Source organism: Pteronotus mesoamericanus, unplaced genomic scaffold (genome assembly GCF_021234165.1).
Source record: "Pteronotus mesoamericanus isolate MK-2021 breed Mesoamerican mustached bat unplaced genomic scaffold, CSHL_Meso_final scaffold_118, whole genome shotgun sequence".
Classification (NCBI taxonomy): domain Eukaryota; kingdom Metazoa; phylum Chordata; class Mammalia; order Chiroptera; family Mormoopidae; genus Pteronotus; species Pteronotus mesoamericanus.
Window position 1 is genome coordinate 15548642 of NW_026555301.1, and position 72089 is coordinate 15620730.

A 72089-nucleotide genomic window follows, 5' to 3' on the forward strand; every position below is an offset into this window, starting at 1 on the left:
CTGAAAAACTGCATTTTTAATTTTATTTAGTTTCAATGAATTTAAATTTAAATAGCCATGTATGTGCAGTGGTTACCATATTGAACAGCAAAGTAACGAAGCTTACTTTTAGTATCTCATTTGATTAGAGAATTAAATGAGCTCATTTTTAACAATGTCCATGTGTAGACATTACTTCTGCCCAATAGCACACGGTTGTTCCTACTTCCTGGGCACACAGGAGTGCCCCTCTCAGCTCTCTGGCAGACAGGCAGGGTCATGGGACTGGTTTTGGCCATGGCACTCCTCTTCTGTCTTGATGTGATGATGGGAATGTTTTACAGTGAAGCCCTGGTGACTCTGAGTCCTGAATGACTGCGGAGCAGAGCTCCCCTCTCCATTACAACCACAATGCACATGTAATATGAGAAAGAAAGAAATTTTGACATGTTAAGCCACAGGAAATTTAGGATTCCTTTATTACTGCAACATAACCTAGACTGTCCTGACAAGAATCAACATCAGAATAACCTGAGCAGGGTTTTAAATTCACATACCTGGGTCACATCCCAGCTTGAGAGCTAGGCACTTGTATTTGTGGTTAAAAACAAGACAAAACAAGATAAAATAAAAGACCACTCCAGGGGATATGGATGGACCCTCACCTGGTTGAGAGTCAATGCTGAAAGTAATATTGTTGTTACTACAGATACTGAAGAAATGAGGCTTAGAAATATGAAAGTAAATTTTGCAAAGTCACTTGGCTACTAAGTGAGGGAGATGTAATCTGAACTTGCTCTCTCCTATACTATGCTTCTTTTTCCTCTTGTTGTAAGTGCTAGGGATGGTGGGAGAGATATGCCCTGACTTTCACATTACATTTGTTAATATTTTACCCTTATTATAGTACTTTTACAAATAGTAATTAGTTTCACAGAAACCTGTTTCATCCAAAATATAGTTTTGAGAGTTGAGAGTATAGACTATGGAATAAGCTAGGGATTTAAATTCTATTTATAATTACCGTTTCAATGGGTAAATGTATTTCAACTTTGAATAACATATACAAAATAACTTCTTAAAATTAAAAAATCATTTGTATTAGATATTGGTTATGGAAAGTACAAATGCATTGTATGCTGCTCGATTAGCAAAGAATGTTATTAGTAACAACTACTGTACTGATCTTGTAGTACCTGCCTTAGAATGTCACTATTCTCCTTTTAAAGTGATGAATCTTAGATGTTGGTTATTTCATTTACTCAGCATATACCAATAGAGTATCTGTTATATGCAAGGCACTGTGATATGCATTGAGTACAGAGTAGTAAACAAAATAATATACCTATCCTTATGAATCTTAGTTGAATGGGAGACATACACATTAGGCAAATGCACAGTTTTTACATAAATAAATATATATTTATGTAATTAAAAATTTTATCAATTTCCTCAAAATTAATACATAAATTTAAAGCAATTCAATTTATAAGCCCAACTTTTTTTGAGTAACGCAGATGATTCTATAATATACTGATAGTGTTTACATGGAAGAATAAAGAGAAGAAAGAGGTAAGTGAGTGGTGCTGGGGGGTAGGAAAGTTACTTTAGGTATCGGTGTGCGTTGTTGAAGACCCAACACTGAGATAGAGTTAGGAGCACACAAGGTTAATTTGAGGAAGGAAAGCAGAGGTAGGGAATGCCTGTGAAGGAAAGGAGCATGGTTGGGCAGGGAAAACCTCCAGCCCATGGTTAGATCTGACATGTGTTTAAGGACAGAGGCAGGAAAGGTCTCTGACTGCCATGCAGATGTGATCGAGTCCCAGCTAACCCAGTAGAGAGCTTGTAACAAAAGCTTTGGCATTGGAGGTGTACCATGCCAGGCCTTAGTAGCTTTGCTGGGTCAGTCATCAGCTGAGGCTGCCTGACTCCAATACTACTGCTGTCAGCTGGCTGTGCTCCTCACAGCTGACTGGCAAGGTCTTCCCCACGGAGATCTGAGAGTACCCCGGTGGCCGCAGTAGGCTAGGTATTAGCGCAGAGAGCAAAGCCACTGCCTTCAGAACAAGTGGAGCTGGTGTAAGAATGGAAAAGACACTACACTGGCAGGATAAAATAAGGAGCAAAAAATGACATCAATAAATAAGAATTAGTACATGACAAAAGTTTAATTCAATGGGAGAAATTATCTAGTTAATAAATGATGCTGACATAAATGTCTGTCTTTCTGAAAGAAAATAAAAGTCAGCCTCCAACTTAGGCATAGGCAACAATTCACTCCAGATGTACAAAAGACTTAACTATAAATAATAAAATAATTAAAATGCTACAAGAAATTCTATGGAACTCAACCTATACAATCCAGCAGCAACAAAGACATTATTCAAGGCTTAAAACACAGAAACTATTTTTTAAAAAGACTTTAGAATATTTAAAACCTTTGTTGAAAAGAGATAACTACCATAAAGTCACTAGACCAATGATAGATTAGGAAAATCATTTTTAACTCTTTATTTATTTATTTATTTTTAAATTTTATTTTAATTTATTTTTTCAAATACATATGTCTCTGCCAACCCCCCACCACTTTCCCTTGCCCCCTCCCTCCTTCCCTCCCTCAGCTCTTCCCCTTTGGTTTTGTCCATGAGTCCTTGCTATATGTTCCTTGACTTTCCCCTTCCCTTCCTTGTCCCCGCCCCCCCTTCCCTCTTGTCTCTGTTGATTTCTTTTCCTTTCAGTGTTGCTGGTCTTATTTTCCTTGCATCTTTGTATTGTTGGTTAGGTTCCACTTATAGGTGAGATCATATGGTATTTGTCTTTCGCCCCCCTCTGATAAGAGAACTGAGTTGCACTTTATGTGGTACAACCATAAAGTGAAGAAGTTGATTTCTATTTTGTGTTTTTTAACCAAATAATATACCTACTAGTTACATTTTCCATGAGAGTTCAGTGAAGAGATACCTACTTAGGGACAAATTCTATGACCTGAAACTCTTAAGTGATACATAAGGAGAGCCATGTTGACTTTCTCCAGTTCTTGATTCTGTTGAACAAATAAGAGTTGTTGTGAAAATCTGACCTTCCTTGCACTGTAAGTCACTCCCTCCACCATAGATACAGGTTGTTACGTGATTTTTTTTTATGTAAATGTATGATTTTTGCATTGTATCCCTGTAGGATATAATGAATGCCTCTGGATGCCTCCTAGGAGGATACTATAGCCCTTTGGGAAAGTCTCAATTCATCCTGGAAGGTGTGATTATTTCCTAGAATCAGGGATGCATGAAAGAGGCTGCTCTTCAGTAAATGAAGCCTAGAAAGGCAGACCTTAAGAAGGTCAGAAAAGGAACTCTATTTTTTTTCTTTTTTTAATGTTTTCTTTCCTTGGCTGTATATTTCAATGGTGTAGATGTCTCTGAAGTGATCCATGTTTGGTAGTTACTAAGGTGGGCTCAGTTAATAGACCCAAGAAGTTCTAGAGGAAGCCATCAACTAAAGATGCATAGGCTGGATTTGCTAAGATTTACTAGGATGTTTCAGTGTCAAAGTTCTCTGTAGCTCCTTCCCAGTTCTTTTCACAAGAGTTTGGTAAACATCCCAGCCTTGTTTCTAATGATGGACCAAGATGCATCCATATATTTACTATTTCTGAGGAAAGTAGAATTACTTTCATTTGTCCTCAGTTTGCATCTTTAAGAGATGCACTCAGCCCTAGGATGACAATATATGATGAATAATTTAGAGGTCTTCTTGATCTATATAAATTGTACATATATATGAATTCTAAGATCATCAATATGTATTTGAAATAAATTTGGAAATATTCATGGAAATAAATCATATTAGTGTCAGAGCTACTCTGCACATCAATGTGTAACAATAATTTTTATTAGATTTTTCTTCCCCTAAAATCTGAAAGAGAAATAAGTCTTATCCAGATCTATGATGATTACAATGACAATAGAAGTGGTAATTTCAATATTTATATGAATATATGAATATTCCTGTATCGCTCACATGATTTATGAATAGTACATTCTGTTGAGGCTAAAAGAATGTGGGGCCTAAGGGCACAATTACATTTTTAATTCTAATTTCATTCTAGGAGTTTTAATTTATTCTACAGGGAACTATCTGGTTTTAATTTGATGTTTCGTAAATTGTTGTGGAAGAGTTTTAAAACCTAAGGAATGTTATATAATGCAGGAGCCTATGGCTTTGAAGCAGATCCAGCTCTGATCTAGGCTCTGCCATTTAATAAAGAGTTTGCTTTACTTGGGCAAATCACCTCACCTCTCTGGACCTGATGATTGTTTTTGAAAGGAGGGCTGAGGTGAGGCCTAAGGAAGATAGTGCAGGTACAGCATGTGCACTGTGCATAACATAGAACAGGTTCTCTTCTCAGTAACACTTATCCTAGGTCTACCACTAGCTGTGTGATGTTAGGCTGGTCACAAACTGTATGGTCCTCACTGTTTCTTAGTGTGATTTACAGTTAAAAGATTAGGTGGAGTAAAGTCTAAAATACTTTTCAACAATACATTTTATATTCTTATACCTAACGTGGAAACTTCTTATCATAGCCATCTACTCATGCTTTACATTTTTTTAATTAAAAGTTCCATGGCCAACACCTCGTCCCCATCTCCAAAAATAAGTCCCTTCTCTCTGAATCCCCAAATAACTTGTCTCCAATATTAAAACTCCTTAGGACCAGAGCTAGCATCTTTCTCATCTCTTTGGAAACACTGTACACAGTGCCTCATACACAGCAAGCACTAAGTAAATGTTGTTTGAATGAATGGATACCGAGGTAGATAGATGGATAGATGGATGGTACACGAGGTCTGTCCAGAAAAAGTCCAGCCATTTTTAATATAATGAGAAATGGTTTGCACGACATCAATGTAATCTAGCAGCCAAGGAGAGTGGACTGGAATGCACATGCATGAACAATGATGACTTCACTGTACTAGTCAGTGGGGGCGGTAGATGCTGTTGAGTGAATATGTGAACTGTGTGGCTATTGCTTTCAAAATGACTGAGAGCATAGAGCAACAAATCTGCATCAAATTTTGCATTAAGCTTGAACATTCCTCTGAGGAAACTATTTGGATGATTCAGAAAACTGCAGCTCTAGGCAACTGGTGATTGTCAGCTTCACCATGACAATACACCCTCTCAAGCATCACATCTCATGCAGACATTTTTGGCAAAACATGAAGTCACCCAGGTGACTAAGCCCCGCTACAGCCCAGATTTATTAGCACCCTGTGACTTCTGGCTTTTCCCAAAACTAAAATCACCTTCGAAAGGGAAGAGATTTCAGATCATTAGTGAGATTCGGGAAAATACAATGGGGCAGCGGATGGAGCCTGGGAAAACCATGTGACGTCCAAGAGTACCAACTTTGAAGGGGACTGAGGCATTATTGTCTTATGTACAATGTTTTTGTATCTTCAATAAATGCCTCTATTTTTCATAGCATATGGCCGGATACTTTCAGGACAGACCTGTATTTGTTTCCTATAAATATCTTAGTAAGTACCATGCACTGGGTGACTACAGAAATGTAAAGTTGTACAACTCTGGGGTCTGGAAGTCTAAAATTAAGCTGTTGGCAGGACCAACCTTCCTCTGAAATCTGTAGCAAAGAATCCTTCATCGTCTCTTCCAGTCTTGGTGGTTTGCTGGCAAACAGTGGCATTTCTTGGCTGTAGTGTTTCAGTCTCTGCCTCATAAGGGGTTCTTCCCTCAGGTGTCTGTGTCTCTGAGCCTCTTTTCTTCTTATAAGGATAGCAGACCACCCTACTCTAGTATTAACTTATCTTAACCTAACTGATGACATCTTTAACAGCTCTAATTTCTAAGTTTGCATTCATCGGTACTGGAGACTAGGACTTCATTATAACTTTTGGGTGGACATAATTCAATCTACAACAGATGTTCATAGAGCAAAGAGCTTAGTTCCCTTCAAAAAATTTTTTTCTGAAGCCCACATAGAACTCAATATTTATATTTAAAGTCTTTTTGTAAGTAAAGATGAAAAACTGAGAGGAAGTAGAATGAAGGTGAAGCTAGAATCCTTAACTTTGAAGAGAGTATAATTAGGGGGAAAAAAAGTAAAAAATCCAACTGTAGGTTACACCAGTGGTATGGGTCTCTATTCCAGTCTCCTATGGAATGAGCTAGCTGCTACCAGAGTTGGAGGATTTGATGAATGCTTTTCATTTGTCATGTGAACTCAGTCCTTCAGTTATAGGTCTTTGTTCCTTGAAAGTTCACCTCACTTCATCAGATGTGACTGCAGTTATAGGCAATAAAAAGAAATTGGAATGGATGCTCTCTAGCATTTCCTACTTCCTATGTAAGTACTATATATACACATGATTACTATAAAATATAAACTTGCCTTTGTTTTTAACTTGCTACATCATTTTATACTTATACTCAATAGAAACCTATGCTAGTATTTTTTTTCTTTTTGAAAGTCTTCCCCTTAAACTATAGACACAGACACAAATGTAATTTTATTCGTTTTATTCAGTTTACACTTGATCTTTGTATCTATTCATAATCTAGGTCAAAATACAATAGGAAAATGTGTAATGCAAGGGAAAGGAACAGAAGCATGCACAGAAGGTGACTAAGGTAAAACTCTGAAGTTTTACCCACCCACCTTACGGTAACGTCTGCCTTTTATAATAATAGTGCAAAGAACTTCTAGACGTGAAGCTTTATGTTATTTTCTGTTAGTACTTTAGAGTATCCAAAAGATGAACTGATAATTCACAGTCAGCATAATGAGAACTGCCACATGGATTCATACAGGAGGTACGTCAACTTGGCTCTGACCACAGCAGTGTGGCAGGTACAAAGGACAGATCTAAGAGTACAAATGTGCTCCCTAACTTATCAACGCCCCCTGATGTCAGACCCTTCTAAGAAATAGCACACCTTTATCATTCTATGTCAGTCTAACACTGGGAGTGCTTTCTGGCATTAAGAAATCTATTATTTAAAAGTAAAATAATAAAATGTAAAATATCTTCAAAAATATGGTAACATTATTTCTGCTAACTAAAATATACTTTAAATCAAATATGTTTTTTTAAATAGCACAATGTTTCCTAGTGTGGCTGCTATTTAAACTTGAAATAAGAGGCATTTATCACTACAGGTCTTTGTTAAACAATTTAAAAATTCAGCCAGGGCCAGGGCACAAAGACAATGCTATGTATCTCTAAATCCTGTCCATGCTGCCTCCACCATGTTCCCTGAATCTGTGTACTTGTTCCCATCCCCACCTCCATCCACCATCCCATTCCAAGCTACCAGTATTGCCCACTGCTACAGTAGCCTTCCAGCTCTCCTCTTCCTCTTTAGGTCCCACCTGTCATTGCATACAAGGTGATCTTCAGGTCACATTTGATCAGCATTCCTGCCACTCTCCCTTCAGACTTCCCTTTTGCTGCTTCCTTCTTCCTTCTCAAAAGAATGTGTCCCTGGAATCGGATAAAGTAAAAGGTTTGAAGAGAGAAAGCATTTCAATTCCATCATTTTCCTCATCTCCACTGCTGCTTAAACATAACTGGGTTTATGCCTACCATAATTTCATCTCTCTGAACGAATTTTTGCCTTAGCACTGTGAAAATTTAGACTAAAGCTCTTACTGGTTCTTTTGGCTCTTTTCAATCTAAGATTTCCATATAGAGAGACATATTACAAAAAGTCTTAGGCAAATTATATGTTATATACTATAATTCTTAAATTCTGAGATGCACATTTTTCACAGCAATAAAAATCTCTGCAATCAAGATGTCTATGTATTTCAATTGAAGGTGAGCTGTGGCTTAATCAGCAAAACCTTTTCTTTCTTAAATTTTCCTAAAGAAGCTGCTATCTTACAGTCAATGGCGTCTTGAGTGAAATACAATACTACTCTTGGAGTCCCCAGTGAAAATCTTATTTGACCATTATAAACTCGTAACTCAACTCTAATGAATTTTTTCCATATATAATCAGATCAAAAATTACATATTGAGTATGTACCATGACTAAGGTACTGTGTTAAGTACTGTTGGAGATAAAAAGTCAGGTATTCATTCATTCAGCAAGTATATATTAAATGTTTACTATATATAGACTTTGTTGTGTACATAGTGGAACATAGTGATTTAGACAGATAAGATCTTTATCTTCCTGGAGCTTGCATTCTGGTATAGTAGAGAGTAATGAGGTAAACAAAACATAAAAATATAATGACATAATAAATATTGCTATGAAGAAATTCTAAATTACATAGAAATATAAAAAATTTCCTTGACCAATTATTTTTCTTTCTGTTTCTGAATACGTTTACTCAGTGACCCAAAGATTTGAATAAATCTTTGATGGCAACATTCACAGAAATATTTTGATACAATTTGAAACTCAGAAATATTTCTGAGTATTCCCTCTGCAATCTGCTCTTAAATCTTCTTGTTGCTGTATTTTCTTTTAGATAATGATTATTCTGAAAATATGTTTAATTCTGGATATTTTGCGTTCATATTCTCATACTTTCACAACATAATTATGGAAATCAAACAATAAGTCAATTTTTAACATCTAATTTTTATTTTTCAAGCTCACAGTTTAGATATCAGAACATGTTTAGATTCTATAATAACTTTATCCCTAAGGTAAATGTCATTAATGTCTTATAGAGGACTTTTTGTTACTTTATCAGAGAGGATGCACATGGTGTTTAAATGACTGTATTCTAAACCATCCTTCTAAGATTGCCTGCAATTTCTTTGTATTGTGATAAAATATACATAATATAAAACTTACCATTTAAACCATTTTTAAGTGTGCAGTTTAGTGGCATTAAATACTTTCACATTACGTGAAACCATCGCCACTATCTAGATCCAGAAAGTTTTCATCTTTCCAAACTGAAACTCTGCACCCATTAAACAGTAACTTCCCATTTCCTCTTCCCTGCAGCCCTATTCTACTTTCTTCCCTGTAAATTTGACTATTCTAAGCACCTCATATAAGTGCAATCCTACAATATTTTTCCTTCCGTAACTGGATTATTTAATTTCTCAAAGTGTCTTTAAAGTTTATCCATGTTGTAGCATGTTAAAACTTGCTTCCCTTTAAAAACTGAATAATATTCTATTATTGTACCACATTTTGTTTCTTAATTCATCTGTCAATGTACACTTAGATTACTTCCACAATTTGGCTATTACGAATAAAGCTGTTACAAACATGGTTATATAAATGTCACTCTGAGAGCCTGTTTTAATTCTTTTGGGTATATACTTAGAAGTGGAAGTGCTGGATCATATAGTAATTTTATTTTTAATAGTTTTTGAGGAACTACCATACTGTTTTCAACAGTGGTTACATCATTTTATGTTCTCACCAACAGTGAACAAGTGTTCCAGTTTCTCCACATCCTCACTCACATTTGTTATTTTTTGTTTGTTTTTGTAATAGTCATCTTAATAAGTATGCAGTAGAATCTTATTGTAATTTTGATTTGCATTTCCTCAAAGATTAATGAAGTTGAACATCTTCTCATGTGCCTATGGGCTATTTATATGTCTTCGGAGAAATATCTATTCTAGTGCTTTCCTCATTTTTCGATTAGGTTGTTTTTTGTTGTTGAGTGGTTAAAGTTCTTTATATATTCTGGATATTCTCTTTATTACATATGTGATTTGCAGTTTTGCTTCCCATTCTATAGGTTACCTTTTATGTCTATTAATAGTATCTTTTGATGCACAAAAGTTTTTAATTTTAATGAAGTCTGTTATGTGGCTTTCCCCTATGTTTTTTTCTAAGAGTTTTATAGTTTCTGTCTTAGATTTATGTCTTTATTCCATTTTGAGTTAATTTTTGCATGTAATATAAGTTAAAAGTCCAACTTCATCCCTTTACATATGGATATTCATATGTAACAACATATATTGCAAGACTATCTTTTCCCCCATTGAGTGGTCTTGACGCCCATGTTGGAAGTCATGTGACAATATATGTGATGATTTATTTTCTGGGCTATCTAATTATTCCATTGGTCTATATGTCTGTCTTTGTGCCAGTGTCACACAGTTTTGATTATTGTAGCTTTGTAGTAAGTTTTGAAATTAGGAAGTATGAGACCTCCAACTCTGTTCTTTTTCAAGATTGTTTGGCTTATTCAAAGAATCCCTTGAGATTCTGTATAAATTTTAGGATTGCATTGAATCTATAGATAACTTTGGGTAATACTAATATCTTAACCATATTTTCCAATCTACAAAACACATGATGTCTTTCCATTTATTTGTGTATCTAATTTCAGCAATGTTTTGTATTTTTTAGTGTACAAGTCTTCTGCTCCCTTGGTTAAGTTTATTCCTAAGTATTTTATTCTTTTTTTGATGCTATTAAAAGAAATTGTTTTCTTACTTTTCTTTTGGGATTGTTCATTTTACTGTACAAGATGTAACCAGTTTGCCTCGAATTTTTTAAAGGAATTCTATTCAGTGGATTAATTCACCTTCTTCCCTCTATGCCTTCTGCCCTATTATGCCATAAAGGTGCATATAGTTGAAAAGGCCCTTGATATGAAGTGGTTTCTAATGTCACTATGAAATATTTTATAGACTATTTCCTTTTACCAACTCCTAAACACTTCATGTCATGTTTTTCTTTTGTGCTTTTGGAAGAAATGAGGAAAAAGACATAAAAATTCACCTCTAGGGCTTTTTGACCTTATCCTTGGGCTACATACACAGGGCTATTCAACAGTATTTTTTATATAGGTTTGGACTCTGCTAAATTATTTTCACAATCTGTGCTAGATTCTTCATCTATCAATAATGTTCTTATTCTTTTGGTGGAAGCCAGGAGTCAAGCTGAGTGTAGTTTCCACTAAACTGGACAATTTAAAACGACATGACATTTTTCATTCACACCTGTCCTTGGAAAATACCAATTGTTCTTCTAACCTAAGACTAGGTAAGTCTTTGAATGAAGTGGTTGTGACATCTCCTATGTTATTAAGCTGAAAGACACCTGGGAATACTAACCTGAATATAGGAAGAAGCCTGTGATTTTCAAGGATCCAGAAAGGCACCCTTTGTTTTGGCTTTAATATAATTTTCTTTGGAGCTTGACATATGTACTGTAGATAAAATCTTACATAATTGGATATTTTCCTTTAGATACAATCTCTAAAATTGAATAAATGATTCAATACAGGAATGTTGCACAACTAGTCTTGCGACATTTTGAGCAGCTGTTGTCATTTTTCTGGGATAATTTGTTATTGAACAAATTAGATTTCCCAAGAACATGGTCATTCCTTTTTCTGAAGTAATAAAACACTTGCTTAACTTGTTTTAAGTAGATAATGCAAATCTCTACTAGGTTATCTTGGCTTTCTCAAATCTCACAAGTCATTAGTGCTGAGAGCTTGACAGCTTGAATGAGAATTCTCCAAAGTCAACTTGAAAACTCCAAGGTCCTAGTGCAGTATTTCTGTGAGGGATAATTTGACAACATCCGCAGGTGACCCACGTCTTTGTAGGTGTCACAGTCCCTAAGGCCTTTTGTGTCCTGTGGCCATGGTAAAGGGGCTCTTGGGCTCCTGAGCAACCCATGCCTTTAGGAAGTCACATGTTTTATGTCAAGGTTCATTGCTACTAGTCAGGAAAGGAGAGTGACTAACAATAGGCATTTTGGAGCTACTAAGTGATTCAGTAAATAACAACTTTGACTTTGAAACATGACTTTGCTAGAATCAGACTGGAATGTAGGAAACAAGGGAATGACAAGGTGAACTTGTAGACAGTGAATGAAAATTCAGTCTGAGCTCTGCACCACACAAGGGGTAAAATTGGCCAGAGAAGCAAGTGGTTTGTCACCCTCTTTATTTTATCAGAGTTTGACCCTCCCCTCACATCTCTAATCTTCACATACAGCAGGAGGGAGAACCCCGGTTGATAGACACAGTAGGGCAGTGAAGTATCCTCCATTCTGGCTACTGGATGAGCAAGGGTCTGGTCTTAGATGACCGGACCCTGGCCCTCACTGGTGTTTGCTTGTGGTTTTCTTACCTTCTTCTTCCAGAACCTCATCTTCCCTCAGGGAAGGAAGCACAAGAACATGGAACATGTGAACAATGTACATAAAGATCATCTTGTTCATTCAAAAAGTGCAATTTTAAAAAAACCTTCATAGAGGTCATGATAAACTTTAATCATTTTATAAACCAGTTACTGTCTTCAAAATAATTGTTCTATAGAAATTATCAAACTGGACCCTGTCAGATTACTCCTTAAAACACACTTAAAAAATAAGTACTATACAAATGAAGTGGAAAGCACTTTTTAGCAAGAGCAATTACTGCAAGTTGATCTATTAAGAATGCTCTTCAGTGACTCATATTAGAACCCGTTTAGTCAATGGGAATTTAGCCATTTCTGAGTGATCAAAAAGGGATTACTAATGTGGAGTTATTTTCTTCTTTGATCTCAGATTTCAATAACTAAACTATAATAGAAAGTAATGGGGAAACTTTTAAAGCAATCCAGACCAACTGAAAATATGATTTACTTGAAGTAGTGACCAATAAAAAAAATTAAGTTTGCTCAATCCTTCCCCTTGTATTTGAAAAAATAAAGAAAATAAATTAAATTAAAAAAAGATGTTAAGTTTAGGGGAAACTAGGTGAAGAATATATGGGAACTCTCTATATTAACCTTGTGACTTTTCTATAAGTTTAAAATTATTCCAAAATAAAAAGTTTATCAAAAAGAGCAAAAAAAAAAGCAAAAAACAAATTAAGTTTGTACCAATTGAGAATTTGTGTATGTAATCATTTCACAATATCTATGTGTGTCATATCATCACATTGTATACCTTAAACTTACATGTCATATTGACATATAATGTCAATAATATCTCAATAAATATCATTTAATTATATACAAGATAAAAGCAGAAAAATATAATCAAATGGAAGGTAAAAAATAAGTGAATTTGAAGTAATTCTTGTTTTTTAGTTTTACCTAAATTGACTTCATTATTGCTAAGCAGGTTTTATTACTTTCAGCTTTTGCTATTTCCCAGAAGCAAATATCTCATTTAGCTTTATTTATGGTAGGGAGGTAATCAGGCAAGTAATCAGCCTGGCATCCTCTTCACACCCAGCCCATGGGTCTCCTGTATCTCTGGAGAAAAATCCTCAGGAAGATAATTGGCTGAAGAACCCTGAGGTGTGAGCTAGTTTGCTTTTGCAAAAAGTAGGCCATATTCCTCAGGAAAATTTTGGTTGAGGATAGAGCTCCAGGGTCCTTACAATGTGAAAAAAGGCATTTGATACTCCAGGTGGACTTAAACAAAAGACATAGGCCTGCCATAGAAGGGGTCCTTGCTCAGAGCCCAGGAACACCTATGGACTTAATGTGACTGCAGATACATGCATCTTTTATCCATTTGCAGACACATCTCTGTATTGATAATGCAGTAATTCTAATATTAGGAATGTCATTAATGCTCTCCTAGTTGATAGACCAATTTAAGATTCAATCACCATTCAAGGCACCATCATATAAATACTAGAAATGCAAATATGAATACAATAGTTTTTGTGTCCCAGGAAGTTGCTGTTTCCTCGGGGAGGTAAACATACAATATAATAAAGGATATATTTAATAAAGGTTAACAAAAACAATAATAGAGATTAATAAGAATGAAGGACAAAAGTGATCATGGAGTGGACAGGGAAGAGATGAGAGAAAATATAATGGAAGATGTATGTGAGGTTGATCTTCAAATATGAGTAGGAACTCTTCCTAACGCCTGAAAAAAGAAAAGACACAAGAGAGCATGGTTAGTTTGTAAAAGCCCGAGGAGTTATATGTTGCTGGAACATAAGCTTAATTGGCCAAGGGGAAAGTGAGGGGTGAGAACCAAATCTCGGAAAGCCTAGAACGTTATGCTGAGCAATTTGCACTTATCTTACGTATGCTGGAGTGTCATTAAAGGATTTCAAGAAGAAGAAAATGATGGTCATGCTTGCATTTTAAAATTTGACCCAATAAATTAATTAAAATTTTTTTTAAGTTGATGGTAGTGTGGTGTGTGAAAAGTGAATTGGAAGCCAACAAGGGTTTCATTAGGGAGGCAGGCCAGTAGCCTACAGACAATGATCCATTTGAGCCATAAGGAAGCCTGTGGTTGTGGAAGTGGAACTGAGGTGATAAAAGAGAAAAAATATCAAGGGCAGTATGAACTAAGAGAGGGAGAAAGCAGTAAAATTGAGTGTTCTTAAATAAAATGATAAATAATATTTTAGAAAGTTTGTTTGTGGGAAATAAATAAAAAATATGTTCAACATGAAAAGAAAGGATAATAGATATCTAGGAAGTGTTTCACCAAATTTCAGGATATGAGAGGCCAGTGCCACTAATACTTTTAGTAAAATGTATGAGTGTTGGGGTGAGGTGGGGGTTGGAAGTCAATAAGCAGAGGAAAAACTGCAAAATTAACTCAGGAAACTTGACTTGGCTTTCACAATTCCCACTCTGACCACAGCTGCTCCACTACTTCCCCTCCTCTCAACTTCTAACCCACTGCTCCCTTGTTGGTCTCCACACCCACCATTCGTCTGAACTGCCTTTGCCAAGGTCATTAAAGGACCCCTGGCTAAATCAATCATCCCTCATTTTCTAGTGCCTCCCTGTAGCACCTAACATCATTGAAGTCTCCCTCCATGAAATATTTTGTTTCCTTAGCTGCCACAACACTCAGTCTTTTTGCTTTTCCCGCATTTCCCTGGGTGCTTTTACTATTTCTTTGTAAGCTCCCATTTCTCTGCCTAGATCCTAGTTTATGCTAGGCTTCTTTCTTCTTTTTGTTTAATTTATTTTTTCTAGATTTCTTGAGATATAATTGACATATAACATGTAAGTTTAAGGTATCCAATGTTATGATTTGACACACATGCATATTGTAAAATTATTACCAAAATAAGGTTAGTTAATACCTCCATCACCTCACATAATTACCTTTTTGTGTTGGTTGAGCACAATTAAGGTCTATTCTCTTAGAAATTTTCTAATATCTAATACAATATTTTTAACTGTAGTCAACAAGCTGTGCATTACATCCCCAGGACTTACTCATCTTGTAACTGAAAGTTTGTATACTTGGACCAACATCTGCCCATTTCTCCTACTCCCTAGCCCCTGCTAACCCAACTCTACTCTTTGTTTCTATGAGTTTATCTTTTTTTAGATTCCATATATAAGTTAGTGCATACAATATAAGGCAAAAGTAGGTTTACAGTTGTGAGTACACAAAACACAAAGAGTTTATTCCTGTAATATTATTTATTTATTATTCTATTATTTATTTGTATTACAACTGTAAACCTACTTTTGCCACCCCTATATTTGTCTTATTCTGAATTATTTCACTTAGCATAATGCCCTTCAGGTCCATTGATGTTATCAGAAATAACAAGATTTCCTTTTTTTATGTCTGATATTATCCCACTGTGTGTGTGTGTGTGTGTGTGTGTGTGTGTACCACATTTTCTTTTCTTTTCTTTTTTTAGTATTCTTTATTGTATTTTTTCCATTATCATTTATCCCCTTGTCTCTTTCTTCCCCACTCTGCAATCACTGTACTGTTGTCCATGTCCATGAGCCCTTTTTCCTTTTTGCTCGATCCCTCTGCCCCTCTCCCCAAGCTGTCAGCCTGCTCTCTATCTGTGAGTCTGTCGCTGTTCTGCTTGTTAGTTCAGTTTGTTCATTAGATTCACCATATGAGTGAAATCATATGGTATTTGTCTTTTTCTGACTGGCTTATTTCACTTAGCATAATGTTCTCCAGGTCCATCCATGCTGTTGCAGAGGGTAAAATTTTCTTATTTTTTATGGCTGAATAGTATTTCATTGTGTGTATGTACTGTAGTTGTTTTATCCACTCATCCACTGATGGACAGTTGGGCTGCTCCTAGATCCTGGTGATTGTAAATAATGCTGCAATAAACATAGAAGTGCTTATATTCTTTTGAATTTGCACAGCAAAGGGAACCATCAACAAAATAAAAAGACAACCCACTGGATGGGAGAACAAATTTACAGATACACCTGATATGGAGTTAATATCCAAAATTTATGAAGAACTTACACATCTCAACACCAAAAAAAAAATCCAATTACAAAATGGACAAAGGACCTGAATAGACATTTCTCCAAAGAGGACATACACATGGCCAATAGACACATGAAAAGATGTTCAACATCATTAATCATCAGAGAAATTCAAAATAAAACCACAATGACATATCACTTCATACCTATCAGAATACCATTCTGACAGGTGTAACGTGATATAGCTCATTGTGTTTTTGATTTGTATTTCCTGGTGATTAATGATGTTGAGCATCTTTTCATCTACCTTCTGGTCATTTGGATGTCTTCTTTTAAAAAAATGTCTATTCAGTTTTTCTGTCCATTTTTTAATTAGATTTTTTTGCTATTGATTTTTATGAGTTCTTTATATATTTTGGAAATCAACCTTTATCAGGCAGATAGTTTGCAAATATTTTCTCCATTCCATAGCTCAAGTTATTGTTATTGTCATGGGAAAGTTTAAATAAAATTAAAGAATATATACAGTTAAAATCTCTTATAGGTCTTCTAGTCAAGATGGCAGAGTAGGTAATGCTGTGTTTACCTCCTCCCATGACTCATCTAAATTACAAGTAAATTATAGATCAAGGACCCTTGAGTACCATCTGAAGCCTAGTTAAATGGGACTCCTGTAACTAAGGACATAAAGAAGAGGCCAAGTCAAGACCAGTAGGAGGGGTAGAGATGTGAAATGGGCCACTCCCACAACCACTTGTGGTGACTAAGAATTGGGAAATATATCTCAGCTATAGAGGTCCCAGCCCCACACCAGGCTTCCCAGCAAGGAGTGCTAGTGCTGGGAAGAGGAGGCCCCACAACATCTAGCTTTAAATCAAGAGGGATTCTATCCAGGTGAGACCAAGGGCTGCTTTAGACTCAAGCATCCTCCTTCAGGGCTTGCACACAGACTCATTGGCTCACAGACACTCACTCTAATCTCCAGAGAAGGGTTAGCAGTTCAAAAAGCACCAGGGACATACAGCGAGAACTGAATTTTCTGGCTTCAGAGTGAGGGTTTTAGGGGCAGCTCTCTCCCAGAAAGTGCTGGCAGGAGCCATTTTTCCTTTGTTGAGTTCTTCCCTTCACACAGCAGGTAGGCAAAGGTGGGTGCTATGTCTGACTCTCCATCAACTTAGCTAACACTTTTTGCTTCACACTGATAATTCCCTGAGACCCTGCCCCATCCAATCTATGCACCAGTCCAAACTTCTTTCAGCAGCTGTTTCTCATAGGCTGCCAGCCTTGCTCACACTGTGGATCTTCCTAAATCTTTTAAAGATCTACAGACCCCCCAAAAGCAATGACTGGCCTTATAGTGCCCTATATCTCTTGCTAAGTGACTCTAAGCCCAGCATTAGTGGCCACCAGCCTTGGTTTGCAGCATATCCTCTCCCAGGCAGCTACCAACTGCAGATCACTCTTAGATTCTACCAGGCAGCCTCAGGCCAGGCACAGGAAGCAACAGACCTGGGTCTGCAATGGAGCCCTCCCAAGAGGCCCCCAAACCAACACATCCTGTAGATGATTTCAACCACACCAGACCACCACCCAATTAGTTCCACAAATGACAAACCTAATGGGTAGCATCAGAATGCACCAGAGCTCTAAAAAAAGTGAATCCTGCTTTGTGGAGTCAGCTCCTGCATAACAGCTTGTCCACTGTATCCATGGCCAGATCTCACAGCCAGTCAGCCCGAGGATCAATTTCACCAACAGGTGTGCCAAATGCAATCAAAGCTCAACTACAACTGGAGAGCACATAAAACTTACACAAGGGATATTCCTGTAGCACTCAGTTTAGGTGACCGAGAATCTATACCAATGGGTCCTATAGGACACCTAATACAGAAGGCCCCCCTGCCAAAACTGTGAGGCATAGCATCTACCTAATACATAAACACAAACGCAGGGAGGCAGACAAAATGAGGGAACAATGAACATGTCCCAAATGAAAGAGCAGAATAAAACTCCTGAAAAAGGGCTAAACAAAATGGAGGCAAGCAATCTACTAGATACAGAGTTCAAAACACTGGTTATAAGGATGCCCAATGAACTCAGGGAAAGAATAAATGAAGTAGTGAGAACTTACATAAGGAGATAGAAATCATTAAATAGAACCAGTCAGAAATTAAAAATACAATAGCTGAAATGAAGAATATATTAGATGGAATCAACAGTAGATGAGATGAAACAGAGAATCAAATCAGTGATTTAGAAGACAAGGTAGTGCGTAAAACTCACTTAGAAGCATAAATAAATAAATAAATAAATGAATGAATAAATAGTTTAAAGGACCTCTGGAGTAACATCAAGAATAACAATATTCACATCATAGGAATACCAGAAGAAGGAATAATGACAGAAAACTTCCTTAATCTGGTAAAAGAAATAGACATATAAGTCCAGGAGGCACAGAGAGTTCCAAACAAGATGAACTCAAAGAGGCCCAAACCAAGACACATCATTATTAAAATGGCAAAAGTTAAAGACAAGAAGAGAGTCTTAAAAGTAGCAAGAAAAAAGCAGTTACTTAAGAACGTGGGAGCACAGACAAGACCGTCAGCTAATTTCTCAACAGAAATTTCAGGCCAGAAGGGATTGGCACAGAATATTCAGTGATTAAAAGCAAGGATCTTCAACAGAGATTACTCTACCCAGCAAGGCAATCAGTTAGAATCAAAGGAGAGGTAAGAGAGTTTCCCAGATAAGAAAAAGCTAAAGGAATTCATCACCACCAAACTAGTATTACAAGAAATGTTAAAGGGACTTCTTTAAGAAAAAAATTTTTTTAAAAGAATAATAAAATGACAATAGCCACATACCTATCAATAATTAAATGAAATAGATTAAATGCTTCAATCAAAAGGCATGAGGTGGCTGAATGGATAAGAAAGCAAGATTAATACATATGCTCCTACAAGAGGCCCACCTCAGATCAAAAGACACATACAGACTGAAAATATAAGAATGGAAGAAAATATTACATGCAAATGGAAATGAAAAAACAAAAGCTGGGGTAGCAATCTTTACACCAGACAGACTTTAATACAAAGGTTATAACAAGAGAAAAAGAAGGACATTTTATGTACAATAGCTAAGATACAAAAACAGCCTAAATGTACATCAACAGACAATTGGATAAATAGAGGTGGTACATATAAAATGGAATATTACTCAGCCATAATAAATGAAATCTTACCATTTCAACAACATGAATGGACCTAGAGAGTATTATGCTAAATGAAGAAGTCAGGCAGAGAGACAAATACCATATGATTTTACTAAAAGTATTAAAAAGTAAAATAAATGCACCATCAAAACAAAAACAACTCATAGATACAGAGAACAAACTGATGGTTACCAGTTGGGATGGGGATTAGGGGTTTTCCAGGTGGGAAGGGTGAGGGAGTTGCCAGGTAGGGGATTAGGGGTGGGCATGTGGGAGGGGCATTAAGGGGCTGAATGAAAAAGTGGAAGGTATTAAGAAGTACAAATTGGCAGTTACAAAATAGTCACAGAAATGTAAAGTACAGCGTAGGGAATATAGTCAATAATGTTACAATAAGTATGTGTGGTGCCAGGTGGGTACTGGAAATACCAGAGGAAACACTTTATAAAGTATATGATTATCTAACCGCTATGTTATACATCTGAGATTAACATAATATTGAATGTCAACTGTAATTAAAAATAAAACAATAAAATTAAAAGCAATATATCTCATAAATACAGATGCAAAATTCTAAACAAAAATTAGTAAATCAAATTCAAGTTATGTAAAAATATTACTTCATCAGACAAGTTGGGTTTATGCCAAGAACACAGATTGTTTTAACATTTGAGAAGTAATTACTACAATTTATTTCAATATTATAATAAAGGAAAAAATATGTGGTCATAGGAAAGACATAGAATAATGTATCTGATAAAACTCGACATCTGAGGTCAATACATTCACAAAATAGTGAGTGATAGGAACTTCATTAATCTAATTAAAATACCAAAATGCTCTAATAAACATCATACTTCATGGTAAAAGAAAGCTTTCCCTCTGGTTCCCAATCTCACTATTCTTACCTCTTTAACTTAACATTGTAATTTGTCCTAATGAGCACAGTAAGGCATAAATAAATAAGCAAACAAGCAAATAACTAAAATAAAGATAAGATATAGTAATTAGAATGAAAAGTGAAAGTGTTATCACAGATGACATAATTGTGCATATCCAAAATCCAAAATAATACACAAACTATTAGAATTTAGTAAAATCATCAGATATCCAAATGTATTCCTTCATATCTGCAATAAACAATTAAAAATATAATTTTAAATGACTTGATTCAAAGTGCCATCAAATGAATCAGATTTTTAGGAATAAGTCAAAGGAAAAATGTGCACATTTCACTGAAAACTAAAAGGGAAATTGTGATTCAGACCTAAATAAATGGAACTGTGTGACATATTAATGGATTAAACACTTGAATTAATAGATTTAAGGCTTAGAATTTATATCAATGCATTAAAGTTAAGAAAGTCAATTCTCTCCAAATTGATCTATACATGTAATAGAATCCCAATAAAAAATGTTTTTAAAAAAGTTTTTATTGAATTTATTGGGTAGCATTGGTAAATAAAATTACATATATTTCAAGCGTACAATTTTATAATATACATCATCTGTATGTTGTATTGTGTGTTCACCACCCAAAGTCAAGTCTCCTTTCGTCACCATTTATCCCACCTATATCCTCCCCTCACCCGCTTTCCCTCTGGTAATCACCATACCGTTGTCTGTGCCTATGAGGTTTTTTTTTTAACTTGATTCCTGCACTCTTGTCACCAAGCCTCCCGATGCTTCTACGTCTCTTCCCGCTAACAGCCGTCTGTTCTATCTTTGAGTCTATTTTGTTTGTTTCCAGGTTTCTTTTGCATAAAAATGTACAGGTTAATTCTATATTTTATTTGGAAATGCAAAAGACCAAGAATACTGAAGAAAGTGTAGAAGAAGAAACAAACAGACAGACAGACAGCAGGACTTTAGTAGATAACAAAGATTTATTACAAAGGTACACTAATTGAGAGAATTTTATTTTTCTGCAAGGATAGCCAAGGATATCAGAAGAACAGAGCAGAGAATCTTCATCAACCCTACATTTATACAGATGGTTGATTTGTGAAAAAGTTCACAGAGTTAAACAGTGTGGGAAGAATGGTGTTATGGAACACATTCCATAAAAGGTGTTGGGACAATTGGATATCCAAATATACAAAATGAATCTTGACCCCTATACCACATGAAACAAAAAAATCAATTCAAGGTGATTTGTAGAGCTAAAGGAAAATATAACACAAATATATAATATGATATAGGGAAAGGCTTCTTCAGCAGGACAATAAACCTACAAAGGAAAAGTTAGATAAAGGAAACTGCATTTAAATTAAGAAGTTTAATTCATTAAAATACACCATTGTCAGTTTAAAAACAAGCCAAAAAGTAGAAATGTATGTTTGTGTATTAATGGGTATGAGAGAGAGAGATATATATATATGTAAAATAATTAAACTCACTTTGAGGTCTGTCTGGAAAAAGTCCAGCAATTGTTAATATAAGGGGAATGGTTTCTACAACATCGACGTAACCCAGCAGTGAAGGAGAATGGACCGGAATGTGCATGTGTGAACAATGATGACTTCACTGTACTAGTCAGTGTGGATGGTAGACTCTGCTGAGTGAGCATGTGTAGTGTGTGGCTGTTGCATTCAAAATGACTGAGTGAGTAGAGCAATGAATCTGCATCAAATTTTGCATTAAGTTTGAATATTCCTCTGAGGAAACTATTGGGATGATTCAGAAGGCTGCAGCTATGGGCAACTGGTGATTGGCAGCTTCATCACAACAATGCACTGCTCATTCATTATATCTCCTGCATAGTTTTTTGGCAAAACATTAAATTATTCAGGTGACTCAGTCCCACTACAGCCCAGATTTGGTGCTCTGCAACTTCTGGCTTTTCTCAAAACTAAAACCACCTTTGAAAGGGAAGAGATTTCAGATCTTCAGTGAGATTTAGGAAAATACTACAGGGCAGCTGATGGTAATTGGGAGAACTATGTGAGGTCCCAAGGTGCCTACTCTGAAGGGTACTGAGGCATCATTGTCCTGTGTTCAATGTTTCTTGTAGCTTCTTCAATAAATGCCTTTACTTTTCATATTAGATGGTTGGATACCTTCTGCACACACACACACACACTCTCCCGTAAATCAATAATTAAAAAGGCAGTCTTAAAGAAAAATGGAGAAAGGCATTTGAACAGGTGTCCCATGAAAAGCTAGCTACCTAAATAGCTTATAGAAGGGCTAATTAAAAAAAAAATTAGGAGTAAAAAACAAAGGAAAATATTAACAAGAATGTGGAGAAATTAAAACTCTCACTAGCTACTAGAAGTAGGGTGAATGATATAACTGGAAGCCTGTTTAGCAGTATTTATGGAATTCAGAAATGTACATTAATGTGGTAATTGTAGGACGGTGAGGGTGGGCAGAGGTAGAAGAAGATATAAAGAAGATAAATGGTAATGGAAAATATACAATAAAAATAAACTATAAAAAATTTACTGTTATCCCCCAAAAAAGAAATTTATATTTATTGTGTCCTACCAATTTACTACTCTGTATATGTAGAAATGCATAAATAATATAGTATATAAAAAAGAACATACATAGCAATATTATTTATAATAGTCTCAAATGGAAAAATCTCATTGACCATTAACAGAATGGATAAATAAAGTATGGTATATTCATATAATGATAAACTAAAACAGCAATGAAATGAAAGAACTGTTTTATTCAATAACATGGTTAAATCTCAGAAACATTACATTGAGTGGAAAAGTCTATACATAAGAGCATACCTACTGTATATACATATATATGCTTCAAAAACATGCAAAATGTATCTATAATGCTAGAAGCAAGGATATAGGTAATCTTTGGATACACACATGAGTTTTCTCTCTGTATTTGTGTCTCTCTGTCTCTGACTTTCTTCTCTAATATCTAATATAGATATAATATCTATATCTAAATAAATTACAGTGGCTTCTGGGTATATAGCTGAAAGAAAATTACTGTCTTCTATTGGGTTTGTTGCTAAAGAGTTTTCAGAATTTGTTCTGGAGTTTCTGAAACTGGTTCTCTAATCTGATTAGCTTTCAAGTCACTGAACACTCTATTTCCAGTACTAAAGAGTTCACTGATAGTCCATGGCAAGATGTGGTAATAGAAATATACAAAATATCATCACCAAATACCCTTGGTTATGAGTGATTATGTATTTGATACCCTAAAACATTTTGGTCAAACTACTAATTATAATGAAATAGGCTGGTTGTTCCGATTGCTCTGGACAAAGTGAGAAAAAGAAAGGTTGAGTCAGGGATTTGAATTCCCATTCTAGGGCCAGGTAAATGACTTGAAAGTCTTCCCTGAAGGAAACACCTCCTGTAGCTGCCTTGCTGAAACCACTGAAAACTAAATCCAGGTGTCATCCTTAAGTGATTGATATACAACACAAAATGAACACCCAAACTTGCAGACTGCCTACTATAACAGTGAGGGCATTGATTAGGAAAGAATGGGTTCCAGAAGATTGGAGGGGTGTTGATGGAGCTTGGGCTGTTGAACACCCTAAAGGCTGCTGAGTCTTCTTTGCCAGTAAAAGGAATTTATTCATCCACACCTGAAGAGATTAACACTGTTTTGCCTGAGGAGATGGTAACAGCCTTTCCCGAGGGAGCTGTCTTGCAAGACACAGCTGATCCTCCTCAGGGCCCACCCCTACCACTCTTTGCTTCTAGACCAGTGAATAGAGTCAAGTCCTAGCAGATCCCAAAAGGCGAGGTGCAAAGTCTGACCCAGCAGGGGGTGCACTACACTCTTTAAAAAAACTATATGATTTTTATAATTTATATAAACAGAAACCCAGGGAATAAGGGTGGGAATGCATATTAAGAGTGTGGGATAATTGAGGCAGAAACATTGGATAAGGTCAGATTTATTGATAGGGTCTACCAAGCAGGAATCCTGTATTTAATGCTACAGCCTGGGGGTTTAAAAGGATTCTGGTTGGTTTACTGAAATGTGAGCAGAAATGAAGTCTACTCTAAATGAAGTTCAAGTGCCAGAACTACCTTGGTAAGTGATAGTGGAAAAAATCCGAAGGTTTAGAAATATTGGAATTCTAAAGTGGATTTATCATTTGAAACCTACTCTACCACCTTGGAAGGGTCCAGAAGATACACCTTTTATTCTAACTGTGAGAAATAAATTTGTGAGAGGAGTCCCAGCATCTTTTTTTTGTCTCTACTTTTTAATTTTTTAATTTTGTTTTTATTGCTGACACTGTTACAGATGTTCTCCATTCTGCCCCCTCCCCCCACCTTGTCACCTGCACCCAGTCCCTGGCACCCCAGCATCTTCGACGAGCTCTGTGATTGACCTTCTTTATAGATCAGAAATCGTGGCTTCTGGTTATATATGTGAAGAAAATAAAATCGCTATCTTGAAGAGATAGACACATATCCATGTTCATTGCAGTATTGTTTACAACAGTCAACAAATGAATGGACAAATGAAATGTGAGACAGAACAAGCGCACCCTCCTGTGGCTATTTCCCTAGTTCAGAATGCATAATTGCAGTAGACATTCTCAGCTACTTGCAGAATACCCATATTGGTTCCCTGAGCTGTGAAGTAAGGGCTATCATGGTGAAAAAGACCCAGTGGAAGCCTCTAGAACTCCCTCTACCTAGGAAAATAGTAAACCAAAAGCAACATTTCTGGAAAGATTGCAGAGTCTAGTGCCACCATCAAGGATTTGAAGGATGCAGGGGTGGTAATTCCTACCACATCCCCACTCTATTTACTATTTGGCTTGTGCAAGAAGCAGGCAGATCTGGGAGTATAATAGTGGATTATTACAAGTTTAACCAGGTGGTGACTCCGGTTACAGCTGCTATACCAGTTGTAGTTTCATTGTTTGAGCTAATTAATACATCCCTTTGTACCTGGTATTTAGCTATTTATCTGACAAATGGTTTTTTTTCCCATAACTTTCATAAATACCATAAAAAAGAAATTGCTTTCAGCTGGCAAGGCCAGATGCACACCTTAATTGCCTTACCTTGGGGGTATATCAATTCTCTAGCCCTATGTCATAATTTAGTTTGCAGGGATCTTCATTGCCTTCTCCTTTTAAAAAAACAGCTCTGTTACTTTGAAGACATTATATTGTTGGATTTAGTGAGCAATAAGTAGCAACCTACTTTAGACTTATTGATAAGACATTTCTTTGTTAGCGGTTAGGAAATAAATCTGACAAAATTCAAGAGCTTTCTACCTCATTAAAATCTCTAAGGTATAATGATGAAGGGCACATAGACGTATCCCTTCTAAGGTCAAGGGTGGGTTCTTGTATCTGGCCCCTCCTACAACAAAAAGGAGGCACAATGCCAAGTGAGCCTTTTTGAATTTTGGAGGCAACACATTCCGCATTTAACTGTGATATTCTGGCTTATTTACCAACTAGCCTGAAAGTGCTTGTTTTCAGTGGGACTCAGAACAAGAGAAGGCTCTGCAACAGGTCCAGGCTGCTGTGCAAGCTGCTCTGCCCTTTGGTCTGTGTGATCCAGCAGATCCAATGGTGTGTGTTGTGTCCACAGCAGATAAGGATGCTGTTTAAAGCCTTCAGCAGTTCCCTATAACTGAGTCACAGTGCAGACACTCAGGATTTTGTAACAAAGCCCTGGCACCTGGCATCTTCTGCAGGTAACTACTCTCATTTTGAGAAACAACTTTTCATTTGCCACTGGGCCTCAGTAAAGGCTGAACAGTTTAACCATGGGCCACCAATATATTGTGCAAACAGTGCTACCCATCATGAACTGGCTGTTGTCTAACCACCAAGCCATGAAGTTCAGTGTGAACAGCAGCACCCTATCATCAAGTGGAAGTGGTATATATAAGACTGGTCTTAAGCAGGCTCTGGAGGCAGAAGTAAGTTACCTGAAACAGTGGTTTACATGAAACTGCTACATTCCTTTTTCCCTCCCAGCCGGTACTTATGGCCTCTTGAGGAGTTCCCTATAATCAGTTGACAGAGGAAGAAAAACCTTTGGCCTGGTTTACAGATTGTTCTACACAATGTGCAAAAACCACCCAAAAGAGGACAGCTGCAACATTGCAACTGCTTTTTAGGACATCCCTAAAGGACATTGATGAAGGGAAATCCTCCCAGGGGGCAGAACTCTGAGAAGTGCACTGAATTGTTCATTTTGCCTAAAACAAGAAATGACCAGATGTACAATAGTATATTCTTTACTGAATATTATATGTTTATGTACTGTGGCCAGTTGTTTGGTTGAATGATCAGAGACTTGGAAAAAACATGATTGAAGAATTGTTGACAAGGAGGTTTAAGGAAGAGGTATGTGAGCAGACCTGTCTGAATGACTGAAAAATGTGAAGATATTTGTTTCCCATGGGAATATTTACCGAAGGGTGACCTCAGCAGAAGAGGATTTTAAAAATCAAGTGGACAGGATGACACATTCTGTGGATACCATCCGTTTCTTTCCCCAGACACTCCTGTTTCCACCAATGAGCTCATAAACAAAGTGGCCGTGGTGGCGGGGTGAAAGGTATACACAGGGCCAGCAAAATGGATTTCCATTCCCAAGGCCAACTTGGCTATAAACACTGCTGGATGCCCACTCTGCCAGCAGCAGAAATCAAAGCTGAGACCCCAATATGGTACCATTTCCAGGGGTAATCACCCTACTACCTGGTGGCACTTTGATTACATTGGATTGCTTCCATCATGGAAAAGGCAGCACTACTTTCTTACTGGCATAAATGCTTCTCTGCATACAACAACCCAATACAGCCCTGGCTCGTGTGGCTCAGTGGGTTGAGCACAGGCCTGGGAACCAAAGACTGCTAATGGTGCAGACCCTTCAGGAATGAAGGCTTGGTTTACCCAACCAGGCAAAAAGTCACAATCAGCTCAAATGCTTGCTGAGGAGAAAGGATATAAGGAGTGAGTAGTGAAAGTAACCCTTGTACGTTGCTGGTGGGAATGTAAATAATCAGCAGGCTTAAAAATGGTTTGGCAGTTTCTTAAAATGATAAACATAGAATTACCACATGACCCAGCAATTTTACTCCTAGCTAAACTCAAGAGCACTGAAATCATATATCCCCACAGGAAACTTGTACTTGAATGATCATAGAAGCATTATTCATAATAGCCAAAATGTGGAAACAATCCAAATGCCCATCAACTGGTGGATAGATAAAATACAGTACATTTATACAATGGAGTTTATTATTCATCAATAAACAGGAATGTAACACTGGTACATGTTAAAACATGGATGCACCTTGAAAACATTATGCTAAGTAAAAGAGGCATCACAAAAGACCACATTTTTTTATTTTTTAAAAATATTGTATTGTTCATGCTACTACAGTTGGTCCAATTTTTACCCCTTGGCCCCTCTCCACCCACCCCATCGCTCACTCCCATAGTCATTCCCCCCATTGCTGTTCATGTCCATGGATCCTTTATATATGTTCTTTGTTTAATCCTTTCATCTTCTTTCAGTCAGTCCCCACCCTCTTACAGCTGTCAGTCTGTTCTGGGTTTCTATGCCTCTGGTTCTATTTTGTTCTTTAGTTTATTTTGTTCATTCAATTCCACTTATAAGTGAGATCATATGGTATTTGTCTTTTACCAGCTGGCTTATTTGACTTAGCATAATAGTCTCCAGTTCTACCCATGATGTTGCAAAAGGTAGGCATTCCTTCTTTTTTACTGCTGCGTAGCATTCCATTGTATAAAGGTACCACAGTTCTTTGATCCACTCATCTACTGATGGGCACTTAGGCTATATCCAAATCTTGACTATAGTGAATAGTGCTGCTATCAACATAGAGGTGCATCAGTTCTTTGAATTGGTATTTCAGGATTCTTAGAGTAGAATAGCTGGATCAAAGAGCAGTTGCATTTTTAATTTTTTGAGGAAATTCCAAACTGTTTTCCACAGTGGCTGCAGCACTCTGCATTCCCACCAATAGTGCCCTAGGATTCCCTTTTTTCCATATCCCCACCAGCACTTGTTGCTTGTTGATGTATTAATGATAGTTATTTTGGCAGGTGTGAGGTGATATCTCATTGTGGTTTTAATTTGCATTTCTCTGATAGCTAGTGATGTTACACATTTTTTCATATGTATTGGCCATCTGTATGACTTCCTTGGAGAAGTGTCTAATCAGGTCCTTTGACCATTTTTTACTTGAATTGTGTTGTCTTCCTTGTGTTGAGTCATATGAGTTCTTTTTATATTTTGGAAATTAATCCCTTGTCTGATATAACATTGGCAAATATATTTTTCCATTCACTCAGTTCCCTTTTCATTTTGATATGGTTTCTTTTGCTATGCAGAAGCTTTTTAATTTGATGTAGTCTCATTTGTTTATTTCCTTTCCTTTATTTCTTTTGCCCTACAAGATATATCAGCAAAACTACTCCTCCAAGAGATATCTGAAATTTTACTGCCCATGTTTTCCTCTAGAATTTTTATGGTATCATGACTAATATTTAAGTCATTTATCCATTTTGAGTTTATTCCATTGTATAGTGTAAGATAGTGGTCTAGTTTATTTTTTTTCATATACCAGTCCAGTCTACCAACATCATTTATTGAAGAGATTGTCTTTACTCCATTGTATGCTCTTGTCCCCTTTGTCAAAATACATTGACCATAAAAATGTGGGTTTATTTCTCTATTGTATTCCATTGTTATACGTGTCTGATCTTATGCCAGTACCAGGCTGTTTTGATTACAGTGGCCTTTAGTACAGTTTGATATCAGGTATTATGATCCCTCCTACTTTGCTCTTCCTTCTCAAAGTTCCTGGGGCTGTTCAGGGTTTTTTGTGGTTCCATATAAATTTTGGGGATATTTGTTCTAGATCTGTGAAATATGCCATTCCTATTTTAATAAGAATTGCATTGAATCTATAGATTTCTTTGGATAGTATGGACATTTTAATTATTTTAATTCTTCCAATCCATGAAGACAGTATATGCTTCCACTTCTTTGTATCTTCCTCAATTTCTTTCTTCAGCATCCTATAGTTTTCCATGTACAGGTCTTTTACCTCCTTAGTTCCATTTATTCCTTAGGGACTTCATTTATTGGTTACAATAGTAAATGGGACTGTTTTCTTAGTTTCTCTTTCTGATAATTCATTGTTGGTGAATAGAAATGCCATTGATTTCTGAATATTGACTTAGTATTCCTATACTTTGCCAAATTCATTTATTAGGTTAAGTAGTCAATTGGTGGAGCCTATCGGGTATTCTATGTACAATATCATGTTGTCTGTGAATAATGACAGTTTTACTTTCTCCTTTCTAATTTGGATGCCTTTTATTTCTTTTTCTTGTCTGATCACTGTGGCTAGAATTTCCAATACTATGTTGAATAGAAGTGGTGAAAGCAGGCACCCTTATCTTCCCCCTGATCTTAACTGGAAAGCTTTTAGTTTTTGCCCATTGAGTATGATGTTGGCTGTAGGTTTTTCATATATGGCCTTCATTACATTGAGGTACGCTCCCTCTACTTCCACTTTGCTGAGTGTTTTTATCATAAATGGATGCTGTAGTTTATCAGTTGCTTTTTCTGCATTTATTGACATGATCATGTGATTTTTCTTTTTCATTTTGTTTATGTGATGTATCACATTTATTCACTTGTGAATATGGTACCAACTTTGCATCCCTGGTATAAATCCCACTTGATCATGGTGTATATTCTTTTTAATGTATTGCTGGATCTAATATTTTGCTAGGATTTACTAATATTTTGTTGAGAATTTTAGCATCTACATTCATCAGAGATATTGGCTTGTAATTTTCTTTTGTTGTTATGTCTTTACCTGGTTTTGGAATTAGGATAATACTGGCCACATAAAAAGAGTTTGGAAGTCTTCCTTCTTGAATTTTTTGGAATAGTTTGAGAAGGATAGTATTAGGTCTTCTTTGAATGATTGGTAAAATTTGCCTGTGAAGCGATCTGGTCCAGCACTTTTGTTTGCTGGTTTTTTGTTTGTTTGTTTTTTTATTACTGCTTCAATTTCACTATTTGTTATTGGTCTATTCAGGTTTTCTGCTTTTTCCTGATTCAGTTTTGGAAGATTTTAAGTTTCTAGAAATATATCCAATTGCCCAGGTTTTTCATAGTAATTTCTTACCATCCTTTGTATTTCTGTGGTATCAGTTGTTACTTCTCCTCTTTCATTTCTAATTTTATCTATTTGGATCCTCTTTCTTTTTTTCTTGATGAGTGTAGTTAAAGAATTATCAATTTTGTTTATCTTTTCAAAGAACCAGCTCCTGGATTCATTGATCTTTTGAATTGTGTTTCTGTCTCTATGTAATTTATTTCTGATCTTGATTATTTCCTTCCTTCTACTTACCCTGGGCTCTGTTTGTTGGGTTTTTTTTTTTTCCTAGTTCTTTTAGGTGTAGTATTATATTGTTTATTTGAGATTTTTCTATCTTCTTTAGGTAGGCCAGTGATGTTATGACCTTCTCTCTCAGGACTGCTTTCACTGTGTCCTATAGGTTTGGGGTTGTTGTGTGTTAATTTTCATTTGCTTCCAGGAACTTTTAGATTTTGTCTTTGATCTCATTGTTAACCCATTAATTATTTAAAAACATGTTATTTAACCTCTATATAATTGCATGTTTTTGAGGGGTTTTTTAAGGTTGATTTCTAATTTCAAGCCATTGTGATCTGAGAACATGCTTGATATGATTTCAATTTTCTTGAATTTGTTAAGGCTTATTTTGTGTCCTACTATGTGGTCTTTCTTTGAGAATGCTCTATGTGCACTTGAGAAGAATGTGTGTTCTGCTTTTTTGGGATGAAATGTTCTATAAATATCAATTAAATCCATTTGATCGAGTCTGTCATTTAATGCCACTATATCCTTGTTGATTTTTTTTTTGTCAGGAAGATCCACCCATTGTTGAGAACAGAGTGTTAAAATCCCTTACAATGATTGCATTGTTGTGTATCTCTTCCTTAAAGTCCTCCAGATTTTCTTTATATATTTGGGTGTTCCTATGCTGCATATCTGTTTACAAGGGGTATATCCTCTTGTTGGACTGATCCCTTTAGTACTATGGAGTGACCATCTTTGTCCTGTGTTATGGTCTTTGTTTTGAAGTCTATTTTGTGAGATAGAAGTATTGCTACCCTGGCTTTTTTTTTTTATCTCCATTTGCATGAGATATTTTTTTCCATCCCTTCACTTTCAGCTTATGTAAATCTTTTGTTCTGAGCAGGGCCTCTTGTAGACAGCACATATGTGAGTTGTGTTTTCTTATCCATTTAGATACCTTATGTCTTTTTATTGGAGCATTAAATCCACTTACATTTAAGGTTATTATTGATAAGTACTGGCTCATTGCTATTTTTTTCCTTTGTACCTGTGTTTCTTTCTTTCTTCTTCTTCTTATAGCAGTCCCTTTAGCATCTCTTGCAATGCTGGACATGTATTCCCTTAGACTTTTTTTGTTTTGTTTTTTATTTTGCCTGGGAAGCTATTTATTTTGTCTTTCAGTTTAAATGAGAATCTTGCTGGATATAGTAGTCTTTGTTGCAGGTCCTTGCTTTTCATTAGTTGGAATATTTCATGCCAATGCCTTCTGGCCTGTAGTGTTTCTATGGAGAAATCAGCTGACAGCCTTATTGGAGCTCCCTTGTAGGTAACTGTTTCTTTCTTGCTGGCTTCAAGATTTTCTCTTTGTCTTTAAACTTTGCCATTTTAATTGTGATATGTCTTGGTGTGGGTCTGTTTGGGTTCATCTTTTGGGGGACTCTCTGTGCTTCCTGAACTTGTGTGACTTTTTCCTTCACCAAGTTAGGAAGCTTTCTGTCATTATTTCTTCAAATAGGTTTTCTATCCCTTGGTCCCTTCCTTTTCCTTCTGGTATCCATACGATGTGAATATTGTATGTCTGCTGTGGTCCCAAAGCTCCCTTAACCTATCCTCATTCTTTTTGTCTTTTTTCATTTTGTTGCTCTGTTTTTTTTTTCCTATCTTGTCTTTCAAATCACTGATTCAGTCCTTTGCTTCATCTAGCCTGCTTTTAATTCCTTCTAGTGTAGTCTTCATTTCAGATATTGCATTCTTCCTTTCCACCTGGTTCTTATTCATAATTTCTATGTCCGTTCTCATGATGATGTATCTCTTATTAAGTTCCTTGAGCATCCTTAAAACAATTATTTTGAATTATATGTCTGATAATTTGCTTTCCTCAATTTGATTTAACTCTTTTTCTGATTATTCCTCCTTTTCTTTCATTTGGAGGTTGATTCTTTGTCTTCCCATTTTAGCTGTTTATTTGTTGTTTGTTCTTATTTATTAGATAGATCTTATTTGACTCCATCTCTTGTGGGGTGGTCTTATGTTGCAGGATTCCTGTGGGACCTAATGGTGATTTTTGAGCTAGATGCTCTATGAATGTTCCTTGTGTGGGTTATGTGAAATTCCCTGTTGCATTTGGTTCCTCATTGTTGTTGGCCTGTTTGTTGGTGGTGTCTCCCATCTTTCTGGCTGACTGAGAGGCTCAGCCTCCACCATGAAAGACCACATATTGTATGGTTCTATTTATATGAAAAGTGCATAACAGGGAAACACCTAGAGACAGAAATTAGATTTGTTATAACCTAGTGCCAGAATATTTATCTTTATTATATCAGTAGCCCCATGACTCTATGTATTTGTCAAAACTTATAAAACACAGTACCAAAAAATGTGAACTTTATAGAATGTAAATTATATTTAATAAACCTGAGTTTATAAAAGAGATGACTACTATCTATACTTTACTATGCTCCAGTCCGCTAACCTAACAATTAAGAGTAGATACTCCATATCTTACAGGTGAAGAAACTAAGGTTCAGAGATAATAATTTGCCTATGCTCACATAGCTAATTATCAATAGAGGAAAAATTTGGACTATTGAATCCAAAACCAATGGAAGGGAAAAAAATTGGAAAAAAATAGACTAAAATATTAACAGTAGTTGCCTCTAGGTGATGTCCTATTTCCTGCTCTTTTTTGTTTTACATATTTAAAAAAAATAGTAAGTATGTACTTTGTTAATATAGAAAAAATAACTGCCCTGACAAGGTGGCTCAGTTTGTTGAAGCATTATCCCATAACAGAAAGGTTGAAGGCTCTTTCCCTGGTCAGGGCATCTACCTATGGTGCAGGTTTGATCTCTGGCTGGGTTGCATGCAAGAAGGCAACCAATCAATGTTTCTCTGTCTCTGTCTCTCTTTGTCTCTCTTTCTCTGTCTCTCTAAAAAAGCAATGGAAAAAATGTCCTCAGGTGAGAATTTAAAATTTTTTTTAAAAAACAGTCTTTGCCTTTAAACAAACAAAAAAAAAAAAAAAGAAAAAAAAGGAAGGAAGGAAGGAAAAAAAGAAAGAAAATAAAGAAAGAAAAATAAACTGGTTCTGGCCGGGTACTCAGAGCATCATCCAATATTCCAAGGTTGTGGGTTTGATTGCTGGTCAGGGTACATACAAGAATCAATCAATCAATGCACAGATAAGTGGACCAATACTTTGATGTTTCTCTCTCTTTAAAATCAGTAGAAAAAACTATTATATCAAAATAAAAATATAAAGGTTCACTTTTGGTAATTCTGCAGATATAGTCACACACTTGCAAAATGATATATGTATGATTTTTTTTTATTGCCACATTGTTTAAAAATTAAAAACATGTTGGGAACAACCTAAATGGTCAGTACTAGGAGAGAACTTAAACAAGTTAGAGTGCATCCAGATGACTGACAGCTAGACAGTAACTTTTTTGATTAGAAATCTCTCCTCCACTTGCTATATTTTATTAGTGATATTATTTTTGTTGTTTTTTTGTCTTGTGGTTATTTTTGTAACAACATAGAGTAAATATGAAATCTATTATTTATCCTCAAGGTTAACTGGGTTCATACCAATATTACCTACCCACTTGAAAAAGGGCTTAACTCTGATTTCAGGAAACCAAAACTGATATTCCTGGTAGCATTTCTTTAAAAAAAAAATTCTTAGGAAATACAGAACAATTTGAAATAAAGTCTTAATTGTATTTTCATAGATGTTTTATGAATTGCTTACCATGAAATTCATGGTCAAGAAGGAATGCAGAAATGAGTAGTCCAGTATTAAATAAATGATACAACAATTTACCTTTTTTACTACTATTTGTTTCATAACTGAGAAAAAGTTCAGGCAACCTCAATAAATGAGAAAAGGTCCTGCAGGTGAATTTTATACTGTAGTGTCAATGTTAATTAGTATTTATTAGGTGAAGTGGTGACAAATAGCTAATGAAAAAAATCTTCATTGTGAAGTATAATATGAGTACTCCTGATCCTCAGATCTGTGAATCAGATTACTGAGAGACACTCTTTTTGTTCACAATGATGGTGCCTTTTTTCCACCATTCAACAAAAGCCTCTGGCAGGTGGGTGTTGCCAGACAGAACTGACTTTTTCCCACTTTTTCCTTCACAGATTTTAATACCAAAGTCACAGAAGGAAATTGAATCCTGCTGAGCATTCTGCTTCTCGAGAGTCAGTACACTAACAGTTTCCAAACTTCATTCAAGAAATGGTTCTGAGGTACAAAAGCTCTTAGGAAGAGTTAAGCCATCTGTTTCTGCACATTTAACAGTCAGCTAAAGGAGAGCTTCTCCTAATGAGATACCAAGGGCAGAGGAGAAATGGTTGCCACCTGGCCAGGAGGTCTATGGTAGTCTCACCTCACTCTTCTTTATGAAATTTCCCCATTCCTGTTAACTTAGTTTCTAATTTACTAGACTAATGACTTTTTATTTTAATCTTCCTGGCAAATTATGCTTCAAAAATTCAAAAATACACATACCTCTTATAGTCAGTGAAGCAGTACAAAACCAAGAAAACCGTAATAAGTTTTGCCCCCTTACCATTTTCTTTTCCCATCTGCCCTCATGGACCCAGTATTTTTTTTTTAATTTAAGCATAGTTGATATACAATATTATATCGGTTATGTTAGTTTCAGGTGTGCAATACAATATTTCAATATTTTTATACCTTACAATGTGAGTGCCCCACTAATAATAGTACTTATCTGTTGCTGTGCAAGCTTACCACAATATTGCTGACTATTTCTCCTTCACCTCTTCTATCCAGTCTCCCCTCCCCTTGGGAAACCATCCCTTTGGCTCTGTTTCTTTCTTTTTCTTTTTTTGGGGGGTTTTTGTTTATTTGTTTTAGATTCCATATATAAGTGAAACCATATGGTACTTGTCTTTCTCTGTGTGACATTTCCCTTAGCATAATGTTCTCCAGGTCCATCAAGCTTGTGGTAAATGGCAAGACTTCATTCCTTTTTTTAAATCTTTTTATTTTTAAATCATGTTTATTCTATTACAGTTGTCTCAGATTTTCCCCCTTTGCCCTCCTCCACCCATTCCAGCCCTTCTCCTACTCTCACAGTCAATTCCCACTCTGTTGTCCATGTCCATGGGTCATTCATAAATGTTCTTTCCCGAATCCCTTCCCCTTCTTTCCACCATTGTCCTCTTTCCCCATCCCCTCTGGTCACTTTCAGTCTGCTCCATGTTTCCATGCCTGTGGTTTATTTTGTTTGTTAGTATATTTTGTTGAATAGATTCCACATACAGGTGAGATCATGTGGTATTTGTCTTTCACCAACTGGCTTATTTCACTTAGCATAATATTCTCCAGTCCAAGCATGTTGTCACAAGAGATAGAAGTTCCTTCTTTCTTTCTTTTTTTTTTAATGCAGATTGATTTTATTAATTTATTTTTTTAATGTCAAGATCCATTATGAAATATTGAAAAATTTAAATCTATTAAGAAGTCTCAGTAATTAAAACAACATGACACCAGCACAGAAATAATCAGGTAGATCAATAAAATGAACATTCTAGAAACAAATATATAGACCTAACAATATAATATATGATTAAATTGATATTTCAAATCAATGGGGAAAATAAGGCTTATTCAACAAATAAGATGCATGGGCCACTATTACTTGAAATAAAACAAATGTACAGCCCTCTTTCACACATTATACAAAAAAATATTCAGGTGAGTTAAAAAACAACATGTAAAATCTAAGGCATTTGAGGAGAAAATACAAAATAATATTTTTCTTACCCTGAAGTAAATTATTCGAACCCAGAAGCTATAAAGTAAAATATTGACAATATGGCTATATTAAACATTTGAGACTATACAGTATTATACATATAAAAAATAATAGAATAGGAGAGTATTTGCAACAAATCTAAAAAAGGTGTTAATAATTTTTTGTTTTTTGTTTTTTTAGGGAAAAAATTCTACAAACATTTAATCAACAAATGGATAAATAATACCAAAAAGTAATTTAAAGCTTTTTAAAAATAATAGAAATAGGCAAGAAATACACAAAAACAGATTTAGTTTAAAAAAATAAAGGAACAATTAAAATAACACATCATTGTCACAATCAGATTAATAAGTATTAAAAAATATTGGTAATATCAAGTATTGGTGACTGTGAAAGGAACTGAGTACACATAGCTCTTTTTCTTCATCTTCTTAAAGCAGTCCCTTTAGCATATTTTGCAATGCTGGTTTGGTGGAGGTGTATTCTTTTAGCCTTCTTTTGTCTGGGAAACTCCTTGTTTTGCCTTCTGTTTTAACTGAGAGCCTTGCTGGGTAGAGCAGTCTCAGTTGCAGGCCTTTGCTTTTCATGACTTGGAGTATTTCTTGCCATTCCCTTCTGGCTTGCATTGTTTCTTTTGAGAAGTCAGCTGCTAGCCGTACCGGGGCTCCCTTATATGTTACTACCTCTTTCTCCTTTGCTCCCTTTAGGACTCTCTGTTTGTCTTTGATATTTGCCATTATAATGATGATGTGTCTTGGAATGGGCCTCACTGGGTTCCTCTTGAATGGGACCCTCTGTGCTTCCTGGACTTGTGGGACTTTTTCTCTCCTCCAGTTAAGGAAGTTTTCCATCATTACTTTTTCAAACAGGTTCTCTATCCCTTGCTCCTCTTCTCTTTCAGGTATCCCTCTTACAGGGATATTATTACATTTCACGTTGTCCTACATTTCCCTAAACACCTCTTCATTTTTTTGAGGGTTTTTTTTTTTCATTTTCTTGCTCTTTCTGAGAGCTTTTTCTACCTTGTCTTCCAGCTTGCTGATTCGTTCCTCTGCTTCATCTAGCTTTCTTTTGATTCCTTTTACTGTGTTCTTCAATTCAGAAATTGTATTCTTCATTTCCTCTTGTCTCTTATTGATAGTTTCTATGTCCTTTTTCATGCTGATATAGTTTGCAGTAAGTTCCTCACAGTTTCTCTGTAGTTTTTTGTAATTCTCTCTGAGCTCACTGAGCTCATTGAGCTTCCTTAGAACCATTGTTTGGAACTCAATATCTGATAGTTTACTTGCCTCTATTTCCTTTAGTTCTCTTTCTGGGGATTCCTCCTTTCCCTTAGACTGGGGTTGGGGGTGGGGGTTGTTTCTTTGTCTTCCCATTATTTGTGAGACTGTTCTTTTTTGCTTCTGCTTCTTAAGTTGATCTGTCTGGATTTCCTGACTTTGTGGGGTGAACTTCTATGGTAGGAGACCACTGTGTTTTTTCTTTCTGGATCTGCCTCTGATGATGTCAGATGTTGACCCTGTCTGACCTTAGATAGTCTGTTTGAGGAATGTACTGTCTGTGGCCATCTCCTTCAGCTGTTAATCCAGTCACTCTGCACTCAGCAAGCTGGCTTAGACACCACAGGGCGAGGCAGAGTCCCTCCTGGGGGTGGGGTTATCGGGTCCTCTCAAGCTGCTGCCACTTAGGGGAGTGGTCTGCTTGAGCCAGATGATTGCTGTCATATTGGGGAGGATTCAGCACCGGGATCTCACTGGCTATTCTCTCAGTTCTCTCCTTTAAGCTTCCTTCCCCAGTTTCTCTCCGGCTTCTCTAGCCTACTCTACCCCTGCCTTTGCTGGAGACGAGGATAAGTGGCTACAAATAAAAGTTTATGTTTTGGCCCTTTAAAAGGCTCTTTGTGTCTCCAGCCACTTGTCTCTGGCTGAAAGCAAACCTGCTGCCTTTCACAGCTGGCTCTTATCTATGTATTTTTTGGGCTCTGGTGCTGTAGGCTGGAGATCTTCACTTATGGTTTAGGCCCCACTCTTCTCAGGGGGATCCAACTGGCCATTTCAATATCCTTTTGATGCTGTTGCCCATGGGCACCCCGCCTGCCTTCTCACATCTCTACTGCACTCCTTACCAGTTAGGCTGTGCTAAAGCTGATTCTTCTGTCTGTCCAAGTTTATAAGGCTCCTCTCTCACTATTGTTCAGTTGTTCATTCCAGGTGATTTCTCTACAATTTAATTGTAATTCCAGATTGGTCCTGGGAGGAGGTCAGTGTGACTTCAATTCACTCTTCTGCCTTCCTGATTCTCTTCATTCTTTTTTTTTTTTTTTTTTTGCTAAGTATTATTCCATTGCATTTGTACCACATCTTCTTAATCTATTCATCTATTGATGGATGCCTGGGTTGCTTCCATAGCTTAGCTATTGTAAATAATGCTGTAGAGAATATAGCGGTGCATATATGTTCTCAAATTAGTGTTTTCATTTTCTTTGGATAAATACCCAGAAGTGAAATTGTGGGAACCTAGAATTAATAGCCCAGTATGCTCTTTTAAACACTTTTCTCTATGTATGGGAAAGGAGTTTTGAATAGAATGAGAATATTATTTAACATCTTACATTTCCTATTTCAAAATTTTTGGTGGATATCCATCCAGGTCAATGAATATGAAGCTAACTTATTTTAAAAATAACTGCATGTATCAGTTCAGAACTTGCTATTTACTAAAAAGCCATTCTCTCCTGCTTCCCTGAAAACAGAACCATGTTTGTTGTTGTTGTTGTTGTTGTTGTTGTTGTTTTCCAGGTATTAAGTGAGAAGCAATGTGCTCAGGTTAAGGTCAACATCTCTCCAGTCCCAAGAAATAATCATAATTGGTCTATAATGTAGGCTCTATATAAGTCACAATATCCCACTCCCTTATTTGCTTGCTTCTTTCTATACAATTTGTATTGAAATATAATATGAATACAGAAAAGTACATACTCATCAATAATTTTTTTACCAAGCAGCATACCCATATAAACAGTACCTAGATCAAGATAAAGAACATTACTTGCATCTCAGAAACCTACTTACAGCTCATCTTATGCATTATTCTACCCCAAGTCCATAAGTATTTGATATCTATAACCATAGATTAGATTTGCCACTTTTTTAACATTATATAAATGGAACAATACTATATGTATTCTTTTATCTTGATTCTATTGTTCAACATTGTGTCTGTGAGATTCACTCATATATTTATTGTGCACCCTTATGTTCTCTCTTCATCATCCTCTGTCTTAAGGCCTTTTAGATCTCAGTTTACTATTGATTAACCATATTAATTCTCCAAAATTTGAGATCAAAGGCATATTTAAACTTTCTAGGCTGCAGGTACATAGGCAGAAAGCAAACTGCATATCCCTTCCTTCCTCCCTCTATTGTGCACTGCATTGAGCATTAAGGGTATCTTCTTCTTTGGCCAGTTCATTTTTTTCCCTGAGCTATTGTTTATATCTTTTACCCTGATTTACTTTCTCAACCCAGCTGTTCAAATATCTTACTTTGGTTATCTTTCATTTGGTTTCTGAATATCCTTCTAGTCTATTTTTCCCCACTACCTTTCTCAGGGAATGCCTTTCCGCCTCCTCTACTCAAAATCAACTCTAATTCCTCTTTTTAGAAATATCCCTGTGACAGAGTTAGAATTTGTTACCCTAGAATCCATTCTCCCTTTTTTCTTTCCAATAAAGTATATGACTACCCATCCACATACTACATTTCCTTGTATTCTGTACAATTTGTTGGGACCATGTGACTAAGTTCTCACCAATGAAATGTGAATGAACTGGTGTGTGCGAATTGCATACATCTTCTTTAAAAAAATTATTTACCCTCTCCTATTTTCATTCCAGCTTTTTTCTCTAACCATGTATGTGGCATTGGGAACCAGCTTTCACCATATAGATAAAGATAATGTACTACATTCTAAAAAAGTAGCAACCAATAGAAAATAATGTGAGACACACATGTAATTTAAAACTTCTTAATCAATATGAAGTTATTAAGATATTTTGAATTCTTGTATGTGTTTCATATTTACAGCATGTCCTATTTAGATTATCTATATTTTAAGAGCTTGACAGAAACATGGGTAGTGGCTGCCATACTGGACAGAGAAGTTCTAGAACATGGCAGACCAACAGGACAGAAGGAAGCTGGTCCTTGGTGTAGGCCCTCCAAGCCTCCCTGGACTACCTGGGCACAAGTGTTATGTGAGAAATAAACTTCTACCTTGTTGGAACTGGTGGTTTTTTTTTGTTTTTGTTTTTTTTAACTATAGCAACTTAGCCAGTGTCTTTACTAATACTCACACACCTAAATGCACACTCATAGTAATACTAATACAGTAGCTATTTGAAAACTTCTGTGTTTAGAGCACCTAGAAACTTTCTATAAAAATAAATAAATAAAATCTTAAAAAATGAATAAGCATGTTCAAAGGCCTTGGAAGACTACCAGCATGACACATTTTGGAAACCACCGGCATTTGTTTTGACAAAAATATAGAGTACAACAGAAGAGAATGGCTGGAGATGAGATCAGGGAGGTATACCTAAGGGTTGGCTTTTTAAAGGCTTTGAGGGCCATGGCAAAGATCTGTGCTGATTCTTGTCTGTGCTCTAGAGCCTTGAAGTATTTTCAGTGTGGTGTCACAGAGGTGGTTGGTGGTGAAGACAAGATCAGATCTGCCTGATAGTGAATATCAAACTACAGAGATGGAATTAATATGACCCATTGACTAATTATAATTAAGATGAGAGAAATGATGAATGTAAGAATAGGGCTAAGGTTTCTGATATTAGTGATTAGGTAACTACTGGTCCCCAAAGCTGAGAGGACATAGAGGGTTTAGAGGGTAGGATCTCTAGTTCAGTTGTGGAAAATTAAACATGTTATTAAGTTGGTAAATTAATCCAAGCAATGGAAGAAAAGCCTGAAACACTACCTTAGGGACAGCAATATTCATGGGATATATTAAGAAGGAGAAGTGAAGAGAAAGGATGCGGGGGAGAAGGAAAGGAAGAGAAAGGAGGAAGGAGGGAAGAGTGGGGGAGAGAGAGAGAATAAAAGCTGAAGGAAAAGACATTCAGTGCAAACGCTATTAGGCCTAAAGACTGGAATGTGTCCTCTGGCTTTAGCAATGAGGAAGGTGATAATTTTAGGGGCCTATTCACTAGGGTGGCAAAAGCATAAGTCAGGCAGAAGTGAGTAAAGGAGGGAATTGGAGTCAAAAAGTGGACATGACAATTATAGACCACTCTCTTGAAGAACTTAATTCTTAAGAAAGGAAACAACAATCAGGACAGACAAGGCAGGGTTTTTGTTTTTAATAGATTATATAAACATTTTATGCTGAGAAAATCCTTTAGTAAAATGGCAGAAAGTTATATCCTATAGAAATAATAATCAAAGATGCGTTACCCAGGACAAGATCCTCCTGCCACCGAGACAAGAAGAGGAATGCAGTTGGTGCAATGGAAGTGAGTCTGCAGAGCAGAGAGGAAGCAGGCTTTTCAGGGAGTTTTCTATTTTCTCTAAATTGAGGGAGAACCTTTGTTGAGTAGGGGTGAAGGCTGCTGGCTCTTGATCTGTGGCGATACTAACCTTCTCAGTTTTCCCACTTTCTCCTGTGTTTCTCAACTGCTTGGACATGGTGACAACACATATTACAGTAGTTGGGCTGATTAAGGGTTAGCATTTTGCCGGGTAGTACGGGGAAGGATGGACAAGGGGAGTAAGGGTTTAGAAGCAAATATAATTGAATTAAGTTTCTTTAGAGTTTCTTTGGACAAGGAGCTTACAAGCTTGTTCAACCTCTTCATTCTCAAAAGGAAGAGACTGAAGAACTTGTCCCAAGTCCCAGCTAGTTGCTGGCAGAGTGGTGCCCAAACTTCAAAACTTCTGATGCTATGTCTTTTCTACTGCAGTGACTGAGGTGTTTCTGTCCTGGCTGTTTTTGCTCCGTGTTTCCTCTTAGGCACCAACTTTCTTGGTAGATTATTGGAACACAGTCATCAAGCATGTGGGAGAAGGCAAGTTTACTTTACCTCTGATCTTGTTTTTGACCATTACTGAGTAACTAGTTGCGGCATGCAGACACAGGCGGCTTGAATTTATCAGTTAGCATTTGGAAATCTTTCTCTTCCTCATGGTTTTTAGCAGAGATCAGGGAAGCGCTGGGTTAGTACAAAAGAAAAGAAAACTTTATAAGAGTCAAAGCCAGTGATTGTGGTGTTTCCCATGATGGAAAACTTTCAAAATCATTTCCTATTTTTTTTTCTAGTCACCATGTAGTCTTTTCTAATACCAGTTCCTTTCATCCTACTTTGAATATTTCCCCATTGATTTTACTGTAATCTTTGTTATAAAAAGAAATAGTTACCATTCAGATAATTGCCTTTATGAAATAGCAAGGGACTGACTCCTTGCTGATTCTGTCACAGGTATTTCAATCATCGTCATCTTGATAGATGATGCACCAAAAACCTGTCATTGTGTCTCTGATTCAATCATTTTCCAAATTGGATGTTGTCTCAGTCTCTCTCAATGGTTATCAGGCTAATTCTGAAAATAGAAAAGGACCTGCTGCTACTAGCTATATTAATTTTAAATATGGAGGATATATATATATATATATTTCAAGTACTTAAACTTAATTGCAATTATATAAGTAATCTCAGTTTATTATATATCATCTCCATTCCTACAAATAAAAATATCATTAATGTTACAAATCCCAACATAATATGAATTCTGAATGTTATAAAACACAGACATTCAAAATAAGAAAATGACTATAAGATCTGGACTTACAACAGCATTTAAATGCTTAAGTTGAAATAATATTTTATTTTGTTGGACGTCATCACCCTACTCAGAATTAGAGTTACCAAGTTCAGCACATAAAAATATAGGATGCTCAGTTAAATTTGAATTTCAGATAAACAATGAATAATTTTTAGTATAACTTTGAATGCTTTATATACAAATTATGCACAATTATCAGAAATTCAAATACACAGAGTTGTCCTGTATTTTATCCTGGCAACTCTCCTTAGGATCTGTTTCACTGCACATAGCATAAAAATTACCTTCATCAGTTTACACTCCTTGAGCATCTCCCCTTCCCTGTCCCTACGGCTCTGGGCTGATGCGAGCATGTCCTTGGGCCAGTATCTGTTACACAGGCTGAAGAGAAGGTAGGTTTAGCAGTTTGCACAGAGTATGGACTTGTGGAGTGTGGCTGGGACTAGAAAGCAGGAGGTAGAGGCACGGTTCTGAACGAAAATATTCTAGGTCCCTCAGAGAGCTATTTGTCTTCTATAAAACCGGGACTGTTATGATTTCACCTAAGTACATCCTTTTAATACTCCTTGGATGGACACTCTCCTTTCAAGCCAGCAGATAGGACTTTATTTAAATGTATTCCTGACTAATATTAATACATGTTTATTAAGGACAGTTCCTAGCCTCTTCCATCCCCCTCCATGTATTTATTTTATATTCCTGTAGTAGAAGCAAATAACTTTAAACTCTGTTTTATTTTATTTTCTTCTTTTCTTGCAAGTGGTGGTTGGTGGGGAGAGGTTGGTCCAAATGTAGAGAAGGAAGCTATCCAGTGGCAGAATAGAAGATAGTGGTGTATTCCTCAGACATTAATGTGTGTGGGTAGTATGATAGGGACTGGGGGTGGGGTGTGGAGTATTGGCTTTCTACTCTAGCCTTGATTTTTTTGCCCCTACTCCATCTTAATTAGGGACATTGGATTTTTCAAGTCTTTCTGCTTATGGCTGCAGATCTTATATGTCTAGGAAAATAATTTAATGAAACACCCACCTCTTCTCTCAGTCTTTCACTCTGCCTGTGATGTGGTTATGGTACTATCACTAAGTCCCTACCAAGAAGATAATGATTCTAAAAATACTCTTATAGGTATGTGTACATGTATTTTCATATACACATATATACATATATAATACCTTTTTAAGAATAAATACAATTTATATTCATTGCAGACCTTTTCTTTCTTTTTCTCATAAGGGGATGGATATTTTCTATGACTGCAAAGTATTTAGAAAGAAGGTATTAACATTTACCAATGCTTCAGACTCTCCGTAATCATCTTTCCAAAAGAGAACTGTCCCCTTAGCAATGATGGTCTGTGCCTTCAAACTTGTAGCCTCAAATTCTCACCAAGAAAGACTTTGTCATTTTTGGAAGATAGTTTTATATATAAGTTCATAAAATCCCATTTTTAAGGCTTTGTAAAACATACTCTTAAATATTGCACAAAAAGAACATTGTCATATAAGCATCTCTACCACTCTTTAATCCTTTATGTATTTAATACTTTGTGTATTTAGACCATCTAAGGGTTAAGGAACCAAACACTGATTTCACCATGACAGTGCTCCCGAGATAGTGGTTGCTGTGCTTCATCTTTGCCCCAAAGCCAGCCCAGTCCCACTTTTGATTCTAGCTAGGTAGGTCATCTTTGGCAAGTCTCTGATTTTCTGGGTCTCAGTTTCCTTTTCTATAAAACAGAGGCATGGACTAGATAACCTAAAGCTCTTCTAACCTTTGATATTCATGATTAAAATCAGAGTCAAATGCCTATGCCAGAAATGTGTCTCTAACGAGGAAGTACAGGCTGTACATGAATTGAAAAGGCAGATTCAATAGAACTTTAGATTTCACTGAATGAGAACTGAAATGTTAAAGAATGATTTTTTTCCCCTTCATCTAGACCAGAAGAGTGGATTTTGTATTTCGTATACATCAAAAACAGTGTCACAGTCCTTCTTTCTTATAAAGTGAGAAAATTTTACTTAGGATGCGTGCAGTTCACATACCCTGCCTCAAAAGAAGAAAGGTTAAATATAACTTTTTTTTTCTTTTAGGAAATATCATTTGGGACAATCATCAACCCCATTTTTTTGTCTTATTCCTGTGGAAGCTGTATATGTTTTCTTCTTGGATGCTTGTAAGGACTTGTTAAAACACATAAAAGTAATTTGGGTGTAAGTTTCTCAAATAAAGTAACATTTCTTTAAAGAAGGGGAGGGCATTCTCATGTCATTTTCCCACAGGTGCCTCTAGAATCTCTGAGATCTAGAAGGGGGAGGGGGACACACTGCAGTAAAGGGGACACACTGAGAGACACACTGAACTGAAGAAGCCATTTCCCCCTTCCCGATACTTGTCATCATGAAATAGCTCAGCGGTTGCAGAATTCCTTAGTTTCTGGTCTGTTTTGAAATTATATGAATCCCAAGTTGAAGCTTCTCTTTCTCATCAATTGGAGACACTTTTGAATTTAAGAATGTCCACTGTAACTTTTGGTTCCTTCTCTACCTGGAAACTCACCAGACTCCAGAAAGCCAGCTTTAGAATAGGAACTCAATAGACATTTATTTAATAAGTGATGAATGGTAAACTAACAAGTTATACTAAGGTCCATTCATCCTTTTGGAGTGAACCTGTGTCACCGAATTGAAAGAGTCTCTGTATTTTTCCCAATTTGCTAAATGCAAGGATTAAGCTATTTGTATATATAAATCACTAAGAGAGTTTTACTCCAGTAGCAGATTCTGTGTGCTTTAATCTAAATGCATCGTGATGATACAGATGTTGGACCAGATGAATGTTATATTTAGAGAATATTTGTTGAATTCATCTTAGCCTTGTTTTTACCTTGTTATTTATTCCCTTAGCCATCATTGCAGTGCACTGTAAATCTGAAATAAATATGTAACCTAAATGCTGTCAGAAGCTAGAATGTGATTTTATCAAAGGAAATGACTTTACATTTGTGGAATACCTTTATTGTGCCAGCCACTGTGCATATACTGATGTAATTATTATTAAAAACCTCGCAGCAATTTGAAGGGATGGTGAATTTTCATTTATCTACTGTTCTTCTTGGGAGATTTTTTTTTTGTCATGCCTTAGGTCACACAAATTGTAACAGAACTGAGCTGCAAACCTAAGCTGACAAACTTTCAAAGCTCATACTTATTTTCTTTCTTTTCATTTTGTAAGCATAAAGGGCTTTTAAAAAATTATGTGTAAATAGGCCCGATTATTTAAAGTTAATAAATTGTTATTTAAAGAAGTTCACGTTATGATTCCTTTCACTGCCTTCGTTCCTCATGAGTTTGTCTTGATCACTTTTAGAAATATTTTTTGCTAACAAAAAAAAACTATCTTAAAGCCATGTTTTACTACAGAGTTTAGAAGTATTTTAAAGGCAAGAATTAAGGAGAAATCTGCAATATGTACAATATTGGTGCACACCTGAATGATACATGAAGTATTAGTATTTCAAATAAATGATACCTAAGTGACTAAAAAATAATAATTTTTGCTCAATCCATAGCTGTCATGTCAGTCAGTCCACAATTCTTTTGATGGGGCTTCTTCGATCTCCATTTGAATATGGATGTACTTTAAAAATTTCCCACCCATAATCATTGGGACCCAATTTCTCAAACAATTCACTGTAGGGCTGGTTATGGTCAGAGTAGATGGATCTGCCTGGTTCTCAATTTCAGACACCCTCTAAACATGAATAAGTTCAAATCATATTCATCCCTAAGCTATCATTCCCTAGAATAGTGCAGACTGTTGGAATATACCACTACTTAAGGTAAAAACTTTTTGACTATTAGATCTTTCATAGTTTTAGCAGGTCAGTCTTGTAGTTTCTTCCCACAGATCTAACACAGTTCTGCAATAATGGAAACAACATATCTCATACTATTTTAATTATCTGAAAGAAAAATTGATGTTGGGCCAAAGGGCATCTTTATCAAACGTAATTGGTTAAAGGAGTGAAAAAAACTCTAAGGAACAATGGACATTAAATAAAAGATAAAAGATAATGGTTTTTTAAAACTGAACCAAACAAAAGGTCACATTTGCTTATCTCCTCCAGCAATGAGATCCTTTTGTGAATTGTCAAACATATCACGTCTATTTTCTTTTTTTTTAAAGAATTTTTATGAGTTTATTTGAGCCAAACTGATGACATCTGCCAGGAAGTAAAACCTTAAGGGATTGAGGAAATGCTCCACCAAATAGCAGTTTTGCACCTATTTTATATATTACAACAAAAGATGAGGCATAAAAGACATGAAATCCACTGGTGATAGATTAGGGAGGCAAGAGAAAGCAATGTGGAGAAACCTCTGGGATTGAATAAAAAGTAAAATGATAGACGCAGACTTTTTTTACATAGGTGGGCACAGGATAGTTAACAGTCAGCAATTAACACAATAACAATATCAATGCGGTCTCTGCTCTGGTGTAGTGGTTGTGCCTGAGGGGTTTGGAAAAAGGGAAGTTACCTTGACATTCCAAAGGTATGCAAAAAGGCAAATAAATGGACACAGTTGAAGAGTGACATTTGTTTGGGAGGATTCTGGCCTAGGATATGGCTGCCTTCCAAAAACTGCATTTAGTTAAAGAGTTTTCATTTCAGACCATCCTGTGTAGTTACTTTAGGTCTTGGAGTTTGTAAAGCTGCACGCAGGCCTCCCCTGAGCTTGTCACGTTTAGTATGTGGCCCCTTTTTGTCCACACATTGTCATAAATGAATCCATGTTAATAATTGCTGAAGGTGTATTGAGATAACTTTTGTATTATCATAATACTCTTTTTATGGTTTCTATTTTAAAATTTAGAAAAAAATACTATTACAAAAGGAAGGAAAGGGATGGGTATATTTTTAAGAGAAGTTGAGGAAATAGCTGGTTCTAATAAGTTGGTTACTTCTAAATTTAGTTAAAAAAATTAAGATGAAGGGAAGTTGTATAAAATTAGTGGAAAAGGAATGTGACAGGGATTTTATGTATAAATACTAGATCCCAATTATAGGAATACTTTCCTCCTAACCCAACAGGGACAATTATGTTAATTCAGATGGAAGCTGAAATGGCTGTGAACACATGGCCATCTATAGCTGCTGCTGAGACACAGGATATCTACTTATAGAACTTTTACTGTCCTCATGGCCTCTGAAGTTTTTTAGATGGTAATTGTAATTTAAAGCATTTTGTTCTTACAGCCTTGGCTCTGATTAAAACTTAACATTATAGCTTCTAGTTGCACAACTAGTAGAAATCAGATTAATAACAGCCCCTGAGTAGACAGATCATAGTAAATAAGAACCCATCTCATGGTCAGATTATAAAAACTGAAAATGTATATGGTGTGCCCTCAAACTTTAAGAGAATATTTACTAAAACAAAGCATAGAAAAGTGAAGCAGGCAACAGCCCCTGGGTCGTGATTGCTCTTAGGTTAGAAATGATCCAGAGTGTTGTTTTTCTTAATGGTCCATGAGACCTGACTGCCTCCAAATTGCCTGCCTCTCACTTTGGAAAAAAAAAGTATTCAGCCTAGACTTCCATCCAAGGTTATGGTCTTGCCCATCCCCAATGGGGCATCGTTCAGCAAGACAAACGCAAACACTGAGACTTCCTAGGAATGAGCCCTCCTAGCACTGTGGGACTTTGATATCATATCTATTTTCTAACCTTATTTTATTTGGTTCCTTAAAGGAGGGATAGAGTTTAGAGCAATGGCCAAGGAGGCAGAAGTTCCTAGCATCAGCAGGGCCACTTTTACCTGTATCATCCCAGATAAGTCACTGAGCTTCCAAATCTTGGTTTCTCCATTTTTAAAATATTGCCTCTCCAACCTGACAGCATTTTGCGTATGTAGAGGACCCAAGTGAAATATATGTGTGAATGTTAATTTCATAGCACTCTGCAAAAAAATCAAGATAACTACCTTAACTAAAAGCTACTGAAACTAATACTTGTTATTCTAAGACTAGCAAGTATGAGGGAAGGAAGGATTTGGGACACATAAAGGATTCTAAAGATAATTTGGATTCTAGTTCAATCTGGCTGTCATGGTGGCTATAATGGTTTTGGATACACTTGATTATTGTTCTTTTTACGTGGCAGGGAAATAAATCATTTTATGAGTCTAGATTGCATTTAACACCTTGACAATAAAAATGAGGAACTTCACATAAAGTGTCGATTTACTTGTGACTGGCACTATAGCAAATCTGACCAAGTCACTAAATTTGACAGCAAAAGAAATATAAGCATCCAACAGTAGGTTGTTCCATGTGAAAACAACCATGCCGTGTCTGGAAGCATTTGACAAGCAATTTGTGTGGGGAGAAAATAATAGCAAAGGCAAAAATGAACAAATGACAACCTAGTCATCATTGGATGACCTGCAGAGTCAAAGCTAAAAGCGAGATTTCCTGCTATGATTTCAGGGTGGTCATAATTCTTTCCTCTGACTGCATGCAAATTAAGGAAGAGTTGGTTTGATGTAACCATATCAAGGAATTTATGAGTTAGCATAAATAAATAAAAACACTGGCTATAAGAAATAATCATATTTGCTGTCTAATCATCTAAAAGTTACATGAAAACCATAAATAATGAAATCTGAACAGTAGGAATGCATGCCTACAGGCTGGAAGTTCAAAATAAAATCAGCATTCCAGCCCTGACCAGTGTGGCTCAGTTGGTTGGGCATCATCTCACAAAGTAAAAGGTCGCTGGTTCAATTCCGGTTAGATTCCTGGTCAGGGCACATGCCTGGTTTGATGGTTTGGTCCCCAGTCTGGGTGTGTTCAAGAGACAACTGATCAATGTTTCTCTCTCACATTGAAGATTCTCTCCCTTTTCTCCCTCCTTTCTCCTCTCTCTAAAAATAAATAAGCAAAATCTTTAAAAATAAATCAGCATTCCACAAAGATTTTTAAGGTAAATTATCAAATATATTCCATGGACCTTATGCTATTAAAGAATATCATAATCTCCCTCTCAGCAAATACTGAAATAATTTCAGCTTCCAGAGATTACCAGGACATTGTTAGGTATGTTTAGAAAGTTTTTGAGGGATAGAGAATTGTTTGGGACCAGAAAATAATGTATCTCTTCATTAATTTCAAACATTTCGCAATTTGCTTTCCATCAAATACAGATATGCTGAAGTCCTTTCCCTTTGAAAAAATGTGAAACAAGCTTCGGCAAACATTTTTTCAATGAAATATCAAAAATCATCTTGCTGTTGGACATGAATTGAATTTTACAAACCATCATGACTTATATTAGTCATAATTACTGTACTTATTACTGTCTGAGCATTATGACTGTTTCTCTTCTAAAACATTATCAGGACCCTACCTAATATTTAATTTTGTACTTTTTAGTCTACTGAGGATGACTTAATCATAGTTATGATCTGCTACATCTATTTTTTTCCTACAATTAATCTATTTGCTCTGATACTATAAGAAAAGTTTACCTCTACCATCCCAAATTTCCCACCTTCCACCATGACTAAATTATGATCTCTTGAAAGCAGGATTGTGTCTGTCTTGTTCATGACAATATCCTCCAATCTCATATGCATACAGGGGTGTCCAACCTCCTGGTGTCTCTGGGCCATAATGGAAGAAGAGTTGTTTTGTGCCACACATTAAATACACAAACACTAATGAAAACTAATGAGCAAAAAACAAGGTTTTAATTAAATCTACAGTTTTGCCTTGGGCCTCATTCATAGCCACCCTGGGCCACAGGTTGGACACCCCCAGTAGTAGATGTTCAGTATGTACTTGTGGAGTGAGTAACTGGATTGAAGCAGTCTTTTTACAATGCGCTGTGAAGGTAAAGGTGAAAGGGATGAGTTTAAGGAGATATTTGGCAACTACACCAACTATCTAAAGACAGCAATATTATTTCTGCTTAGCTTGGGAAAATCTCCTCCATATTGATTTTACGCCTATCAGTATGAAACTTTTATGAATTCTTAAGACAATAACAGCAGTCTAAAGTATAGCATTCATAAGAGAGAAAATGAAACTAGAGGCAAAGAAATCATCTTTGGAGTTAGGGCAGTTGGCATAGTGGATAAGAGACACTGGAACAAGACACTCTGGGTTCAGATCCAGACAATCTGGGTTCAAATCTTCAGCCTGCCATTCACTAGCTGTATGACATTGGGGAAATTGTTTAATTTCTATGTGCTCCAGTTTCATCACCTATAAATGTTATAAATGGGGAGCCCTACTTCATTGAGTTGTGAGGATAAATGACAGTTCCTGACTCACGAAAAGTACTGTGTAGGCATTCACTGTTTGCTCCAAAGCCAGCCAGCAGGCCTGTACGACTAGATGACCCAAGATTATTACCATGTTCTACCACTAACTAGCTGCAAGTGCTAGTTTTACCATCTCAAGACCTCCATCTTCTCATCTATAAAACAAGGGCGTAGGCCACATAAAAGAGCTTCCGTATTTCAAATCCCATAACAATTGACCTGACCCTCCATTTCTTCCCTTCTCAAATGAAAATGTACAGGGTTGTTACAATGATCAAATTGAATAATGAATGTGTAAGGATCATACAAATGCAAAGCAGATGTAATGTTGGTTTTTAGTGTCAACATAGGGTATGTTCAGTACTATATTCACAATGAAATCATTTTAATATTAATTTCTAAAACCAGTAAGTCCCAACTGCTCTATAAGTATAATATTGAGGGGTCATAAAATAAAATAAGGCAACCACAAAATCACTTTAATAAAATGGTTTGCCCACTCACCATTTTCTTTTCTCACCAAAAGCAGGTTCTTCTTTTTTCTCCTCTCGTTACCCATCTTTCTTCTCAAACTTTTCTCCTGTTCTCACACAAGGAATCATGGATTCCTAGAACTAGAAGCATCCTTCTTATTCTTGATATCCCCATAATCAAATACATTTTTATTTTCAGTTATTTTTTCACTTGTTTTATTAAAAAATATACTTGGTCTACTGATATATTTACTCCCAATGGGTAAGTTTAGCTGGAGGCTATTTAGTGGCCTGGTAAAATCTGTCACAAATTTGTAAATGCTAGAGATTCATATAGAGCACATGGCTTGTGGCAAAAGTCTAAAGTTAATATTCTGTGGTTAATGTATTGGTCATGTAGTCTCTCCTGCCAGCTTGTCACTGAGTGAAATTATAGACAAAAATTTATAAAACTGGAATATACATATATATTTACTTAAAAAATAGTAGGCTCTATCAAATATATGATCATAGCCCTTTAGAACTGGAAAAGATTTCAGAGATTATCCAGTCCAAATTTAGTGACTCTAAAATAGTTAGATGATGTGACTAGAAGGCACTTCATCTCTGAGTTAGTCTTTCCAAAATCCCATAGCCCCAGTGCAATCATGAGAAAAACATCAGACAAATCCAGCCTGGGAAAACATTCTGCAGGATACCTGGCCAGTACTCCTCAAGATTACCAGTCATGAAAAACCAAGGGAAGGCTGAGTGGCTGTCACAGACCAGAAGAGACTGGGACATGACAACCAACTGCAATATGCAACCCTGAATTGAATCCTGGAGCAGAAAGAGAACATTAATGGAAAAAGTGATGAAATCCAGAAAAGTCTGCAGTTTAGTTAATAGTAATGCACTAATGTCAGTTTTTTAGTTTGGATAAATGTTCCACATTAATGCAAGATGTCAACAATGGGGAAACTCAGTGGAGGGGTGCAGAGGAACACAGTGTACTATTTCTACAACTTTTCCATAAATCTAAAATTATTACAAAATAAAAAATTTATTAAAAATAGTTAGAAATTTCTAATGTAAATAGTTACCTGCTCTAGTGCTGGCTTACAGTATACGGACTCTTCAGAGGTCAAACTAACATATTAATCTATATACACCACCCTTGGATGGGAAATTTGAAATGCATAGTTCCCTTCGATAAGAAATATGAGTATACTAGCTGCTCTACTTTTTTAAAGAATTTATTTTTACTTGCGTATTTCCCCTTGAGTATACATTTAAGTTATTCTAAATACTATTCTGCAAACAGTAGAATTTTATAAATAACTTTTAAAAAATCTCCACCCGAGGACATTTTTTCATAGCTTTTAGAGAGAAGAAGGCAAAGGGGCAGGGGGGAGAGCAAGAGAGAAACATTGATATGAGAGAGAAACATAGATTGGTTACCTCCCATATGTGCCCCAACTGGGGATTGAACCTGCAGGCTAGGTATGTGCCCTGATCAGGAATTGAACCCGCGAACTTTCAGTTTATGGGACAAGGTTCCAACCAACTAAGCCACACCAACCAGGGCTATAAATAACTTTTTCAAAATAACTATATTACGGGTATACCTTGGAGATATTATGGGTTCGGTTCCATGCCACCGCAATAAAGTGAGTATAGCAATAAAGCTAATCAGAGGGTGGAGGGTCTTGCCTTCAATTTGTAAAAAATGCAACATTTGTAAACTGTAATTAGGCAAAGCACAATAAAACAAGGTATGCCTATATAGAATCTTCTAAAAAGATCTGTTTAGAAATATACACAGTTTTACTCTGATACTGAGACATATAATGAGAAGCTGGTGACATTATTTGTCTGATCATTTTTTTTTCCAGTTACTTAAGTGGTATAAATATTAGCTCTGAAAAGATATATGTGTCTTTATGAATTTCTTAGAACTCCTGTTGAATTGTTTCTTTTTTAACTGGATAAGACCATAACTTCTATTAATAACAACAGATAACAGAAGTATGGAAAAATGTATTAGCTTGTTCCCTAAACATAAAGATAGTCATGTAATATTTAGGATCATCTGATACTTTTATTACCCTACAGTTTAAATAAATTAATTGGCTTAAATTCATGCTTAGCTTATTCATCCCAAAGGAAAACTGGAACTTAGAACCCACTTGCTGGCTTGTTATGCAGACAAATCTGCTTGGTTTCCAAACTAATTATGAGGAAAGAATGAAGCTTGTACTTACTTTGCCCTCATCTATAGTATCACTTTTAAAGCATGGGCAAATATAAGGAATGGCTAATTTCTAGACAGAACTTTGGACTGACCATGGAAAGATAGAGGATTTCTATAAAGACATCATCTTGGATGGAATAAAGAATTCTGCTGAGATGTTCTTATTCATTTAATGTCGATCCCATCTTTCAGAACAAATGTTACCTCCTCAGGCCAGCATTTAAGCATTTGAGCCTGAAGAAAAAAGTCAACAGTTGACTGTATATCAGCAATTGTGATGTTATCTTAAATGTATTTTATGTATATCTCTAAACACCTCAACTGTCCCTGAAAGGTCCTCTCACCTTCTTGCTATTAGGCAATGGCTTTCAACAATGGCTGTACCTTACAATCACCTGGGGAGCTGTTGTAACTGCTGATAACTTGGGCCACATGTCAAGGCAATTAATCAGAACCTCTCAGGGTGGAACTCCAGGGCCAGCATCTTTAGAGCCCCCCAGGCAATTACTCTGTATGGCCAGGGTTGACAAGGACTGCTCTCACGGGTCTACCGGAATCCTGGTCCTCAAAGGAGAACATTGCTCCCTGAAACCCTCTCCTTGTGACTGCTTGTACTCCTTCCTTGAGTAGAACAAGTGTCTTCCTTCCCCTTTTGAAACCTTTCCTCTCCTTTCTCTACAGAAGCCCATAATTGTGACTCTCAGGTCATTCAACCATACAACTCATGTTCCACCCCCACTGCCTTGCCACCACTGTTATTCCCCCTTATTCTTGGAAGATTTTAGTTCCAGAAGTTTCTTAAACCATGCTAGAATTTGCCTAGAAATATATAAAATCACTGTAAGAGTGTATTGGGCATTTTATATTCAACAAACATAAACAGAGTATCTCTGTAGAAAACCAAAACCAAAAACTGTTGCAGTCATCTGTCCCATCTAGACTGGTGCAGTGGCCATGCTGATGTGTCTGCTCTGAACTCCTCTCCTCTACTTTTCTGTCTTTGCTGTTTTTTTCAACACAAAGGGACACTCCCACTGCAGGACCCTTGTGCTTGCTGTTCATTTCTCCCTTGAGGGCTTCTCATAACGATCTTCACCGACCAGCCCCCTCACCGCCTTCAGGTCTTTGCCTAAATGCTGTCTTCTCAGTGTGCCTTTCCTGATGGCTTTATTTCATATTGTTTGCTCCTATTTCTCTCTTTCCTGTTTCCTTCTCCTGGCGTATTTTTCTCTGTAGCACTGATCACTTGTTGACATAATATATATTTAAATTATTTATTTGCTACTTGTCTGCCTCCCAGGTGGGTATGTTTGTATGTTTTGTTCACTGCTGTGTCCACAGTGCCTATATGCCTGGCACAAAATGAATACTCATAACTAAGTATTGAGTTTATTAACCCTATTAGATACTATTTTTATTACAATTATATAGATATTTTTAATGTGCCCTTATTACTCCCCATGGTATCAAGTTCTAGGTTGCCAATTATCTGTCTGCCAATATTTATTTATGGCCTGAAGGGTGTTGCACAGTGCTGGGTTAAGGCTGGTGACCATGAAGCAGAATAGTAAGACTCTAGGAAAATTCCTGGGCAAGTGGAATGGGGAAACTGCGACAAGAAAATTAAACAAGGCCAAACAGCTTGAGCAACTTACAGGCAGCTGGTGAATCGCAAAAACTTATCTCCTCTAACCAAGAACACTTGAGAGTGAATGGTTTACACCTCTCCTCCTTAACCAAAAAACACATAGCTAAAATCTCCCTGGTCTTAGAAATAGGGAGAACAGAGACCCAATTAGTGCCATTTGTACCAGCTAAACCCAAGGACAGATGAAGTCAGAGGAACAAATAACAAAAACCCCCATTAAAAGCCAGGCTCAAGATAAAAGTAAAACAGTATATGGACCAAACAGTATTCCCAAAACCCCCCATGAGCTCATTTTGACATATGAGCATATTAAAAATGCACATGGAAAGCTAATGAATATTCTGTGGAAACTCTCCCCTAAGATTCTCACCTGCAGGAAAAAGATAAAAAGCCCTCAGAACAAAGATGCAGCCCAGGCTCACTCTAGAGCATGCCCATACCCCTTCTCGGGCATGAACTTTTTAATTTCCTCCTAAACTCGAAGGGCCTCAAGGAGACTTGCAGCCAGGAAAGCAGTGTTAGCAGCAGCTCCACCAGGCCTTACCCCCTGATCCTGTCTCCAGGGCCCCCTTTTCTCTGACTTTCCAGGGAGCTAACAGCAGTCCCTCCTTGGCTCACTTCTTTGCTATAACCTTTAGAGGAAGCCAAAACAGCCCCATCTAGTCTCTCTCCTGTTACTTCTTCTACCCTAAGTTTTTCCTTCGTTTCACTGTCCCCGGACTTAATACATGTATTATCAAAATCACCTGGACTTGTGTTATGAATCTTTTCTATACAAAGTCAGGAACCCACACTACAGGCCCACCTGAGGCCGACCTGTTCCAAGATGGTGCCTCTCTGGTAACAACCAAGCCCTTTCTTTGTGCTTTCCCATCCCTCCCTCCTCCTTTTCTTGGAGTTGTGCCTTTAATTTAGACTTATCCCCACGATCTCCAAGAAGCAAGAGACAGCCAGGAAGAGCCTAGGTGACATGAGCATAAAACATGAGAAGAGGGTTAATAGATGCAAAACCAAGATGTCAGGAATCTGTCACTTGAGAAATGCATTCTATCTAGTGCTTGAGAACTCTTCTGAACTGTTTTAATTTCATCAGATTAGTCAAATCCTGGGAAAATTTTACCTAGGTATATGCAATAAGGCTATCTTTACATAATAGGCAGATAAAAAATAGATGCAGAAATAGTAGTAAACCTATGCAACTATGTGGTATGGGAGAAGGGGGAGCAACAGCAGACAATGAACCATAACTAAGTGCTAGTCATGTCCATGTACTACTAAATGCAATGACAGTTTTATTGTTTGATAACATAACCCTATGATATAGTGCTATTATTATCCCCGCTATATGAATGCAAAACATAGACAGGATTGAAATAAACAGACCCAGGTGTGGTGTCAGAAGGAACACGACCACAAAAATATCAACTATGAACATAAATTTTATGCACTCTGGTCCTATACCACCATCGATGGAGAGCAGGCAAGTCATTTAACACCACCTAGCTAATATTTGAACTAAGCATTTAATGAGCTTTATTTCATTTAATTTTCACAACTGCCCTTTAGGTGCTTTTCTTATCTTCACTTCAGAAAATAAGTAGCTGAGGTTTAGATAAGTTAAACAATGTACCCAATATTTGAAGTGTCTAATTCTAATTCTAATTCTAATGTCTAATTCTAGAACTGCTCTGTTCTTTCCTGCTTCGTTCAATACACCTATTAATCACTGTGCTTTTGTGAACATCAAAAACGAATTGTTCAAAAGCACCTTGTGAAACACTGAAACTCATGTCAGTTAATATTACAAAATCAGCTGAGGCCAGATAAAATTTCCTTAGAATTTAATACAGCCATAGTATTTTTAAATGTTTACATTGTTCCAGTTACCAGCATTATCTCATGTAACCTTCACGCGAGCCCAAGAGAAAGGTCCTGCTTTAATTTTTAGTTGTTACGCGTGTTTTTCTGAGACACTGTGAGATGCAGTAGCATAAGCAACTCTGAGGCGATGCTGTAGTGCTGTCCAAGTTTCTGTACTTAGGTGAGGGAAAAACGCGGTAGCTGGAGGGACTTCCCAGGGCTCAACGGCTGGCACAGGCCCAGCCATCGCATCAGAAGGAACGAGACATGGTTTCAACAGCAATGAAGCCATTACTTTTGTTGAACAGGGACGGAAGAATCGGGCTACATTATTAGAGCCCACCAGGGAGCTGCAAATGAAACCCAGTCCAGGCTCACGACTGCTAGAGAGACGCTAGGGCCTCCAGCTCCCTGTGACTTTTCCTTGCGTGTCTGGGTAATTGCTGGAGGTGAGCGCGGGCTTGGCAGGATCCGGAGCTTTAGGGGTCATCCTTTTCTCCTGGGTGACTGGGATCGACCCTTACACTCAAACTAAAAAATGTCATTTTTTTCATTTGTCCGGCAAACGTTTACTGAGCGTCTACCATTTTTCCCCGGTATACATAATGCGGCACCTACACCGGCCAAGACCCATGTTCGCGCTTCTCGGTGTCAATCGGTGTACACAGAGGGCTCGGGTGCCCGGGGCTTTCGCCCCGGAGCCGAAAGCGAAGTCCATAGCCGCTGCGCCCTGCCAGCGCGCGCCCGAGGGCGGTACTGCCCTACGCACATGCACACGCACGGGAACGCCGGGTTCCCGCGTCCCCAGCGTTGTACCGGCGCCAGGCGCGGGCGGGAGCTCCGGAGTCTGAGCAAGAGGCGGGAGCTCTAGGCGGGGCGGGTGCCCGAGAGCGGCGCTCGTGCATACGCTCTCCTGCTCCCAAGGCCCCGCCCCTGTCCCGCCCTCCCCTTCTCCCGCGCGCGGGCTCCGCGCGCCCCAAATTGCGCGCGTGCGCGCGCGTGCGCAAGCCAGGGCCCTCTGGGGGGCGGCCCCGTAGACTCGAACGAAAGCGTCGTAAAGTCCCGGATTAACCCTTTCTCTGCTCGCCAATTTAGAGTCCCGGTCGGGTTCCGTGCCTGCGCCAGCCGGCGGCGCGCCTTCCTCCCAGCCCGCACCGCGCATGCACGGGAAGGGGGGGTGCCGGTGGGGGTTTTCAAGGCCGGGTAGACATTCTGTGCTCGTGCAGGAGGAGGGCTGCTACCATCAGGGACGTGCACGATTCCCCCCACCCCGCCCCCTCCCCAAACTAAAAAAAAAAAACAAACCTAAAACACACTGCCACCCACCGTGCCCCCGTGCCCCGCGTCCATCCCGTCCCCGGCCTGCGTGCAGCAAGCGCGGGGAGCTCACGGCGAGTGTCTGTGGCTGTGCCACGCTGCAGGTAAGCGCGGGCCGGGGGTGCGGAAGGGGCCCGGGCCGTCAGCGAGGCGGGCACGGGGGCGGCAGGCGCCTGGCGCGGCGGGGCGGCCCGGAGGAAGCGCGTTCTCGCCACGCTCTGGGGCACCAGCCAGCTCCAGGATGTGCAGACGGCCGGCGGCGGCGCGGTGCGAGCGGGGACGGGCGTGGGCCGGGGCTGGGCCGCGCGTGGGGAACGGGCGTTCTGGGTGCTGCGTAGGCCGGTGAGCGGGCTGGAACAGTAGACGGGCGGCGGCCGCAGCGGCCCCGCGCGCGCGCTCGTTGAGCCTTGGTGGCAGAGTTCATGGCCGTCCTCGCTCACATCTCCGCAGTGCTCCGCGGTGAGGGTTCGGACGGCCCGGAGCCCTGCGCCGATTGTGGCCCTCCGGGCGCCGCCCCTCCAAGCCGGGGACCCCACCGCACCGCCCCCAGCTGCCTGTGGAGGAGGGGGCCGGGACCCCCACGCTCGCACTCCCGGGTGCGCCCGCCGAGCTCGGGAAGCCGGCCGCGCGCCGCCCCCGCCCCCGGCCGCGGGAGGGCGGGGGAGGGCCCGGCGCGAGCCGGCCAGGGAGTGCGCGGGGCGCGAGCTCCGGGCTCGCGGGCGGTACGGGGCGCGGCGCGGCGCGGCGCGGGGCTGCGGAGACGGGCCAGACGCCCGCTCCCGCTCGCTGCCGCCGCCGGGACCGCCGTGGGCTCTTTCTCTTGCGCTCAGAGCCGAGGCCACAAGCTTGCGCGGGAAGCCTAATTATGAAAGAGAAAGTCACTCTTTCACCTTCCGGCTCCGAGGCCGGAGCTTTTGTTTGGGAAGAAATGCAAACGGCCTCATCCACTCCCCCATTTTCCGGGTAGAAAAACGAGAGCGTGGCTTGGAGAACCTATGAAGCTGGATGGCTCTTGCGCTTCGTTCATTTTTTTAATCCCATCCCTAGTTGCGAGTTTTGGATAGGGAAGTCTTGCCGCCGCCATTGTCGCGGCTGTTCGGGGCTAGGGAAGGCGGCTGCCTGCCTGTGTAAGTTTGGCTGTGCTGGAGCCCCCACTCCCTGTTCTGTAACGGCGGCTTGGTCCTCCAGAGGTTTGGAGAGCTGTAATAAAGGGGCAGCTTTGTTACAGAGGTGTAGTTGAGGCTACAATTTTCTCACCACCTGCATACTAGTAATGGGTATCCTCCAGTTTGACGCACCTGAATTTAGCAGTTGGAACATTTCAATAGGAAAAAAGTGGCCCTCAGAGACCTTGAGAGTGGAGGCCAAAATGCACCCGGGCCAAAAAAGAAAAACAACAACAAAAAAGCACACTGATATGTACGGCCCCTTCTCTCCCTATTCCATGCACTTTTATCCCACAAGCCCTGAAATACAGTAGGAAGTGACACGGTAGAAGTTTGGCCTGGCTGCTTTCTTTTGGGGATGACTACAGAGCAAGTCCCATTTAAGAACCAAAGTCGGAAGTATCTGTAAAACTAATTTTGCCCAATCCTCACACTTTGCAGATAAGAAATTTTCCTGCTGCTTTAAGATACCTCATTGCTGTTTTCCTGTCTGTAGAGGGAACTTTTTGATAGTTTTCAGAGTTCTGGTCTCTTGATTCGAGTTTTGCATTGCAGTTTTTGAGAAAGGGTGTTGCAACCCAGTCTCTTAATGTGGTCACTGTTCAGTAGAAGACTTTTTATATTTTTCAGGATATTGGTCTGCAGGATAGAGTCCCTATGGTAAGAGTTAAAATTCAAAAACTGAAATCTTTGAGCATCTCTGTAGGGGTACAGGTGAAAACACCTAGAGTTTTCAAATGCAGGCTAAATGGTATGTGCTACATCGTACAGAAGTGTAGAAAGAAGAAAGCAGCTACTGTTTCCTCCAGTATTAACTGTTGAGTATGTGAACTTATATAACTTTATCCATATCTATAAAAATAGATATACCCTCCTAATGATTCTAGAGAAAAATGTGGAGGGCTCCATACCTAGCAGGAAGTGGTGGGGGAAAGGGGCACTTTCTGGCTTTTTCTGTTATCTCTGTAGTCATATCAGTATCTATACATGGGCTTTGCTTCTGAGGAGAAATTCTTTAGTGGCTCTCCAGTACATTCTCTGATTTCTTGTGCACAGTCTCTCCACACCCCAGGTGCTGTAGCCCTTACCTCTTCTCCTTCATGTCTGCTCAGAGCTGAACCTGATGCTGCCAGCTGCCCTTCTCTCTGTCCCCAACCTAAAAATGGGTACATGTGCAAGTGGCAGGAAAGTTTATTTTTAAAAAACATTCTTGTTTAGAATTTGGGATAGAGGAAGATCCTATCTTACTCTCGTGTGTCCTTTTCTCTTGTAGGACTGGCGTGCCCCTGATCAGTTATTCTGATCTGAAGAATTTGGTGTTTCAGGCATTAAGACAATAGTCTGAGTTGTTCATGGTAACTATAACTTTGGATTTTAAATCTTGAAAATATGATTCAGTATTTGCTTTTGAAAATATGTGTATAGATATACACATATATATCGATTGTGTCATTTCTCTTGGGGGGGAATGTGTGTTTTTCTCATGTATACTGTGTTGAGTGAAAGGAAAACAATGTTTTTGAAAATAAAACAATACATTATTTTAAAAAGATCAGTTTTCATTTCCTGGCTGGGTAGCTCAGTTGATTAGAGCATTGACCTGATACACTAAGGTTGTGGGTTCAATTCCTGGTCAGGACACATAAAAGAAGCAACCAATGAATGTATAAGTAAGTGGAACAACAAATTGATGTTTCTCTCTCTTTCTCTCTAAGATAAATAAGCATACTTTTTAAAGTATCAATTTCTTTAATGTTGTGACAGATGTGTTCTGTGCCAGTTCTAAATTCCTTTGCTTGTAAAATACTTGCAGCACTTGTCAAGTACATCTGATCTTGATGACATTTTTGTCTGGATGGCAGATAGGTTGGCATCCAGAGGGAATAAAGCCGCTTATCACCTGTCTTCCCAAATGTCATCTGATTCTTTGAGGGTCATATTAAAACTTAGCTCTCATTCAGTGGCCCAAAACTAGTCTGGAAAAACTAGAAGACAACACCAAATGGAATATTTTGGCAATGATATCCCTCTCTAGTTCTGCAACAGTGATTTGTCAGTTCTGTCTACGAAGTAAAACACTCAACGCTGTTAGTTATTTTACTGAATCTTCCTCTACGTTAAATTGGAATAGATTCAACAGACAGGACTAGTGGATCTGTGCCTCAGAACTGTTTCTTAAACCTTGAAGCTGAGTTATTTGTCATTATTACCTCTACTTCTTGGGAATCACAGATTGTGGAGTAGATTTCTTGAAATTGAGTCCCAGCTCTCCACTAAATAACTAGAATATTGGGCAGGTTCCCAACCTCATCTATGAAGTGGAGATAATAATATCTATCCCATAAGTTTATTTGATCATTACATTTGTGAAGACATGCAAAGTACATAGAACAATACCTGGTATGTATTATGTGCTTAGTAAAAGTCGGCTATTATTATAACTAGGAAAATATTTAGTAAACTGAAGATAAATAGAAGAAACAATATGGGAATTCCTAAGATGGGATGGCTTTTTTACTCATATCCTTGAACCACTCATAATGACTGTCTGAAATTGTTCGGTACCAAAATTGATGAGAAAATGAAAAATTTGTCTTTTCTATATGAAAAAGTGTTTGTCCATAATTTTCAAACTTTCTTTTTAAAAATTTTTTTGTAGGAGTTTTTCATCAGTATGTCTGAAACCATTAAATATAATGACGATGATCATAAAACTCTGTTTCTGAAAACACTAAACGAACAACGCCTGGAAGGAGAATTTTGCGATATTGCTATTGTTGTTGAAGATGTGAAATTCAGAGCACACAGATGTGTTCTTGCCGCTTGCAGTACCTACTTTAAAAAGCTTTTTAAGAAGCTTGAGGTTGATAGCTCTTCAGTCATAGAAATAGATTTTCTTCGGTCTGATATATTTGAAGAGGTCCTGAACTACATGTACACAGCAAAGATTTCCGTGAAAAAAGAAGATGTTAACTTAATGATGTCGTCGGGTCAGATTCTTGGTATCCGATTTTTGGATAAACTCTGTTCTCAGAAGCGTGATGTATCTAGTCCTGATGAAAATAATGGCCAGTCAAAAACTAAGTATTGCCTCAAAATAAATCGCCCCATTGGAGATGCTGCTGATACTCAGGATGATGATGTGGAAGAAATTGGAGATCAAGATGACAGTCCATCTGATGACACTGTAGAAGGCACCCCACCGAGTCAGGAGGATGGCAAGTCGCCTACAACTACGCTCAGGGTTCAGGAAGCAATCTTGAAAGAGCTGGGAAGTGAGGAAGTTCGAAAAGTAAATTGCTATGGCCAGGAAGTAGAATCCATGGAGACCCCAGAATCGAAAGATTTGGGGTCCCAGACTCCTCAAGCCTTAACATTTAATGATGGAATGAGTGAAGTGAAGGATGAACAGACACCAGGCTGGACAACTGCTGCCAGTGACATGAAATTTGAGTATTTACTTTATGGCCACCACCGGGAACAGATTGCCTGTCAGGCATGTGGTAAGACATTTTCTGATGAAGGCAGATTGAGGAAACACGAAAAACTACATACGGCGGACAGGCCATTTGTTTGTGAAATGTGTACAAAAGGTTTTACCACACAGGCCCATCTAAAAGAACATCTAAAAATCCACACGGGATATAAACCCTACAGTTGTGAGGTGTGTGGAAAATCATTTATTCGCGCCCCAGATTTAAAGAAGCACGAGAGAGTTCACAGTAATGAAAGACCGTTTGCATGTCATATGTGTGACAAAGCCTTTAAACACAAGTCCCACCTCAAAGATCATGAACGAAGACACAGAGGGGAAAAACCTTTTGTGTGTGGCTCATGCACCAAGGCATTTGCCAAGGCATCTGATCTGAAAAGGCACGAGAACAATATGCACAGTGAAAGGAAGCAGGTTACCCCCAGTGCCATTCAGAGTGAGACAGAACAGTTGCAGGCAGCAGCGATGGCTGCCGAAGCAGAGCAGCAGTTGGAAACAATAGCCTGTAGCTAGAGGTGGTGGGACATGAACACTTTGCCTGACCCACGGAGACTGAGGTTGCATTGTTCATAATAAATGAACATCAGTCACTGTATTTTTTTTTTTTAACTTACGGAGCATTGTACTCACTGGACTTAAGACAGTGCCTGGTTAGGTGTTTTTAAAGCTTTTCAAGGAAATAGCGTTCATTGGTTCTGACCAAACAGTTTCACTGTCCTGTCTGGTGTCTAGTATTAATGTTGCCAGTAAGTCCCGCCCCTTCTCTCTCTTTTTTTTTTTCATGGTTTTAGTTTGAGGATTCCTGTGTCCAGTTCAGAAGTGAGAGACTTCCATTTTTAATTCCTCTCTACACTGCTGCACTGGTGAACACACTGCACAGAGTGATAATTGAGTAAATTGATTTCCTAATCCCAATTATATGTGACTTAATAGTCAAAACAGCATTTTAAATAACTTAATAAAAGTACTTAATGTAGACACAAATACTGGTGGGTGGTTGACCAAGAACACTGCACAAATATGAAAAGTAGGCCTGGAAATGTGGGATGGTCTTCGATTTGTACTTGATTTGTAATTTTCTATCACTGTTTTTTACAGTTTTTGTGGACAAATAATGGTTGCTTTGCTGAAGTGTCTCTTCATCCATTTTGATTGATTGCCCATACGTACCCCCAAAAAGTGGTAACAAGACTCAAAGGCTAAGCAAATCCATGGGGATGTTGGTGATCTGGGAGCTGAGTTCCTTCATTCCTCTTATTTGGGGCATTGCCACTCTGAAATGGATGGGGTTTGTGGAGTGGACCAGTGGTGAAAGGTTTAGAAAAGGGTAAATAGGAACCTGGCTCTCAGAGACAATGTTTTCACACTTGCAATAATTCCAAGATTTCCTAGATCAAAATAATTCTTAATTGATTTTGAAGTTAGGACAAGAGCAGGTATGCCTCTTCAGATACATTTGTGTAACTTAATAGAATGTTATCAAGCTTTTGTGCTCTCTGTAGCATATGATTTATCCGTAAAGGAGATGCAATATCATTACTTAAATTAATACATTTAAAATCTTTTAAGTGTGTAAATAGTATAGAAGTGTTGGTCTTACGTATTTCAAGGAAAAGTAGACAGCTGCACATTTTTTTGCACATTCGATTAAAATAACTTCCATCAGCAAGAAGCATCAGTCTGTTGTTAACAAATATTAAAGATTGTCAACCAAATGTTTATGTTTTTGAAGTATATTTCATCATTGGTTACAGTTTTAAGTAGAGTTGATTGCCTTTTCATAGCTGTAACAATTATAAATGATGTTCCCATCTTGGTGTAAGAAAAAATTTTTAAACCATTTCTTTTGGAATATATTGAAATAACAATAGTTTGAATTATGTTCTATAATAAAGCATTAGTCAATTATTTTGGAATGTACAATTTTAGAAAAATGTTGACTTTTAAAATTTATTTTTGGTTGATAGATTTTTAAAGATACATTAAAATAATTTCATTTCATAGCCTGTTGAATTAACACCTGTAATTACTATTGTGGGAGAAATTTTATTTTTTAAATTGGTATATATGTTATGCCAAGCTTGTAGGATGAAGATACTACCTTTTAAGAAACTTATTTATTGGTAAATGTTTAGTTTAAAATTAATTTAATTTTTCTTAAAACTTGTTTTTCCATCCTAAAAGTAGTCCTGTCACTGTTTATGTGCTGTTAGTAGAAGAGGAACTGATTGATGTTCCTAGGATGTTTTAACAAAAGCAGAAGAAAAATAATTTAACATCTTGTTGACAGCTACTTTAACAAATCATTTTTGGGTCTTCATCTTAGAATATATAAGAAAATATACTTTTATCATTCCTGTTTTCATAACAACCTTTCACAAGTGCATTTTCTTTACTATCTATGGTTTTTCAGAGTTTCAAGTTATGTGGTATTAACCATTTTTGAAACCACATAATCATAGTGGTACCCCCAAAAAGAAAGCTTAATTTTTAGTCCTTTATTTGTATTACATAAACATTATTTGTCCTATTTTGCATGAGAAATATATTTGTGTTGTAATTTCTACCACTGGTACTGGGTTCATATGTGCGTGAGGATGCTTGTCTTGGTGGCAGCAAAGTTACGACATGGCAGCTTTGCTGTCTCCTGATTGCTGAGACTGCCCCTCTCACCCAGCTGGCTCTAGTAGTTCCCTGGATGGTGAAACCAGGCAGTTCGAGGGTAACTCCAGTCACAGGGGGTTAATTCTGAAACGTCCTTACACTGAATCTGTCATGTGAGGTGAAGGAAATTCTATATGTCAATGTTACTATCTTTTTGTTATTTAAAGGTGACCTACTTTTTTCTTTCTGAACAAAGAGTATTTACAATTTGATTTTACCTTTTACGCCAGCTTGCATTGTATTGGCAGTGGTTGAGGAGGAGCATTTTAGGACATCTAAACTTTAGGTCATTTGCCTTAATTAACTTGATCACAAAATTAGAATTGTTAGAAATTGCAGAGGTTGCCATCAAGTGAAACCGATACTAATAAATTCATCCAATTTTGTTGAGAAAAAGAAAGATCGAGGTGAAGGAGAATAATGTAAATTTATGCAGTTTCGATTTAATAGGTTATGTTGTGTAAGGTTATCTACCTCTGTCACTGGGAACCTGGGTACATTTTCTCGAGTAATGTGGTTGGTGATTAATTCCTAGGTCAGCTATAAAAGCCTGTGTACGCATAGCAGAATTAGTGAAGGGCTTTAGTCTTGAGTTCTGAGTTGTGGGATTCAAAGTGCTCAGGCTTTCAGGAAAGAGAATGGAGAACTCTCCCTTCCCTCTGCCATTTACCTTTACAATCTACTTCCCTTTCTCCATCACCCAAGCCCACTGCCCTCCCACACCTCACAAATGTATGAGAGACAAGTAAAACATCAGAAGGAGGTGAGATAACCATTAACAGCCACCACAGTGAGAGCTTATTCTGATGCTTCTAATAACAAATCAATGAGCACTTTCAGTCATGGGGAACTCCCTACCTCCGTGATGCTCCACACTCTGATCTTGAGACAGCTCTAACTGCTCCTTGTTCTTTATTTTGTGTCCATTTTTGCATACCCCCTTGTAACTGGGTACTTCCTGCCTCTTGGAACTCTTCAAAAGAAACTTAAACATGCACCTGCCTGACAGCAATTCAGATGTAGAGATAGCGTGTTTTGGTTATTCAGCATGTATTGAGGCTCTGGGCTGGATCCCAGAAATAAAAAGGCAGAAGGGATTTGGCCCTGACTAGCAGAGTATGCTCAGTCTTGCATTAAGCATTATTTTTAGAAATGAATGCATTTTCTTATCACCTATTATCCATGAATTCCTTAAAGGTCACCATACTGATCTTAAGTGCCCTAGATGTAATTTATCTGGATTGTAATACTTCATCAGTTGTGTGATTCCATGAGCTCTTCAAGAGGTATTCCCAATTGCCAGTATTCATGTAAATATTTTCAGTATAAGTAGGGGGAAGTGTGATTTAGTGGAAACACATAGTCGAATTGGATCCTGGTTTTGGTCTTTAGTTAATGTATACATTTAGGCATGTTCTTCACTGCTCTGAGCCTTAGCTTTGTCATTTCTAAAATAGTAATTGGTATTTCTAGCCATGGTCTGCTGTGAAGATTAAATGTGAACCAGTACAAAATATTTAGCCCAGCACCCACTGCCTTTTAGGTGTACCATAAATGTTTCCTCCTTAAAGAGCATTCTCAATAGAGAAGCAGAAGCAGACTAAAGCTCTCCTGATTTTGATATGTCAGTTTTATGGTAATCAGCACCAGGCTGTAGACTAGACCTCCTTTAGTCTTAACTGAAAATGTCTATGAAACCTGTGTGTATCTTAGCATTTCTGTAATCTTAAACCCATTTGCGGCTTGCTTCTCACAAATGTGTATTCATTTTGGGATTCTCTTTGGTTTTGTAACCTCCCATCATTTAAGTAGGTTGTTGGCATACAATCAAGTATAAACTGGCCTCTGGATGGCTCCCTGCTTGTCTTTCTGTGGTGACAGAGTCAGAATTGCAATTTTCAGAGCTGACTCTTGTGAAAGCATGTATTTGGGGGGTATTTTTTATATTTTCTTTTCTAAAATTGGGTGTATTTCAGACTACACCCAATCTTTCTCTTTCTGGCTTATATGAATTCTAGGATGATCTATTGCTTTCTTCCCAAAGGGTCTTACACTACACCCAAGAATTCTCACTTTTCTTTTAGGTCAGAATGTATATTTACTGAGTCACTTGCTCTTCTTTGGAGGACATTTCCATTAATCCTACATAAAATTATTTTCTATAAAGAAATTTGAAGTATATCAGTCAATAAATGTTCATTGAATGCCTTGTATGTGCCAGGCATTGAACTTGATGCTGGGGGTGGAACAATGAAGAATGAATAACTCCTGTATGGAGCTTACCATCCAGGATGGAGTTAAGTGGTCACCATTCCAAGTTTTACAAAATTTCCCAAAGATTTACAAGTAATGGTCATAAATGAGCATAATTTTAAAAAATCTGCTGTAGTATGTATTTTTATCCAGTTCATGGAACATACTTTAGGAAGTAATTGAGTTTTTAATACATAGTCAAGAAACATTCTCAAGTGACTTTCCTGAATGTATACTGAGAAAATATATTTGTTAAATATCATCATTGCTATATAATGATTCTCATTTTTTTCATTGACAATGAATTTAGAAATGGGAATATGAGACTATGGTTTAATTCTTTAAAATAATAGATCCTGGCAAGAGAATATACTGATAAGAAAGAAAATTAGACAAGTTAAAAAAAAACAAAATAACCTGGGCTTCTAGAAGCTTTGAGTAAGGTATATTAACTCGAAGTCCTAGGGGAGGGAGCTTCATGAGCAATACAGGGTATGCTCAGCAGCAGCTCTGAAATGAGAATTAAGAGTGAGCAGGTATTTCCTAAGAGTCCCAAAACGGCATTTGTTGCATATTTACTAGGTATCGGGCACTAGATACAGGACCTCTGTGTATGCTTTGTGACAACTTTGAGGCACACATTATTACTGATGAAGATGCCAAGATTCAGAGAAGTTAAAAACCCTACCAATGTTAAGTTGTTATGAGAGCGAGGGTAGAAAAACAGGTCCAGCTACCACCATAGCCTGTGCCCATAGTCAGCCTGTGGTAGTGTCCTCAAACGGAAAGGAGCAACCATGGCCCTGCACGCAGTTTTATCAACTTCAGTCCACGGTGAGGAGGAGAGAGAGAGCAGCTGGAGGAGAGTTAGAGGCATTTATGCAGTTGCCCCTCAGTTCATACCATAAGGTAGTCCCCATATTTTGATTTCTCCAAGGAGTTTGTCCTGCAAGGAGCCACATAATAAATCAACATTGTTTTACCCATCTTTGGGTCTAGAGGCTGCCCCAAATATGGAAAACTAGATAAGAGTGTCATGGATGATTGCACAATAACAGCTACTTGTTGGCTTTCTTCCTGTGTTCCATTATTCAGTGAGCCAGGGAAACCTCACTGACCAAAGGCCATCTAATTTGGTGTCAAAATTAACTTTTCTATGTTTGTAAAAGTGGTTATCTGTGTTAGAACATCCCCACCTCCAAAAGGTGCTAGAAAACCTAAGGTTCTACCTCTACTGCTTTCAGGCTGTCACCACCTTCGGATAGTTAGTTGCATAATTTTTCTTAATTTCTTCAGGTAAAATGCATATGGTGATTCCCTGCCCAGTTTACCCCACTCTTATTATTTCAAAAGATAAATTTATTTCTTCCATAAGTAATAAGAAATTTAACTTTAAAATGTTTTAAAGATCAGATATAATTGATTTAAAAGATTACTGACCTCAAACAGGATGATAGATGGAGATGGTTGATGAACTTAAAATTACACTTCATTCTTATGCTGTTTAATTAAATGAAGGGTATGTGTATGAGTGCTGTTTCTCCTAAATCTTGGAATGATTGAGATATTCCATTGCATTCTGCATTCTTCCAGCAATCTTTCAGCAAATATGAAATAGGAAATAGTAACCAGATTGGAAGGCTACTGAATCAATTAGCCAGGATTAGTATAAAAATAGATTACATAGGGTGGGGCAAAAGTAGGTTTATGGTTCATGTGGAAAATAATACAATAATTAAAAAATAATACAAGAAAAAAATTTAGTGTACTCCCAACTAAATCTACTTTGACCCCATCCTGTAAATAATAGTCTGTAATAAATGCAGCATTGAGAAAAGAGGAATGAATTAATTTTAAGTGCTATATAATTATTTTCCCAAACTGAATTATGAGATCACAACAATTATTTTTTCCAGTTTTATTGAGTAATAATTGACATACATCATTGTATAAGTTTAAGGTGTATAGTATGATGGTTTGATTTACATGTGTTGTGAAATGTTTACCACAATTTAGTTAACATTCATCATCTCATATAGATATATATTATATATATCTCATCTCATATAGATATATATTATATATACATATATAATAATTCTTGTACTGGGAACTGTTAGGAACTACTCTTTTAACTTTCCTATATATTATACAGCAGTGTTAACTAGTCATCATGTTATACAACCCTAGTACTTATTTATCTTAGAATTCAAAGTTTACCTTTTGATCACCTTCCACCAAGCTCCCCTCTTCCCACCCCCTGCTTCTGGTAACCACACATCTGATCTCTTTTTCTAAGTGTGGTGGCTTTTAGACATTAGATTCCACATATTAGTGAGACCTGACAGTATTTGTCTTTCTCTGTCCAACCTACTTTGCTTAGCATCATGCCTCCATGTTACAAACAGTAGGATTTCCTTATCTTTGTGGCTGAATAATATTCCATTGTACATACAGAGGTATGGCAGAGAGATTATGGGTTTGGCTCCAGATTACCACGATAAAGTAAGTGATCTTTTTTCTGATGGAAAGTCTTGCCTTAAATTTTTACAAAACACACAATCTGGAAAGTACAATAAAGGCAAACTCAGTAAAACAAGGTACACCTGTATGTACCACAACTTCTTTATACATTTCTCCATGGATGGATGCTTAGGTTGTTTCCATGCCTTGACTATTTTAAATAATGCTGCAATGAACATAGGGGTGCAAATATATTTTTAAGTTAGTGTTTTTGTTTGCTTTGGATATATTCCTAGAAGTAGAATTGCTAGATAATATGATAGTTCTATTTTTAATTTTCTGAGGAACAAACAGTACACAAGTTTAGTTTTTTCCAAATCCATGCCAGCATTTGTTATCTCTTGTCTTTTTGCTGATGGCCATTCTAGCAGACTTGAGGTGATATATCATTTTGGTTTTAATTTACATTTTTCTAATAACCAGTGATTAACATCTTGTCATATTTCTTGGCTATTTGTGTATCTTCTTGGGAAAAAGTTTCATTCAGGTCTTTTGCCTACTGTTTAATTGGCAAATTATTTGTTTTAAAGGAGGGGCTTGTACTACATAGTCTTTAAGCTCATTTCAGAATTCAAGTCCATTGTTTTATAATTAATTAGTTTGCATAGTTTCTCCATTTTTATTTTTATTTATTTATGTATTTTTTAAGAGAGAGACACAGACAGACAGACATTGGTCTGAGAAACATTGATCGGTTGCCTCTCCTAGATGCCCTGACCCCAGGAATTAAACCTGCAACTTTTATGCGTGCAGGCTGATGCTCCAGCTAACTGAACTGAGCCACCTGGCTAGGGTCAGA

At 37.5% G+C, this 72089-nt stretch overlaps 1 protein-coding gene and 1 pseudogene across 1 annotated transcript; both read left to right on the forward strand.

Annotated features, from left to right (window-relative positions):
* Nucleotides 1-24319: 24319 nt before the first annotated feature.
* On the forward strand, nucleotides 24320-58409 carry LOC129081736 (uncharacterized; annotated as a pseudogene).
* A 3239-nt stretch (nucleotides 58410-61648) lies between these two features.
* Nucleotides 61649-65458, forward strand: ZBTB14 (zinc finger and BTB domain containing 14). The gene is made up of 2 exons (XM_054587407.1): nucleotides 61649-61712; nucleotides 63017-65458. Exons 1-2 carry the CDS (start codon nucleotides 61710-61712, stop codon nucleotides 64361-64363), a joined length of 1350 nt encoding a protein of 449 aa, XP_054443382.1. The 5' UTR covers nucleotides 61649-61709; the 3' UTR covers nucleotides 64364-65458.
* The last annotated feature ends 6631 nt before the right edge of the window (nucleotides 65459-72089 follow it).